General features: G+C 36.3%; 1 protein-coding gene across 1 annotated transcript; it reads left to right on the top strand.

Annotated features, from left to right (window-relative positions):
* Window positions 1-12,765: 12,765 nt before the first annotated feature.
* On the top strand, window positions 12,766-70,048 carry MAP1B (microtubule associated protein 1B). Its single transcript, XM_015818542.1, has 7 exons — window positions 12,766-12,943; window positions 20,574-20,675; window positions 50,911-50,993; window positions 54,161-54,301; window positions 56,173-62,350; window positions 65,891-66,129; window positions 69,531-70,048. The coding sequence occupies exons 1-7, from the start codon at window positions 12,766-12,768 to the stop codon at window positions 69,684-69,686; spliced, it is 7,077 nt and encodes a 2,358-aa protein (XP_015674028.1). The 3' UTR covers window positions 69,687-70,048.
* The last annotated feature ends 2,041 nt before the right edge of the window (window positions 70,049-72,089 follow it).

The raw sequence follows: 72,089 nt of genomic DNA, 5'->3' as shown, positions 1-72,089 counted from the left end.
AAGATTATTCCAATTTACAATACTGTTATCCTCATCATTGTTGTCTCAACCTTTTGAGATAGTCCAGATGCACAGCCAGATGAACAAATTCTACTTTATTTTAAGGTTACCTTAACAGAATCTTGCAAGTCTGAAAATACATTTCTCGTCTGTTGCCTTTACAGCTCAAGAGACTAGGGAGAGTACCTTCCGAGACATTTACCACGCCCACATTCCTAGTGTGGGCTAAGCTGCCTTTTATCCAACTGTTCCCCAGCTGTGGTTCTTCCCCCTATTTCCCAAGGCCGTTCTCTCATACCACTACATTCCTACATGCCATTATACCATTTTTCACATTCCATGTTTTAAATCTGGGCACAGAAATATACATATGAAAATGGAAGACCCACCTGTAGTAAAGAGAAAAAGAGTCTAGTAATGTCATTAATTTTAAAAAATATCTGAAATTTCAGCAAAATAGATTTAGGTAAGGCTGATTTCCTGGTATTGCAACTATATTCTTATAGTATCATGGCAGTGCTGAATCCTTGCCATCCCCTTTCCCAGGTTGATTTGAAAACATAAACAGGCAGCTGGTGATTCTAAAGCAGTATATAGCTCTATAAAAATGGAAGCATCATCCCTAAAAAAAAAAAAGAAGAAAAAGCATAATGTAGATTCATCAAAAAGAAAAAACACAAAGAGGAAAAAAAGAACCCTGTAAATTTACAATGACACTGCTCTACCCATTCAACATCATCATTCTATCAATTCACTGGCAAAAAGTTTCCTACCTTTATTTAAAAAGTGGGACTTCTGAAAGAGCTTTAGTTTCCTGACAGCTCAGAGGGCCTTATGGTTAGCCCACTTTTAATGCTATCATTCCAAATATACCCTTTGAAATCCTGGCATGATGCTCTATTGTGGAAGAGAGGGAGGGAAGTTTTTGGGAGAGATGAATGAAGATCACCCAGAGTGTATACCAAAAATATATAATTTTAGCAAGGCATCCAGCTAAAGCAAGCAGACATCTACATTGGCAGCAGCTGGAGGCAGATAATAACTTTAGTGGTAAATGCATTTCATGTTGCATGGAGAAGGCAGTGATAAACCACTTCTGCATTTTGCAAAAAAAAAACAAAACCAAAAAACAACCCGGATGAGCCCTCCACTCATATGGCCCCTCAGTATGCTACTGGGGAAAGGCTGAGGCTCTTTCAGGGTACTAATGGTGTTTATAATGCAACTAGATTAAAGCCTCTGGGACATCTAGTCATTCATGTTGCTATGTAGGAAAAGAAAATCTGAAGCTGTCAAGATAGATTACAGTAGAAACTTGGATTGTAAGAAGCACTAAAATGGTAAAGCTCTAATCAGTGAAAATTGTTAACATATAGTCAATTTATGCCATCTTAGGCATCCGTGAATTGAGATGGATTGAAATTGGACACTTTCAGACAGAAATTCATACTACTTGTTATTCATGACTTTAAATATAAAGAAGGATGGCCTGCCTTTCATGGCCAGGAAGGATATAACAGAAACATTACTTGGATATAATGTAATCAATGACCAAATGGCACCAATTAGTCTTCACAGATAACTCTTTGATAGAATGATTACTCATGTTTTTGTTCCAAATAAATAAATAAATAAATAAATAAATAAATAAATAAATAAATAAATAAATGAATGAATGAATGAATGAATGAATGAATGAATGAATAAATAAATAAATAAATAAATAAATAAATAAATAAATAAATGTCTGATGAGTTTGATGGTCAAGTTCAATCTCAATTGATAGAACATACAAATGAGATGTGCTGTTTGTAAGACACTGGAATGCCAAAGTTGGAAATAGTAAGAGGGAAAATACAGTTGGATTGCATGGTTATTATGGTGTGTGGAAATGACCTTGGAAGATGAGAGAAAGAGATGTTGTCAAGGGAACGGTAATGGAAGAGAGGGCATAGACTGCAGCTACCTTGTAAGTAAAAAAAGAAAGGAAGTTACCTAACTTATCAAGTTGAAAAGATGTGGTGTGAGATTTGTATTATCAGACTTGCAAGATTGACATCAGCCTTCCCAGGTAGGAAACATAACCCGATGAGCTAATTCTATTTATTGTAAGGCTCACTAACAGAATCTTTCAAATTAAATAAACATTTTACACAATGACTGTTGAATACCATACATTTTGCACTTGCTTTTAGACCGTATGCGTTTGCTTTCAACATGCAAATGTTAACTGCTCCTTCTTCATAATGCAATTCCAACAAAATATACATATTCAAATATACATATACAAATATACAAGTACACATACCACAGGTGTCAAACTCGCCGCGTCACGTGACGTGTCACAACGTATCGTGACTTTTTTCGCATTGCCGGAGCTGGGGTGGGCGTGGCTTCTGCATGATGCAACTGACCCACGGGCTGGCAGTTTGACACCCCTGACATATACAAATACAAAGGTTGTGTGCCCAAGTAAATACTCTACCATATAATCTTGGGGATCATCACTTATAAAATCTGATTTTTATTAGTATCCTTACATATTAATAAAAATTGGATCTCCTTATATTGCCCTTGGTTAAAGGATTATAAACCAGTATGTTCAATGTGTTTTTACAATCTCTCTCCTTTTTTTTCAATTCTTTGCATATACTATACATCATGTGCAGAGGTATGTTTTCCCTACATTATTCTCAAATTTCAATATAAAAATTGTCATGTTACCAAGATATATAGATACTTTAAATTTTAACTTTCCCATTACATACTTTGCAGGGCAAAACAACAGGATCCCACATAGCTACTTTCAGAATGCATTTTTACAAGCGACATTAAAAATGTGTGCTAGCTTCTTTCATGGTATCTGTGTTCAGTTCTCATTCTCATGGTAGAAACTCATTTAAAACTGATGGAGGGCTAGTTTCAAAGGGCACTTTTGCTTGACATGATTGATTACTAATGATGACAAGCGGCTTCCTTATTTGATTATTTGGGATATGTCTGTCAACTACAACACATTGTTATAAAGGAATGTATATTTATGCACTAGTAATATAATTTATCTCTCTATCCTAATATTTGTAAATAATTAGAGTGGCTTTTGCAACAAAATTGATAATTCTTATGAAAATATGTAACAACAACAACAACAATAATAGAAATCATCAAACAGAAGAGAGAATTGATAAATTTATAGGTATATCTGGATCATTAAAATATATTTTCTTGTAATATTGCATTCCACTAACATTTGTTCAGCAATGTTGAAAGCATTAGTCATTCAAATTTCCTAGTAGTCTATTTTCAAGTTTGAAAGTTCTGATCTCAAAATAGTCTTTGGTGATAACAATTTCTTCTATTATTACCCGGCTGCTTGGATAATAATATCATTGGAGCTAAATATATGATTGTATCTTATTTCAAAGCTTTCAGATGTTACTGAAATTTTGTCAAATAAAAACACAAGACCAAGACCCCCCTTTTTTGCCATGCCACCTATTGCTAACTTAAAGGGATTTATTTAAGATGCTAAATTCCTGTGTTTGGCTAGATAAACATGACTTTTACCCAAATTTATGTTTCTTTCAGTTATGTATCTATCTCAGTATTTCATTATACTTGGAATAAAATAATTGTCATTTTGAGATCCATTTTGCTTAAATGTGTTAAAAATTGGAAATAATAACAATAACAATAACAATAACAACAACAACAACAACAACAACAACAACAACAATAATAATAATAATAATAATAATAATAATAATAATAATAATAATAATAAAAGTTGGAAGGGACCTTGGAGGTCATCGAGTCCAACCCCCTGCTCAGGCAGGAACCCTACACCATTTCAGACAAATGGCTGTCCAGTCTCTTCTTAAAAACTTCCAGTGTTGGAGCATTCACCGCTTCTGTTGGCAGGTTGTTCCATTGGTTAATTGTTCTAACTGTCAGGAAGTTTCTCCTTAGTTCTAAGTTGCTTCTCTCCTTGATCAGTTTCCATCCGTTGCTCCTCGTCCTGCCTTCAGGCGCCTTGGAGAATAGCTTGACTCCCTCTTCTTTGTAGCAGCCCCTGAGATATTGGAACACTGCTATCATGTCCCCCCTCATCCTTCTCTTCGTTAAACTAGACATACCCAATTTAATAACACAATAAAGATAATACACTAATACTGCAATACTAGAACAACCTAATCTTGACAGTTTATGAAATTAATAGTTTTATAATATTAATTTAAAATGGGAATGAGTAATGCACGATGTTTCAGATTTTTCAGGCTACAACTGTCTAAAGATTGATGGAAATTATAGTTCAGCAATATCTGTTTTTCTGATTTAAAGCATACCAAAAGTTCAAATAAATGTATGCAACAGTAACTCATTTAATAATGCAAAAACCCAGTAAATACTAACATTATATTAATATTATGTAATTCATTCAGTTACTATTAAGAGGCAGGAGGATTAAAATAGTTGGCTCAAAACATACCAGTAACAAAGAGGAAAATGTATAAATAATTTCCCCTAGAGTCTGGTATGCCCTTTCATAATAAAGATGTAATTAAGAAATAATTGTAGTTAAAAAGAGTGAAATGTATTAATTTTCAATAAATGTAAATTGATTTATGTTGACAGTGAAATAATTGTTAGGCACAAAAGATCATATTCACATGTGAAGGTCCAATTAAACTGTTGTTGTTTTTTTGCTAAACAGCTTATTCACAGGAATCTTCTGAACCAAGAGTTAGATCCTCCTTGAAATTAGATAAAGGGGATTGGACTTAGTCAACTTGTGGCTATATAGGGATTCTAGGCTGATTTCTGTTTTAACTCTGCCCCCATGTTTTTCCATTCCTTCTCCTATAATATCTTTGGTTAATAAGAAAACAAGTCTTGTTAACCTTGAGCTTGATTTTTGGTCATTTTAAGAGCATGTAAGTGTAGTTATTTACTAAGAAATCAGAAATAGCCTGGGTATTTACTGACAGTTTCAATCAAGTCCTAATAAAACATAATTTAGCTTTGTGAGATCAGCCTAATCTTTTCCTTTATTTTTCTAATGAGTTGACAAAACATATAATTTACTGGTGTTAGTAGCATATATTTTCATTTCATTTATTTCATTTGGTAACTTGTAGAATCTTTTAAAAAAAATTTAGCAGCAGATTCACAATTCTAAGCCCAAATAATGAGTTTATTTGCCTTTGATGCCATTACAGTAGTGCTATAAAATTATGACTTGTAATGTGGTACATCAGTGTGTGTTCCTCATCATGTTGATGTCTGAATGACAAGACATGCATCGTGATATCACAACAGAAGCACTCTTCTTTTGTACTGTATTGCAGTGGTAGAATATGCACTGCAAAGTCATGGGTGCACATTTCATCACCTGCTCTCCACCTATGATATGGTGTTGCTGATCACATACTTGAGACCATTCCAGCAAGTGATACAGGTATTTAAACTTTTTTTTAAAACTGTTTCCTTTCAGTGCTTTGATTTTGTTGTTGTTGCATTTCAATTTTCTGGGTTTAGGGAAAAATATACTATCCTGTAAATATTTAAATTTAAAATCAACAAAATTATGTCAATATTTTTCCCTGGAAACCAAGGATCCATATATCACTCTGTTAAGGCAATACTATCTATCTAGAATCTAACTTTAAAACTCTTTGAATGTAGCAGCAGAATATTTAAAATATATCCATGTATGTCCAGAGTATGCTACTTATGATTGGTGCAGATAGCTTTTTATGGAGAATGATTAACTTCCAAGCTCAAGTCAAGAGGGTGATACTGACTTCTAAAATCCTGGGGCCAGGATAATTTAAATTACTGATGCTTTATTTGGTTTAAGTACAGGTTTGAGTGCCTACGAGACAGAGGTATAATTTAAATATCTTTGAAAATAGCATCTCTAATCTAAGCTGCTGGTGGCTGCAAATTTTCTACTATAGCAGGTGATTTTTTTAAATTGCACCTTTATTTTTATAAATAAGGCAGCTAACATATCTAATACTTCTTCCTTCTGTTTCCCCAACAACAACCCACCCTGTGATGTGAGTTTGGCTGAGAGAGAATGACTGGTTTTCATGCCTCAAATGGGACTAGAATTCATAGTGTCCTGGTTTCTAACCTGGACTCTTAACCACTAGACCAAATTGGCTGTCATTGATAAGATTTGGGTGGTGGTGGTGGTGGTGGTGGTAGTGGTGTGTGTGTGTGTGTGTGTGTAGGTATACTCTCATCATATTAGCAGGATTTCCTCTTTCTTTCTGCTTTTTTGGAAGCATGTTTACATTGTGTTCAGGAATCCCCAAAGCAATTATTACAGCACAAGATATTGATAATATATCACAGTGATGGTGAACTTTTAGAGACCGAGTACCCAAAAACTGGCCCCGCCCCATCTTGCACCCCTGTGCAACCCCCCACCCCGCTCCACCTCCTGCTCTGCCCACCCCCGCAGGGCCACCCACTGCCTCCACAGCCCATCGATCACCCAGGTGGCCCAGCAGTGCAATGGCAGCTACACCCTCCGCCCGCACCCCACAGCATCAACTGCGTGCGATGGGGTGCGAGGGCGGAGTCTTGTCCCCACTGCTTGGCTGCCATGTCCTTGGCTGTGCTGCTTCATGCGAGCCGCACTCGGGGGCAACTCTCCTCCAGCGGGGCTGATGATGAGGCGGTGTGTGGGGGAGGCAGGGCTGAGGCGATGGCGCAGGTGCCCACAGAGAGGACTCTGAGTGCCACCTCTGGCACGCGTGCCATAGGTTCGCCACCACTGCTATATCAACATCACTGGTGCAGCAAGAACTCTGTGGCTCCACATCTTGGAAAGGAAGACCAAATGATCAGAGAAAAACAGAACGAATGAAACAGCAGCATATCTTTCTTCAAAATATTATATAGCTGGCTAACTGGGCATATATATGATTATAGATGCTCAATTTATTTACTTTTTTCTTTGAAAATATATCAACTTCCTGTATTAAAATACTGCTTGCTCCATAGTTTGCTGAGTACAGATTTTGAATATTTGACCAATGAGGACATTTGGAATTTTGAAAGCATACTGTCAGAATTCTTAAGAAATAATTATAATCAATTCATTGCCTTTGTTCTTCCTGGGCACATTAGTAAAATAGTGCATGTATCAAGGTGACAACACATAAAGAAACAATATGTCAAGTATTGGGAAGCAAGAAAACCTCTGGTAGAAGACATGCATTTTGAAACACAAAATTTAACCAAAGTATTTCTGGTAGAATAAGAACATCTTTTATTCATCTTATCATGCAATAAAATACCCATCACTTGCATTTTCTCAGTAATGTCATATGCTATTTGTTTTCTAGAAGGTTGAGTTTTCTAGGCCAAGGGTCCCCAACCTCGGCAACTTTAAAACCTGTGGACTTCAATTCCCAGAATTCCCCAGCCAGCATAGTTGGCTGGGGAATTCTGGGAGTTGAAGTCCACAGGTCTTAAAGTTGCCGAGGTTGGGGACCCCTGTACTAGATCATGTTGCATTCATTACAATAGCTTACTAAAATAAAAAAAGTGTTATGGAATGTCACAGAAAATGCTGGGAACTATTCGTAGGCTATATGCAGATGCATATTATTAAAAAATAATGACAGATTATTTGAAACATCACATTTCCACTTGACTTCTCAATGGCATAAATGATAGAATCAAAAGTCTTACCTGATCCAAAATCTACAAAACAAAACAAAACAATCCATCCTACCGAAAATGAAAGAGAATATGCTACTGAAATGGACATGTCCATAGCAGCAATTATGTTTTCTCAAAGAGCTTACTTCGAGAAACTTTTTCTTTAAATATGCATCAGGAAAAGTGCTTGTCAAAATAATAATAATAATTGATTTGGGTTTTTTTGTTTTGTTTTTGATAAACACATCTTGGTGGTTGAGCAGAAGGTAGGCCTGGTTATTAATATGGAGGGAAGTCCACCTTTAAGGATCATGGGATTGAGAAATATGGTGTATAACAGGGGTAGTCAACCTTGGCTCTTTTATGACTCGTGGACTTCAACTCCCGGAATTCCTGAGCCAGCCATGCTGAGGGGAAAGGGAGAGGTTTCCAAGCTGAACCATGCTGGCTCAGGAATTCTGGGAGTTGAAGTCCACGAGTCATAAAAGAGCCAAGGTTGACTACCCCTGGTGTATAACCAGGAAAACCTAATAGATTTATTCCTAAAAGTAATCAGGAGTTGAGCTAGATTTGAAAGATACTTCCCTGAGCTCCGAGCTTGATTGTTTACTTGCAGACATAGGTTTTTTTATTCACATCATTGACACAAAATCTATTACCCGAATTATGGGATTTGCTATTACTTCCCAATAATATTTCAGGTTAAATGATCTGTTAGAAAATTCTTGGCATAACTACCTAGGAAAAAAATTATCTTAGTCATACTTTCTTTCCTATCTTAAGCAGTTGTCAGATTGATAGAAATGGAAAAGACATGACTCTTGTTATTTTGGAGAAAACAATATGAATTTTGCAGTTTACTTTACTCATAACAGTATTTATACTGCCTTTCCATTGTATAAGTTCTCTGAAAAACATCAGCCTGAAAATTATCAGATTCATATCCTTTATATAAAGGCAGCCCCTCAATAAATATAGACTAAAACTTAAAAAGCAGTGCAAACAATATGTGTGGTAAAAGAAGAACATAGCACTTAAAAACAACCAAACAGAAACCACACACCTTACTAAGAGGCTTTTCATATCTTCATCTGATGTGAAAAATATAACAAAGATGGTTTGACAAAAGCATCTTTAGGAAAGCTGTGGCACCATCAACATGGCGTTCTTCATATTGATCAATATCCTCACCAGATCTGAACTTACTAGAGATAGCCTTTATGGCCAATCAAATACAAATTAATCCTCTCTAACTGTTATTTCTGAAGAAATTTTATTTAGTGGCATCTGGTACTACCTGGAGAATAACACAGCACATATCACAGAGCAGTGTTTCTTAAAATATAGTCCTAGGATCCTCTCAGGGGTCCTCAAAATCAAAATTATTTACCAGCCTATGTTGAAAAATAATACAATATTAAAATCCCATCAAACAATTGTAAGAAGTGGTAGTTGCAAGAAATGCTTCATTTCAAATATTGATAAATATAATCCATACAAACAAAAGCTCTTTGGGGTTCCTCCATAATTTTTAAAATTGAGAATTTGTCCTGAGAAAAAAGTTTAAGAAACACTGGCATACAGTCATCCATGTTGATCATCCATGAGATATGTTTTATGCTTTTTTAAACTTGTTATTTTTCCTGAAGGAAATCCCAGAGTAAGATATGCAAGACTCTAAAACAAATTTCCTGCAATAGTAACAAAAAAGGCATAGAAAGACAATAAGCAATCTATTAACAAGACACTTCAAAGTTAATATTTTAAAATGTTTGGGATAGAGCCTTTGACTTGATACTGAAAGGAAAGGAATGTTGAGAACAATCTTATGCTTCGGAATGTACCATAATAAAGAAGATGTTTAAGTTATAAATACTGTATGTAATATGTTAAAAGGATCTTATCTGAACAATACTATAAACTCCTGCCATGTGCTCTTATTATCAGTTATCATTCATGTATTTGTTGAAAGAAAAATCTTCATCAGGGTCCAGTCCAAGCTGGGAATAAACAAAATGGAGACTGCTTTAGAAAGAAGCTTAGAGTTTATTGAAGAGCAGAGCCAGACAGAAGCGTGGTTCTGGGAAAGCTAACCACATGTAGTAGGGAGTGGTGGGTTTTTATACCTTCTTAAGCTTTTGTTTGGAGTTGTTCCTGTGGCATGAACTTTGACCTGAGTCTGAGTGTGCCTTTCTGGTATTCTGATGGTGGTGGGTTAATCCTATTATGTCCCAAGGGTCATATCCTGCTTCCCTGGGGCTGTGGCTGATGACTGTTGGATTTTTGGTGTGCGGGATTGTTGATTCTAGGGATCTTTGACTTTCTAATCCAAGCTTCCTGGCTCCAATCTTTCTGACAAGATTATCACATCTGCATTTCTACAGACCTGGTTTCTGTCTGGGGCAGAGAGACTTGGGGAGGTTGTTTCTACTTTTAAGAGCTTTTAGGGAAATATATTCTGTCTTTTTAATATTTCCCAAAATATTTCTTTCTCTGGATTCTTCCCACATATTCTTAGAGTTCATGAGATATAATGTAGTATTGTTGTTCTCGTGAGAAATAATAATAATAATAATAATAATAATAATAATAATAATAATAATAATAAAAAAGTTGGAAGGGACCTTGGAGGTCATCTAGTCCAACCCCCTGCTCAGGCAGGAAACCCTATACCATTTCAGACAAATGGCTGTCCAGTCTCTTCTTAAAAACTTTCAGTGTTGGAGCATTCACCACTTCTGGAGGCAGGTTGTTCCACTGGTTAATTGTTCTAACTGTCAGGAAGTTTCTCCTTAGTTCTAGGTTGCTTCTCTCCTTGATTAGTTTCCATCTGTTGCTTCTTGTCCTGCCTTCGGGCGCCTTGGAAAATAGCTTGACCCCCTCTTCTTTGTGGCAGCCCCTGAGATATTGGAATACTGCTATTGTGTCCCTCCTCATCCTTCTCTTCATTAAACTAGACATACCCAATTCCAGCAGCCTTTCCTTATATGCTTTGGCCTCCAGTCCCCTAATCATCTTTGTTGCTCTTCTCTGTACTCTTTCTAGAGTCTCAACATCTTTTTTACATCGTGGTGACCAAAACTGGATGCAGTATTCCAAGTGTGGCCTTACCAAGGCATTGTAGAGTGGTATTAACACTTCACGTGATCTTGATTCTATCCCTCTGTTAATGCAGCCCAGCACTGTATTGGCCTTTTTGGCAGCTGCAGCACACTGCTGGCTCATATTTAGGTGATTGTCCACTAGGACTCCGAAGTCCCTCTCACAGTTACTACTATTGAGCAAGTTACCTCCTATACTATACCTGTACATTTGGTTTTTCTTGCCTAAAAGTAGAACCTTACTTTTTTCACCACTGAATTTCATTTTGTTAGATAGCGCCCAGTGTTCAAGTCTGTCCAGATCCTCCTGTATCTTAAGCCTGTCTTCTGGAGTGTTGGCTATTCCTGCAAGCTTGGTGTCATCTGCAAATTTGATGATTTCCCCATCTATCCCCTCGTCCAAATCGTTGATGAAGATGTTGAAGAGCACTGGGCCCAGAACAGAGCCCTGGGGCACCTCACTACACACTTCCCTCCATGTAGATGCGGTTCCATTGAGGACCACACGCTGAGTATGACCCGGTCAGCCAGCTACAGATCCATCTGGTGGTGTTGGTTGTTTTCTTTGACATGCACATTGTAAAATGTGAAAGTCACATTTGTTGCAAGTTAAGAGTTACTGTGCTATTGAACTTTCAGGTTGCTAAAATGTAAAAACCATGTTGCTTTGCTTGCTTATTGAACTTTGCAACCAGATTGCAAAAAGTATTCACTGGTATAAGCATGTACATTAAAAATATACATGAATCCAATAGCAGAGAGGGATGCTTTGTATCAGTGTTATTTGTGAGTTATTTGATTTATTGGCTTCACTTTTCTTTTTTGCTCTAGTCAGTTTTATGACTGACTGTGCAGTTACCGGCTACAGTATAAGTCTGTTTGTTGCTTCTGTTGTCTGCTGTGGAAAGTTTTCTACTCATCTCGTTTTCATCCTACAGCCTACAACTGTCCTTAAAAAGTGGCTTTATCAATTAGCTTGGGGGTACTGCCCTAAATGGAGTCTGTAGGATAGTTGCATGAAAGTTAATACACTTTGTTTTTCTAACATTTTGTATTTGTTTTTATTTTAATTTAAACGGTTTAAATGGTTTCTGTACATTCTTGAATATTATTATGTAGACTGCCCAAAGTCTCTAAGCAGGATAGGCAGCTATACAAATGCGATTAAATAAATAAACTTATCTAATGTCATATCTAGTAATTTTGAAAACCAAGGGCCAATCCATTGGCTGATCTTCTGTGGCTTGTAAAGGGGAAAATAATATCTTTGCCTTGTCTTTGGGGATTGTCACGGCCAAATATTACTGTTTGCTTGGACTTTTCTTGGCCTGCGTGTATTTAAATGTCCTCCGTGTGGCTGTGCCTCTTCCGAGGGACACACCATTCCTTATTTCTGGATTAAGATGGTGAAGATGACCCGAAAGAATCGACAGGAAAAAAAAAAAAAGTTCGGATGGGCTCGGGGAGTCCAAGCAGGCCCATCCTCATTCCTTGCGGTGCTTTTCTGGGCATCGCCGGCTCACCTCATCCTTCCTCCTTCCGGAGGCAACGATGGGAATGATTTGCTGCAAATGACATCAGCTGCCTGTTGGCAAAGCGGCGGCGGCGGCGGCGGCAGCAGCGCGTGGCTGTGCCGGGTCTACCCCCCCCCCGCCTGTTCCTCCTCAGCCGCCGCCGCCGCCGCCTCCCTCCGCCCTCTCGCCAGGTCCCAGCCCCGCACTGTCTCGGTATAAAAGCCCGCCGCCTCCTCGCCCTCCCTCACTCTCCCAGCTGCCTGGAGCGCGGTGGTGCCTCTCGGCGCACTTTTTTCCCCCCTTCTTCTTCTTCCCTGCAGAGGGAGGCGCCTTTGGAATTAAACCCTTTCGTCGCCTCCCCTCTTTCTCCGCCGTCGCCTGAGAGGAGAGCTTGGAAGGCGCTGCGAAGGAAGGAAGGAGGGAGGGAGGGAGGAGGCGGCGGCGACGACGACGGCGACGGGCTTGCCAGGATGGCGACGGTGGTGCTGGAACCCGAGTCGGAGCCGTCTTGTAGCCTTCCCGGCGTGGTCCCCCCTTCGCCGAGCCTGTCGCACCGCTTCCTAGACAGCAAATTTTATCTGCTGGTCGTGGTGGGCGAGCTGGTCACGGAGGAGCATCTGAGAAGAGCCATCAGCAATATAGAGCGAGGTAAGGCGGCGGCGGCGACGGCGGTGCGCCGCGTTCCTCCCGCCCGCTTTCTCCTCTCCCTTCTCTCCTGCAAGGGGTTTTCGGGCAGGGGAATCCCGTTTTTTCCTTCCCTTTCCTTCCGAGCGCTGGCTGGAAAGGGAAGAAGTCGGGAGGCGCCCTACAGGTTGCACAGAAAGTCCTGGCTGCCGCCGTCTCTTGCGGAGAGCGGGCGAGCGTTTCTCTGCGAAAGGTTCTGCCTGCGACCTTGGTCCCCGCCGCCCCCATCGGAGACTTCTGTCCCTCGCCTGTTTATGGCGCAATGCTCGGAGAACCGTTGGGCTGATCTCCTAGCTCAGCCCAGTGGAGATCCGAAAAAGGAAAATCTGATGCAACCACTCCCTTCTCTCTCTCTCTCTCTCTCTCTCTCTCCCCCTTCCCCCTTTTCTCTGTGTGGATGCTTGTGTTAGGAGGGGTGAGGATTCTCTCTAGAACTGCAGTGCTACTGTTGCCAGCGGTGTCTTATTTAACCCCCCACCCCACCCCGGTCCCCTTTTCTCAGAGATACAGTCACACTTCTAGGCGTGCCTTCTGCACAGAGAAAGAAAGAAAGAAAAAAAAGCTGCAGGGAGGCACTGAAGGGTGTGGAGGCATCAGTTCCCCGCCTGAATGAGAGGGAAGAAATGGCACCCTCGTAATTGATGGCTTTGTTTTTGTTTTTTTTTGTACCATAGCTGACTTCAAACGACAACAAGGTTAAGAGTTGGTGGTTAAGAGTCGATCGCCTCCTCATTCTGAGGGAAAACCTTGTTCTCTGGGGCTATCCCAATTCATCCATATTTCCAGAGATGTAGGACAGGAAGCAGTAGCAAATGAGATCTGGGAGGGGGAATATGTCCAGGGAAATACCCTATGAGTTTTGCTACATACACACATTTCCTGGAGATGTATAAGGATGCCTCTGCTTCTGAAACAGCAAATATGTGTGTCTGGGAGTATTTTTTTGGCTTTCCACAGAAAGATCTGCAGTTGACTTTGGCATTTTTGCTGCACCGGGAGGCACAAGGAAGGTGCAGTTGATCTTGAGTTTGCTCTACTTTTTCCTTCTGTGAGTCATTCCTCCCCTCCCTATTGTCATCATTCACACACATCCCACCCCCCACTCCAGCTCAGAGCAGAGGTCGTTCCAGTCTTTGCTTGCCAGCAACAGTGTCTCTCCTTTTTCTTTTTTCTTTTCCTCCCACCTCTCTATGCTGCTGCTAGAGAGTCTGCCCAGAGATACTGGCGGCGTGGTGGGCGTGGTGCAGTCCGCACTGCGGTCCCTATGGCAGCCCATAGCTGACAAAGGGCGTTTATACAGTCAAGGAGAAAAAGAGAATTATGTTTAGGATCCATTTGCACACTGTCTGCCTTTGCTCTCTGAAAATTGAGGAGAAAGGGCTTTAGAGAGCTCTGGGGCTGCAAAATATGCCACTTCTGAACAGAAATACAGCAGCTTCTTTTGTTTCTAACTTTTGGCCATAAGTGATATGGAAATTTTTTTCCCCCACGCTTTCTGAGCATGGTGGTGGTTTTGGAGAGATTTTTTTCAAGACAAATAACATGCAGAAATTATAATTATAGAATAAGGAGCAATTTATTTGTTAATCTTACTATTGCTTGGCTACAGATTATTACAGCTTCTTTCAAAAGCCGTAGTACTGTAAATTGAGGAAAGCAATTTTGCAATACATGTCTAATAAAATGGTATGTATTTTGAGTATCAAAGCTGGTTATATTCATAAACTTCAGGTAAATTCTCTCTCTGACTCTTATTCTTTCCTAAGAAAAGGAAAGCAAAGGATTTCAGCCATTGTCAGAAACCCTTGGCTACGTGTAGGTGTGGTTCATAATTACTTTGGGGTTTTATTTTATTTTTTTGATTTTGCATTCTAGTGAATTTGCACTATACATTTATAGCTCTTTCTGTAATCATACCAAAAGTTGCTGGAAATAATCTTTGGTCTTGTTCTTTCTAGCTACACCTAAAAGTTTTAGATTAAGTCTGAATTTGCTGCATTTTAATTAATAATTTAATAATATTAAGGCATTTGATGTCAGTTTTTGCTTCAAGAAAAAGAAATAAAATTCCTGATTTTGATTTTTGCTTGTTTTGTTTTTTCTTATTGCATAGTTCAATTGTAACATTCTTGATACTGCATTCTGAACACAAAATGATGACACTTATAAACATTCAGGGGATTTGCCCATGTCAGTGGTTTAAACCTTGATTAGAAAAGTATAGAGATTTCTTTGTTAAAATATACAGCAGCTTGATTAAATGTCTAGTTGAACAAGGCTTTTGAATCAAGGCCTCTGTGGTTTCATGATTCTGCACTCTCAGTTTTGGCCCTTGGACACCACCCTGGAAGACGCTCAATTAATATGAATCACTGCAGAGAAATCTGAGAAGGCCATCATCTATGAATGACGTAGTAAAAGATTATCTTGAATGAATTGAAAAAATGTTTTTTTAAAAATATTTTTAAATGAGATTTAGAGGTGACAGCTATTTAATATTTTTAGAAAATCAACTACAGTATTTATTTCTGTATATCGATTATTTTTTCCATTACTTTAAAACCTATGGAAAATCTTAACCATTCCCAGTCTGCCCAGATTGCTGATAAAGACCTGAGCTGACAGAAAAGATTGACAGAACTAAAAACATTTCTTTTCAATAGATGTTGATTAATCACTCACGTTAATATATATATATATATAATATATACACTACTTTTTAGTGTAAAATTCTGTGTGATGATTGTGTCTGAAATGCTGACTCACAGAGCTCTATTGTGTAGACTGATTTAACAGTGGATCTTTAATAGGCTTCCATATTTAATTTTAAACAATGCTTGCTTTTTGAAAACTTATGATGTATACTTGTTTTTTTAAAAAAAATAATTCTTGCAAAAGCCAGTATTCTAAAAATAACTGAATTTGATTACTCAATAACATCTTCCTAACTTGGTGCCCTCAAACATGGTAGCTAAGGATTGTAAGATCTGATTCAAAGCAATCTTTCTGAAATGTCCAGCTAAATCATTCATTTATCAGAATGAATGTACATATACAAACTGAAAATATTTGAGTTCTGTCATACATATGAATGATCCTCAATACATTATTCATATGTTTCTCATTCTGAAACATTTTTGTTAACTAGATCCCATAAAATATGAAAACTTACACCCTCTTGGTATACCTGGAGATGATATAAAATGTATTAAGAAATAAAAATAAGATACAAAACAGATAACAAACCTGAATATTTTAAAGTAATAACTGTAATAGGTCAGAAGAATTTTCTTATAGGAAAATTATTAAGAAGATGTCCTCCAAATCATTTTCAAACTCTCTATACAATTTAGATCAGCCTGGTTTTATACTAGAGGATTGGAAGTCAATCTATTCCAAACAGGAGAAAAAGGTTTAAAGATATGGTACATGCATTGATTGTAAGAAATTCTGAGTTAATTTTCCAGACAGACTCATGTGGCCTAGAGATTCATGTTGTAGGTGAGATTAACCTTTGGAATTTAGATAAGAACTATCATCTCGAGTAAAAAAGCCATTAGTTGCCTATTAGTAGATGGGAAGATGCTCCAACAGAAAGCATTGCATGTCACAATAGACCATAAATTCTGACATTATATAAAGCAACATCCTACATTCCTAATCAAGGCAGAAGTTGCTTTCTGTCAAGTCAGACCTTTTGTGGAAATTTGGCAGAGCTTTACTAATGATGTCATAGTTGAAGTGGAGAAAAGTGAAGTAGGAATCACTTTTCTTTGAACTTTTTTTTTGCCATTATTGAATTTCAAAGAGTTCCATTAAAAGCAGGATAAAAGCAAACACTGATTGATTTAACACCATAATACGGATTTCCTTTTGGAAATTTTCAAAAAGGCACACAGATCCTGAAAAGTGGTGGTTGTTTTCTCACCTCATTAAAACTCCTCTTGCTGGAGTCTTCTGAGGCTCCCCAAATCCTTTCCAAAATTAACATCAAAACAGGTTTTAAATGCAACATAAGGGAAAAAGTTGGAGAGCAATCATATACATTGTAATTTAATTTATTTAGTCAATTTCAATCCAATGAGGTGAAATGCAATTTTTATCCTATCTTATCCACATTGGGAAGGTAGTCCCCACATCTCACCACAATCCACTCAAAGGCCAAATACAGTCCCACCAGAAAAATATTGTACAGCCCTATGCTTCTAGTATTACTACACTGTTGTGGTTAATGGTAGCTGCTTCCCGTTTAATTAGCTGACACCTTGTGTTCTGGTGCAGAGGTATAAATGTTACATGCATACAGGTTTGTAGAAGAATTCACATTGTCTTACTGACCGAACCAATCAAACAGGTGGAGAGGGAAGAAGTAGTTGACCTTTAAAACTGATGCAATAATTAGGACTTGCTTCCAAACATTTGCATTTATTCTGTTTGTAAGCTTCTTTTTAAAAAAACAAACATAATTTTAAAAATTATCTATGATGATTGTATGCATTTAATACTTTGAATCTGTGTCATGTAATAAATAATAGTCTTTTAATTTATAATACCTTGCTATAAATGTTTCAGTGTAACACATTGAATTAAGTTTACTGCTATTTAAGTAAACTCAAAATTTTAAGACTTTAAAAGGAAGCATCAATATATCATCTTGGCTGGACTCCCATATTTAGTTTCTCTTATGTCAGGGCTTGCTGATACTAGCTACCCATAGTATTGCTAAATGTATTAGTATATAGAAAATGTGGTCACTAATATTGTGTGCTGGATGCAGCTGAAGTTGACACAGGCTAAAGGGAGAGCAGAATAACTGTACCTTTGAGCTGAATGAAACAGGCAACAAAGTTTATGGTGTCATGTAAATGGCTATTTAATTTATTATATTATGGTTACTGGCAGATATGGGAAAAGAGCCTGTGGCCTTTTCTGCCTTATGCGCCTAAATAACATGGCTGGCCTTGGGTACTATGCATCTTAACCATATGCAGAAAGCAAAATAATATCTATATTCCATCACTCTCTTAATCCAGCCTACATCAAAAGGCTGTTATTGTGGGGGGGGGGAATTGAGGAGAAAAATTTATGTATAAAATATCTGAGATCCTAGGAGAAGAAAGCGAGTTGATGGAATCCAAGAATTATCATGGCTAGATAGATCAGAAGTTGATGGTTTGTTAAAGGCTGCCATAAAGTTAACACTCATTGTACAGATGCAATTGAGAAAAATGAGGTAATTCAAGACAAATGTGAGGTTAAATGAGAAGAGAGCACTACAGGTAGTCCTCGACTTACAACAGTTCATTTAGTGAGCAATCAAAGTTATAACAGCACTGAAAAAAGTGACTTAGGACCATTCTTCACACTTATGACCATCGCAGCATCCCCATGGTCATGAGATTTACTTTCGGATGGTTGGTTCCTATATATGACAGTCTATATATGACAGTTGCAGTGTCCCGCAGTCATGTGATCCCCTTTGGTGACCTTCTGAGAAGCAAGGTCAATGGAGAATCCAGATTCACTTAACAACCGTGTTACTAACTTAACAACTGCAATGATTCACTTCAACAAATGTGGCAAGAAAAGTTGTAAAATGGGGCAAAACTCACTTAGCAACATAAATTTTGGGCTCAATTGTGGTCATAATTCGAGGACTACCTGTCTTCCCTAATGGGACAGTTTGTTCAGACCAGACAAAAGGGTTTTATAGAGCTGGCTCTTTCTATTGGTGCAAGTAGATGGGATCCTTTAAGAAAGCGGTCCCCAGCCTTTCTGGGCTCCAGAGAGCAGCAACGGCAGCGGCAGGCAGTGGGAGGGAGGGAGGGGTTTTGCATGCGCCAATGGAGCTCTGCACACTTGCCCGCTGTTTGCGTGGCTCTGGTTCCCAACAGGCCATGTACCGGTAGCAATCTGCAGGGTTTGGGGACCCCTGCTTTGTGGCAACGATGAGAGATGAAAAGGATTAGTGTCAGACAGGCCTCCTTCCAACAGAGATTAATACAGTTATTGGTGGAAGGTCCTGAGTGACAGTAGTTCTGAAGTATGGAAGGCTAGCTGTCAGAGCCCTGTGTGCTTCTTGTCCTTATGTGTTATAAAACAAGAAACTTGGGCATTTCGTTTGGAACTGTGCCTACTTAGTACAAAAAGGGTGAAGTTAACCAGGTAGGAGCATTTTGTGAAGAAGGTGGCAGGTAGCATTCTGATCGGTGGTGCTCTGCAACAGGCTATGTCTCCCAGGTAGCTGTTTGGTAATTGGGCAGGATCACAACATGTTTTTGAAATTCCAAGTAAACACATATGCACAAAAAACGTTGGCATATACTGTATGTATAAGCTGTGTACCTAAATCTGAGCAGCACACTGGTGAGGGCCTATTCTGGCATACAGTCCTGGTCACTACTAGCAAAGTGTTTGTCCTGAGCTTTTAATTCTGTTACTTTTGTGATGTGGTTGAGTGCTTCTGTAGGAAGAAGGAATCCTAGTTTACAAATACGTACATGAATTCATAAATATTTAAAGCATAATAATTTGGAGAAAGTGTTTTTACAAGTAGCACAAAACAATTAGTTCAATATTTTTATAGCATGTTGCAAATTGGTTAGCTACATCAGTCTTTTGTAAATATCACATTACCATCCTATAATCTTGCTCCCTAATAAAAGGAGTAAAAAATGCTAGCCTTGCTCAGAATAGAATTCTAAATAAAGTCATTAACTAAAGAACTAAAGATATATTAGGCACTTTGAGAGATAAAGGACTGACCCTGGTAAGGGGAATAAGAAGACTGATTTTAAAAACATTTAGAGTAGAGAATTGACAGGTACATTTAAAAAAATAAAATCTAAATATACCCATGTATCCATATGTAAAGATAATCTGAGAGTGAGTACATTGTTGGACTAGCTTACATTCAAACTTATATTTAAGCCATTGAATTGGTTTACTGTATTTATTTATTAAAAGTACTCATATAGTTGCCCATCTTATGCACTATAATGCTAGGTGGCTTACAAACAACAAAAAGAGTACAAAGCATACAAACCATCACAAAAACTCTAGGTCAGGTGTCCCCAATCCCTGATCCGTGGACCAGTACCGGGCCGGGCATGCCAGCAACCGGTCTACACAAGCAAGCAAAGCCCCATCCGCAAGATGCAGGCAGCATACAAAACTACACATTCCAGTCCGCGGAAAAACCTCTCTCCACAGAACCGGTCCATGGTGCCCAAAAGATTGGGGACCTCTGCTTTAGGTGCCCCCACCAAAGTACAGAGAGAGAGGGGGGGGTCTATGACAATTTGTCATGGGCAGTTTGCCAGTCAACTCACTGCAGCACAAGAGTTACACTAATATTAAAGAAATAGTAGAATAGAATCATTGAAGAAAGGAAGCAAAAGGAGGAACAGAATGAAATGTGAATGGCAAAAATTAAAACACTTTTGTAATTTATTTTAAATAATTAAATAGAATTGTTAAAAAAGAGTGCTTAAAATTTCTACCTTGAGGTAAAGGAAAAAAGAAAGCTAAGAATAGTAATTAATATTTCTGTACTTATCCTTGACTATGTGTTTATTTTGTTTTTAACATCTAGGTATCCGATCATGGGACACAAACCTCATTGAATGCAACTTGGATCAAGAACTTAAACTTTTTGTGTCTCGCCATTCAGCTCGATTCTCTCCTGATGTGAGAGGTGAGGGGTTTTTTTCTGTTATTGCCTGTGTTTGGTGGAGATTAATTTAAAACACCTGTTGCACAATAGGTCTTAGTCTCCATTACGACAATAAAGTTGTAATCCTATATTCACATTCCGTAGAGCAAGTCAACTGAGATTTTCTTTTGGATTAATATATCTAAGGTCACAGTGTAAAATTGGTTGTCTCTCTTTTAAAGAAAGCTTTATAGAGGACAACAGACAAAGCCAATATGCAAGCTTGATGTCATAGCCAGTGGCTATAATTCCAGACTTACTTACTGGAAAGTAAATGTTGATGAGATCAGTGAAAATCAATTCATAGGGAGTTTACTTAGTTGGGCTATAAGCATAGAAATAATCATGTGGTATATTGTTTTGAGCAAAAAGGATTCTGTTCTTAGTATAACTCAATTATACATTACTGTTTTCCAATAAAAGAATAATCTGATGTGAGTTGCTGCTATTTGACAAAGGTGTTTTTTCAAACCTGGAAGACTGAGAATATCCATAGACATTTTGACAATGCAGCTTTCTGTATTAATAAGAGCTGAAGTAACAGAGCTGCTTTGATACAATTTCATTGCAGATTAATGTTTTCTTAGTATTACTACAAATAAATATTTCTGTGGGATCAGAATAAGTTCTAATTCCTTTTAAATTACAAAAGCTGTTGAATCTTGGCTTTAAAAGAATTTCATGTATTGGTGGGAATGAAGATTATTATGATTATGCTACTTTCCTATCCCCAGTCTTTATTTTAAGTAATGTTTGTATGTCTGCTATATAGAGGGTTACATATTTGCCCAGATTAGATGCTCAAGTTCAATAAAATGCTTCCAACTCCTTGCACATATCTAACATGTCCAAAGTTTAATGTGCATATTATCTATTATAAAATTCTATCAAAACATATAGGAATCACACTTTCTTTTAGGAGGGATTAGGATTGGATTTTACCTGAGTAAAGTTTTCTTAGTGTAATCCAGCAGAATGAGTAATGGGTCTTCCTATTTTAGATCTGAGTGGGCAAACTTTAAGTAGCTGGAAGTCTCACTTAAAATTGAGGTTGGTGAAGATAGCAGTCAAGGGAAAATAATATTAAATGAGTAAGATTAGGATTATCTCTTTTTCATGAGTTTAAGGAGAGACTTTGCTAATTAATGGGAATGTATAGGTTTACACTATAATTTCCATGGTTTTATGCCTGTGTGTTCACAAAATCAGGCAGAGCTTTAAGTTTTCATTTTGACCCTGAATCCCATTCATTGATAAGAATGTTTCAGTTTTCATTGTAAATAAAAATAAAAATAAATCTTTGGAATAACCTTCTCTCCCATTTATTAAAATCTTGGGAAAAGAGGGACTTTGCGCAAGATATAGATTTTCAGTTATACTGTATATTAAATAATTGTTTACTAAATAACATACTTGCTTTAATTAAAATCTTAAATCTACTGTTCAAATCATTGTAAAAAGGTAAACTAATGCAAGTCTCTACTTCTGTTCAAATGCATAAAGTAAAATTAAGCACACAATAATTTTGAATAATGAAATTTAAAGTAAGAAATATGGAGGGGAGGATATTTAGACATTAGTTGGATGACCTGAGGTTAGTCTAGATTATTCCAAGATTGGATTTTAAAACTACTTAATCCTGTGCTAGTTAAACAAAAAGTTATAGGAAGCAGTAACTTAAATACATATTGGCTTCCCTTCGCTATCATTAACCAAAGCCCACCCAGTGGTTAGGTGAGGACCACCCCAATCCAAACCCTTACTAGCTTGGCCTCTCTGAGCCTCAAGCCTCAGTAAGGTGAGAGACTGCCTCCAGTTCTGCCCTTTTGGGCCATCCTGCACCTTGCCTTGTGGGTTATCAAGTAGCCCTAAAACTGTCTGGGTCTTGGGCTGTTTACCGTGCTGGGGCTGTAAGAAGACATGAGATGCAGCACAGCCCAAAGCCACAGCTACTCCAGGCCAGCCTGGCCCAGCAGCTCAGCACATAGAGGCTTCTTGGAGCACTAGGGCTTGGGGGTTGCAAGAAATGCCTGGGCAACAAAGCCCAGCCCAGCCCAGCCCATTTCAGCAATGTGGGGAAGGGAGCTTCTTGGTATTCTACAGCTTAGGCCGCAGGAAACCCCTGAGCTGCATTGCAGCATTAAGCCCAGCCCCAGCTGATCTCAATAGTGCAGCGCAAAGGGTTTTCTTGGTGTACTGCAGCTCTGGGGCTGCGAGATGTTTGTAGAATGCAGCACAGCATGGAACCTATCATAGCATGAAGCCCAACCCCAGCCTGATCAAATAGTGTGGTGCAAATGGGCTTCTTGATGCACTGCAATTCTGAGGCCACCAGAACATCTTGAGTTGCAGAATGAAACTCAGCTCCAACCCAGCCCAGCAGCATGGCACAAAGTCACAACTGCCCCAGCCCAGTTCCAATTGCAATTTACCTCACCACTCTGCACTCTGAGGCCCTGCATGCCTGCACTCCACCACCCCAGCTGACTTTTGCTCCCTGCTGTTGACAATGCATGTCCTCCCTGATCCATCACAAGGCAGCTGCTGGCCAGATGAGACCATCTTCTCTGGGTCTTGCAAGGAAACTGCCACGCACATCCTGGAGAAGAAAGCCTTGTGTGATCAGCAGCTACCTTGTGAAGGTCCAGGTCGGGCATGCGTGTTCAGAAGTGAGAGCAAGAAGATGGTGAAGATCAAGGATGGCAGAGATCACACAGTACAAGGAAACAAAATGCATAGATGGGAGGAAATGGACAGGTGGGGGAAGTTAAAGTGCCCTGTGGTGATAATTACGGGCAGGCGGCCAAGCACTTGAACTTTGAACCACGGGAACACTGCAGCTTCTTACAGTTGCTGAATGAATGTTCATAAGTCAAGAACTACAGGTGGCTACTATGGACTTAAGTGTACATCTTTGTGTTTGGGTCAGTTAGTCAAATAACTCCTTCCCAAGTGTTTAGTTTAGATGGTTCTTTCCCCTATAAGCTTCAGTTCTATCATTAATATCCTGAATAGTTGTTCTATGTTTAATTTTCCTTCATGTGCTCAATAAATTTCATTAACCTTCTCTGGTTTATGGCACTAGGTTTGATACACTTAAAAAGCATTTATACTAATGACTTAAGTGTCCATATGTGCCTGCCTGAATTTTAAGATTTTCCTTAAACATCTATTCTGAATAGATGTCAGTCCCTTAATCTTGGGGTTGGAAGATCATTGTTTATTCAAAGCTTTAAAACATTTCATATATTTTGTTTTTAAGTATTTTCTGTGTTCACTATAAACTTTATAGAAGAAGAGTACTACTATAAAGTCTGTGGCAACCACAGATCAAAAGTCTGGTAGCACCCTTTCAAACTAGCAAATTATTAATCCTTCTTCTAAGTGTTAATCCTTTTTACAAACTTTATAGGGAATTTCTTTACAGAAAAGTATACAAATGTTACAAAACAATATTTTGAAGTGAAAGTATTTTTCATGTTACAATATAGATTGTGTAAACATATAAATACACACTCAGAAAGGAGAGACAGAGAAGTCTCAAATCAAGTGACAGGTTTCACATCTATCCATTTTGAAAAAAGTCCAGTACTCAATTCCATGATAGTTTTATAAACTTTGAAAGTTGCTCAATTTGGAAAAGAAATGCAACTCTGTAATACTTTGGAGAGAATAGATTAAAGTTTATAAGTTTTGGAAGCCGCCTATTAATCCCAGAATCTTACAAGGACGCTGGATGTCTGTCCTGTTAACGTAGCTGAAATTTCAATGTTAGTTTTTATACTTCTTATTCTTAGCAAGACAGAAAATGGAGACAAAGAGGCAGAAGGTTAGTTTAATTTGGTTGACTCATGCAAATGGATCGATGCTTAGTTTCCCCATGGAGGAGTTGCTATTAGCAACTGTGCCATAGCATCACTCCCTTGATGCACAGTAACAATGAGGCTCAGAATGTAGCTATCTTAAAAGCCTGCAGAATTGTGTTTACTTCCATAAGAAAAAAAATCCAGACACAGTTACTCCAACCAGTAAAATTGCTTTTAATGTAAACCATTATCTTCTGAATTGGGCGGGGGGTTCTCAGTTCTTAATTCTGATAATTAAATTTAAATTCTCAAATAGAAATACTTGCTTACTGAAAATTATGATACAAAAATATTTTTAAACGAATTATGAATGGTGCACTGTTATAAATATGCTTCATTTTCATTATCGAATGCTGTTTTTCCCAGTTTTGTTATCTCCAAAATTCTGTACTTCAGCTACCAAATATTCCACCAAGTGTGAAGCTACTTTTATGTTTAATGATGTAAAATTCTAATCAAGAAATGATTCATGAATGCACATATTTTTAATCTAATTATATTTGAAAGTTTATTCATAGTAGTTAATATTAAAAAGCATTCTTTAATCAGGATCGGTATCCTTCATTTTTGGTGCTTTTTATGCAGCCATAGGGAGAGGAAGATAAACATGAAGAGCAGGAAAGGGAAAGGCACATTCTGTTAAACTTCCTTTTGCAATGCTACATCCTTAGTATTATTGTATTGTATAAAGTTGATTAAATACTGAATTACAAGATGTTACTGAAGTATCTTATATGGTATGAACTGTCTTCATTGGCTGTACCTCAACACCTGGAGAGAAAGTTAGTTGGTATCTGCATTAATTTTATTTTGGGGGGAAATCCATTTGTACATTCTAGTATTGGAGACTTCTACAACTTTTCTTTAATATTTTATAACAGAAGAATAAAAATTAATCTCCAGGACAATAATAGAAATCATTCCCACCTTTTTAATCTTTTTGATTTTGTTTTGGGTTTTTTTTGACAGGGTGGCTTTCAAGTCTCTGTTGACTCAAGTAGTTTGCCATTGTCTCCTTCCCAGGGCTGAGAAAAAGTGATTGGTTCAAGGTCAGCCAACTTTGTGACAAAGTCAGGACTAGAACTCATGATCTCTAGAGTTTCTAGCCTTATGCATTAATCACCACAGCAAACTTTGCTTTGTCTTTTGCTAATTTTCTGATATGTAGAAGCATTATGTATCTGATACTTTGAACAGGGTAACCACATTTCAAGTTGTGGTAGGAGAATATAGTGCTGTAAATGATAATTGTGTCCTATTGAAAGACAAAGGTGAAAGGAGATTCTAGTTCACTTTCGAATGGCCTTGTACAGAATAATATAAGGATAGAGGGAGAAAGTTAAGCTTGGACAACTTACTTGCTTGAAACTGAAAGGGAATAATATATGTGTAATATCCAAATACTTTAAAAAGAGAGTGAGAGAAAGCAGTGCAGTAAATACATTATTTTAAATCATCCCACATGGAAGAATCATGCCTAATTTGTTGCAATGTTTTCTATTGCTTTTGTCTGTAGAGTAAGGAAGTTTCTAATAATTTTCTATATTTTCTTGCTGAATTTAAAAGATACAAAGTTTTGAAAGTAGACATGTTTTATTTACATTTTTGAAGTCTTCCTGTTAAATGCATTTAAAAAAAATTACCTGTCTGAAAGATATAACAAGAGCTTACAATAAAAGCTCTTTAGGTACATTTCCTTCAGGCACATTTGCACTAAGGCAAGATTTAGCAATGTGTTAATTTAATATTACTCATAATAATTTATCCACATCTATTGAAATATTAAGATTGTCATTTTCAGTTGGAAACTGCAGACCCTAGATTAAATTTTAAAAGATTTAAATAATCCCTAATAAGTAATGAGGATTCCACAAATAAAGAATATAAAAGTTCAGAATATTGTCTTCCCTGCCTATTAAAAATATAGAAGATTGGCAAGGGATTTTTTTTCTTTTGAGAATCAAAGCAGTCATCGATAACAAAACACCAAAATTTAAGCTTTGGTATTCATATATAATGCATAATTATGAATTGTCTCTTTGGGGCTATATCACAGTATAGATTTTGGTTGTTCTATTTGTATTCATAGAAAGACCTGCTGGGAAGGGTTACTTTGCCTGTACCAATTCCCCCTCCCATTAAACCTGTAATTACATCAAGAATTATAATTTGCTTTTGCCTTCTGTGGGATAATGTCATTGCATGTCAAGTTGGGGATTATAAAGCAGAAGAACACCCTGCCGATGCTGTCATTTTATGTTAAACAGGAGAATCTGATTTCCTTCACCTCATAATGATTCAGAGGGGTATGCCATTTACTGAAATTAATGGAAATATGTAGATTTCTCACCAATTATAAGCAATAGAAAAGAGAAAATGTTTCTAAAAAATAATTAGAAGTACCAACGTTTTATCTGTTACACTCTACAGTTCAAAGCACAGGCAACTCATGCTTCTAAATCAGTCACCAAATTTAGCTCTCTTCTGAATGAGTAGAATCTGAATAAAGCCTGAAATATCATACACTAACCAGGGAAATAAATAAAAATAAAAACTGTTTATTTCCATATATGAGCTCAAATTTAAAATAGTAACAAACTGCTGCTTGTTCTCTCCAAGGACAAGCTTTTATTTTGCAAATGTATTGCTTCTTCCATCTCAGGTAAAAGTCACAAGCTGTTTTCCACTATTACCAACATATTTTTCAATAGGACTAAAAATTCTTTAATCTCAGGAGATCAAATAAAAGCATGTTATTTTCCTCTCTCCAGCATATGTGCACCAGAGGCCTTTCTGTTAATGAATTCAGTTTGCTGAATTGTTCAAAAGCTGTTCCGCCTTAAGACAATTAGTCTCAATTTGGCTATCTTTGACAGGAAGCAATCTGCAGGTGCTACTGCTCAGTGCTGGGTGGGACTTGGTGTATTGCTTATTATTCTACTTCATTGGGTAGAATATTCATGGCTTGACTTCCTGAATCTTGCATATTGAGTTCATTGCCTACATCTGACATCTCACACAATTATATCTTTCTTTTCTCTTAAGTTTTATTTCTTAATTGACAGCTAAAATTAGGCAAAGTAAAGAATGAAAATGAATCACATTTCTTTTTCTACATTGCATTTTAATTGGCAGTGGTAAAGTGAAGTGAGGAAAAAAAGTCTTCATTTTGGTTTGTGTACTTATACATACATACCTAGCATTCTATTGCCTTTTGAAATAAGCAAGGCTATGCAGCACATGGAAAAGGAGTAAAAAAAATAGTAACCCAAAGAAATAGATAAAAGGAGACAACTTAGCTAAAACTATTTTGCCAATCACCATTCATTATACCTCTCCATACCTAGGCAGACATATAGTACCATATCCTTTTCAAGGATCTTATCAACCTCATCCAACTATAGTTTTCTCATAATTCTCCTTCAACAATGAACTTTTCTTTCCTATATTTGTTTTCTATTTCAATCTATATTCCTTCTTCCTGTATAATCAAGCCACCTCAATGTATTTTTTGTTTCTTTTGTACTGATCAATTACTTTACATCCACATTTGTTAAACACACATTAATTTTTGACCCAATACAGTTTTATGGGAATCTTCAAACAAAAGCTAGAGAGTCATCATCCCAAATACATTAGAACCTATATCAAACAGCAGATTGGACTGCATACTCTCTGAAGTCTGTTCCAGTTTCATGATTCTGTGATAACTCCAGCTATTCACTTTATTCATATACTTGTGCAGTAACTTTCTCATGTACTCATGTACTGCCCAGCATAAAGTTTCAAGGCATTTTCCAGATTTTGGGTCATTGTCATCTTGTTTTCTTTCAGTTAGAATTCCATCAAATATGTTTCTAGACATGCTTAACAAACTAATCAAATAGCCTGTAGTTTTTGCTTCATTCTTGCTGCTTTTGCTTTTACATAACAACAGTTTTATTTTTTCTTTTATTTTTTTTCTCTTCCTTTTTTCCATGTTTGTCTTTAACCATGATCCATTCCAGACTATTAAAAAAATTATGGTTTTAGATATGTATTAATTCCTTTGCCATGTGTAAGCATAATAGACATATGTTTAAATCAGGGTATTGGAAACAACCGGGCCATTTCCTAAGCAGACGCTCACCAAAGAGTCATAAGTCTGTCATTGCTGGCTCATGCTACTCTGTTATGATCTGTAATCCAGAGACTACTTTGCAAGCAAACCTACTATTGTTCATATCTCATCAATTAGAAAATAGATTTTGACCACATTCTACCAAATAGGAGTGCACTGATATCCTCTTGGAATGCTTGTACATGAAAACAAATTGTTTTTCAGTTTTTAATTTCCTTTCTAATAATATTTTGTCACTCAGAATATGAATACACTACAGCAGTTAAGTACATAATTATTGTGAACTGGTTGGGTCTTTCTGCTGCTATGATTTTATTATATGAGAAGAACACTGTTGATTTCTGGTTTACTCCTAGCCATGCTCATTGGGATTCTCTCTGGAAGCCCATGAGCAGGGCTTGAAGTCTTTTTGGTGGCATTTCAGAGGCATATTATTTTTATTTGATTGTATTTCTTTAATTCAATCATCTTATTTAATCATCTTTCTTTAATATAGTATAGTCCAGATGTATCAGGATTTCTTCTCCTGGCACTTATGGTTCAATGCATCTGTGGGTTTTTAGATTGAAGAAACTGACTTTATCCCTAATAAAGCTATTCACGTCTATAGACAAAGCTGCAATTAACGCAGTTCTTCTGTTCCAGGATTATTAAAGAATGGATTACCATGAGTTCTGCTGTTAATGACAGGAGGAGAATAGCACTTGTTCACTTTTTTCCTCACCATTTGTCCTTTATTCAATTGCACCTTCGATTACAGAGTAATCAGTTTATGTCTGATTAAAAATTCAAATCAGAGAAAGCTTTCACAGGCTGAAAATTTGGCTTCCTTTTCTATATTTTCTGCAGCCTTATATTTTTGATATGGAGTTTTTTGAATTGTATATCTTGCTTCAAATGCTGCCCCTCTATAGAATTAATATTATCATTCTGTCCTCATTTCCTTTGACATGTCTGAATTGCTTTTGCTTTTTAACCAGTATATGGCATTGGGGAAAACCTTTACAAATATTCATTAATGAAAGAAGAGTTATATAGGTGCATACACCATGCAGGCATACATGCACCAATCTATCTATCTGTATATATAGGTACATACACATAGCAGTTAACATTCCTATACATCATAAGTTTGAATTAATGGAAACTTAAGAGGCCTTGCCCAGGTATTGTATTCTATATGCAATGAATTTAATATTGTCTTTATTTTGGTTCTTAAATATAATGTGGACTCATAGCTTTGGTAAAACAAGTTAATGTTAGACTTGGATTCCTGGGAAGGCAGTTATTATCCTTACTTAATAATTAAGGTCACTGTGTGACATAAGAGTTTAGTAAAGGGTGATAGTTACAATAATCAAGTCATTCAGATTATGTTAGTTTGAGGTAATTTGGGGAATAATAGAGGGTGTCCTAGATGAACTCATCTTAAAATATATAGGACTTAAAAATATTTAAATGACAAGTGAAGTACCAGTCATATGATGGCTTGCATGCATCATCTCCCATCAAAGTGAATGTCTTCTATGTCTGGAAGAAGGTAAATTATTGTAATCCTTAGACCTCTCTGGTGGCAGTTTATTTCTGTGGATAAGGAGTTGATGATTGTAAATTGTGATAAGTTTTGTGATTGGAGATGAAGAGTTTTTATTTGTTTGTTTCAGCTTTAGTGCTGCCCAATTCCAGGTTGATTCTGGGCAGCTAAAATATATAGCAACAAAAGTACACCAGAATAAATAGAAATATAGAAAGGAATATTTTTTTTAAAAGGCAAATTGAGACAAGCACATCAGAATATATGTGAACATACATATCTAACAGAAAGATTCCATCCACCCTACCCTAGGAAGACAGCTAGGCCTCGGCAAATGCCTAGAGGGTGAGAGCCATCTGGATCTCATTCCAAAGGGCAGTCATCATAATAGAGAAACTACGCTTCCGCAGGCTCTAAAATACAACATTATTTGATTGAGAGCATCCAGAGCATAGCCATTTTGATGGCTCTTTCCAGTTGGGCAAAAACTATGGGAGACAGGAGATCTTTGAAATAACTGGCCCTAAGCATGTTTAATAAAGTTTTATAAATTATAACTAGCACCTTGAATAACATACAGAAGCATTCTGGGAACCAGTATAGCTTGCAAAGCAGATGGTCCATGTGGCCATGTCAAGGTGGGTCCACCACTGCTTGCATTGCTATGTTCTGGACAGTTGAAGCTGCTCATTCAGTCTTGCACAGCCTCTAGTCCAGACATGTCAAACACAAGGCCCGGGGCCCAGATGCGGCCTGCGAAGTGGTTTCATGTGGCCCGCAAAGCCATCCTGGAAACAGTGATGGAACGGCCCCCACTGCCTTGGCCCTGGCCCAGGCCGGACGGGAGCCAATGTACAATTTTGTGGTGGCCATCTATGCTGAAACGCATTCAGTCTTAGCTCCACAAGATCATCTGGAAACAGCGAGGAACCAGCCCCTGCTGTTTGGCCCCACCCCCTGGGTGCATGCTGGGGAGGTGTCACCTTTTGTGAGGAATGAAGAAATGGACCATGCCTTGGCGCTTGCCCCTTCTGCCAGAGACCCTCAGATTTGTCCCACTCCTGCCCAGGCCCCCACAGGCACCCTTGACGCGAACGATGTAGAGCTGGCCATGCCCACCCAGTAGGCCGCACCCACTCCATCCATGTCCACCCAGTAGGCCGCACCCACCCTGGCCACACTCACCCGGCCCCCTGAGGGCAACCGCAATGCTGATGCGGCCCTCAATGAAATTGAGTTTGACACCCCTGCTCTAGGCACTGGGGAAGGACTTCAGCAGCCATACTTGGCTAGTCTAACATAGAACACTGATAATTATCATCAACAACAAAATATTTTTATGTATATAGACATATATATACTCAGACCCTTGTTGGTAAGAGTTGAACCTCTAAGTTATGGGTCTTCAAACTTGGCCCTTTTATGACTTGTGGACTTCAACTCCCACAATTCCTCAGCCAGCTTGAAGTCCACAAGTCATAAAAGGGCCAAGTTTGAAGACCCCTGCTCTAAGTCATTTATGGGATGCAGGTTTTAATCTCACTGCAACAGTTTCTAGGTGTGTGGCACTCCACATCTAGCCTAGAAATGAATGAATGACAGTCATTTAGTTACTCTGAGATTAAGTAAAAAAAATTGCATTTACAAATATTGCCAAATTATGTTTACTTTTATCTCATTTGAAAATGCCTGCTTCTGTCTAGATAGTAATTTTTTTAAGTTACACTCCTGTGGTGAAGCACCAGAAACTGGTATTTATTTACCTCCCCAGATATTAAAGTTGTTTATTTTCTAGGTTTCTTTTTCAGGTTCACCGGATTGAAATGGGATCATGGGGTTGGAGGGGGAGTAGCTCCAAATTTTGAAAAATTCTTCTTTGGGGATAAAAAATAAGTATAGTGCCTATAACTGGTTTCATCTCTATTTGTTGACGTTTGAAATGCAGAACTTTTCTTGCGACTATTTTACTACTACTAATTTCCTAGTATTTTTCTGGTTATAAACTGTACTAAATAAACAAAATCATCATTTAGATATAATAATTATATCTTTAAAAAGTTTGTGATGTGTTAAGAATGTTACAAATACTATAAATTGTTAAAGACATTAAATACTATTAGCAACAACTGCTCTCTTGAATTGTGCTCAGAGGCAGCTGGGCTGTCTGTGCTGACATTTCAGAATTGGTGATGTCGGCTCCCATTTGCTGCCTGCTAGTCAGAGGACTTTTGGTTACATTCATAATAGTCTGAGATCAGAGCTGAGCCTGTATTTTGCAGAACTGCAATGTACTAATTCCATATATGGATAATTTTAAACCTTTGTTTCAGTTCTGGATTTCTTTTTATAACTGTTACTATCTGTTTAGCCAAAATGCATGCAGTGTGTTCTGCAACAATAACAATGTTACAACAAAGCTTCTGTGTCAAAAACAAAAAAGCATGACATTGCACTTACCCTTTTTTCCCCCATCTCCCCTCCCCCACCCTTTTTTTTTTTGGCTTTCATCCTTTTGGCAGTCAAGCCGAGCAGCTTTGCAATTCATAACTTCTTTCTAAGCATCTGAAATGTTTGTGCAATGCAAAACTCACAGTGTAGTACAGGCTGCTGTCTGTTTGGATTTCAGTTTGGAAAAGAATTGGATGCTATTGAGCAGGCCCATGCTTCTCTGAAAATATGTGGCTTTTGTTGCTTTTGGAATCTGTTTGTCAGTCCTAAGATGAAAAACAACAAGGTGTTTATATCATAACAGTTAATGTTATGCATCAACAAAACAGCAGAGATTCTGATCAAAGTTTAAACTCCACTTTAATGCATTCATCTCTTGAAACTCTTGGGATGGACCAGCAACATTTGACTATTGTTGTCTTCCAACTATGTATCTTGGTTGCAGGTTAATTAGAAAAAATCAGTTTTCAAATTTTAGAGGTTGACTTAAATATAAATTATGTTGGATTATCCTGTGGAGGCATACATTTATTTTTAGACAAAATCTCTATGCAGATCTTTCAAATGACATGTGATTTAAAGAATATCAGATTCTGGCTCATCTTTAGTATTATAAAGCGAATGAAGGCCAGGATATTAGCACTATCTGCTTAGGCAATGTAGAAGACCATATTTATCAGAGTCAACCTACAGTAAGACAATCAGTATTTATTGCAATAAACCATCTTCTAAAGATGAATTTTTGTTCCTCAATAAGTCTGCTTATTCTTAGCAATTAAATGTACCTGGTCAAGCTAATATTTACTTTGATGTGTTAGATTATCCATTTTCTTTTAAATTTCCCCTTCCACCACTGTACAATTGCTTTTTCCTTCAACCAGAACTGAAATTCTAGACTTCTGCATGTATAAGCTGACTCTCTCTCTTTTAGTAAATAGCAATAATTCTTTGTATCCAACACAATGCACAAGGGGGTATAACTCAGGATAAAGTGTTTCATATAAAGTATGGATCTCTAGGTTCCCCAGAATGCTTATGTTATAGCACTTATCTTGAAGGAAGATTTAATTTATATGATATGCATATAATTTGGAGTAGAAATATAATTATCTTACTGAGGAAACAGGAACAGCCCAAATTACTTGATCTTCATATTTCTTTTAACTTTGGGGGATATTCAGAAATGCTTCTCATTACTAAAAACATTTGACATTTATATTGAACATAGTCATATGGTTTTGTTAGTTTGCTTCATGTTGTTTTTCTTTGTCACCTTCAACTTAATTCAGCATCCTAAAGTGTAATATATTTGACTATGTTGCATTTCATAATTAGGGAATGATGCCATGTTGTTTTGACAGGATGATGTCTACCTCTATAAAATAATTTGCGTTGCCACTGTCTATTTGAACATATGCATTCGCCTTTTTCTTTGCAAGTCTCACTTTTAATTCTGCCAAAGTGGTGCCGACATGATTTACATTTTTAGTTTTACAATAAATGAATGGCTCCAGATTTAGTGGGAATGTCTTAGTAATGCAGGGATGGAATGCAGGGATAGTTTGGAGAAAAGTCAGTAAATTACAATGGAATTCTGACAAGACAGAGGATCTGTAGAGAGTAGCTTCCTGGTTTGGAAACTGGGGAGTTAATCTGACCTGAAATGGGATTGTACTCCCTCATATAGAATGGTAGTTTTGGAGGTTCTCCTATTGTCACAACTGTAACTAGATATCTCATGGCTAGGACTTTGTACTGCCAGCTTCTTTGGGGTAGTATCCAGCTAAGGAATGCTCTCTACTGTAAATCTGGAGGCAGCTGCTATAGCATGTTGAAAGCTTACTTCTTCCTCCAGGAAAAACTTCCTGCAAGGAATGTTGGCAAAATATTTTTTCTTTGCTTTCCTTTGCCTCCTCCCTCATTCTTTAAATATGTTTTATTGTATATTATGTGTTTTAAAGTACTATTTTAGTATGCACTTTATTGTTTTATCATAAATTCTTGACAGAATTCATCTGTAAAGCAGTATATAAGTGTTAAAAAAAATAAAACAAAAAGCCTTCCCAGGAGCAATTTCAGCCTTCCCTAAATGTACTCTTAAGAATTCTTAAAATTGGAATACTCAATTAGATAATAATAATAATAATAATAATAATAATAATAATAATAATAATAATAATAATAATAATAATAATAATAATAATAATAATAATGGTGATGGTGATGGTGATGGTGATGGTGATGATGTTGGAAGGGACCTTGCAGGAAACCCTATACCATTTCAGACAAATGGCTGTCCAGTCTCTTCTTAAAAACATCCAGTGTTGGAGCATTCACAGCTTCTGGAGGCAGGTTGTTCCACTGATTAATCTATTAACTAATGGCAACATGACCTGAAATACAGTTTTATATTGTTTTAAAGAACATAAACATTTATCAGCAAAATTAGCATTCTGTTATATTCATCTTTTTTATATATAAATTTTATTAATTTTTAAAAATTACAATCTTTAGAACTTAGTAAACAACATGTTGTCTGGGTTTACATATTTAACATTAGCTTCTTCTATGTAGATCTATTCAGTACTGTACACTCCAGTATTCTTTTCCCTTGATCTTCCTTTCTTCCCCATATTGTTTACCTTTTCCCCTCATTGAACAATTACAATTCTTAGTACTTTTGATGTTTACAAAATTAAATATAGACATCTTCATCATATTTACTAATATTATAGAGATAACAATAATATCAATTCATAAATCAATATCCTGTTTTTGTAGTCTTATTAATTTTTGATTTTCATCAATATTTATAATATCTTTATCAGTTATTATTTTCTCAATATTAATTATGTTTACATAACTAAACAATTTTTTATTCATACCAATCCTCCTTTTTTCAAATTTCCCATATCAAAAGAAGAAGAAAAATGCTATTTTAATTCTAAATCATATCTTCCATTATAAAAATCTAGTTATATCTAAGGATCATCTGTTCTTTTAATCATATTCCAACAGGTATATTAAACAGATAGTGCCCCCTCTGATAAATCAAATTTTCTGTTTTTTAAGTCTAACTCTTGCTTTCTTTCTTTGCCAAGTAGCTTTCCAATCCAAGGCAATTAAATTGCCCAAAATTTTTCTTTCTATTTTTGTGCAAGCTGCTTGGCATAAGAAAGGCAATTCAGGTAGAATATTTTTTGGGGGAAACTCTGCCCATCCACATTCCCTAGACATTTCCCCTGCCCGCTCTATGTTCCATTTTCTCGAATCTTATTCCTTGTCCTCAGGTGTATTTTGGCGAAGGAAGTAAGGGATCTTTTGTATTTTCATTGTTATAGGTAGGTCTTGAAGTATTTTATTTGTATACAGCAATCTATATTTCCCTTCTCCTATCTTCTGCATCTGTAGATCCATTTCTTCTGCTTTGTCCTATGATTTTGATTTATTTGTTCATATTTTGTAGTTGTTGTCTGAGAGCTTTCCAGTTTCCATTTTCCACTCTTAAAACAAAGGGTTAATTTCTTATATTTCTAATATTTCACCTTAATAATTTTTTTCCAATAGAAAATCTTAACAATTATCTCAGTTCTCAGATTTATCAAAACTATAGTTTTGTATTACTTTCACTTCAGTATTATGTATTTCTGTCCCCCATAACAAATTTAAAATGCCGCTTCCGTTCACATCCAGAGGTTTTAGGCTTCTTGGGAGCCTTTCCCAGGAAATTCAGTTGTAAAATAGTAAAGAAAGGATCAATATTCTCACCCAGTCCAAACATGCTGTTTACGACTTGCTAATTAAAACTTTTGTTCTTCGGTTGTCAGCAGCTAATGGCCAGCCGTAGAGGTGCGGCCAATATTTCCACTGCCAGTTTAGAGGGCTTTCCTTGGATCAAAAAAGGCACCCATCCTTTTTCATCGCCTCTTCGGGGCAACTGTAGGCCCTTTTCAGGGCCTCCAGCAGGGCGAAATCAGGCACGGAAGGCAAAGCCTTGCCTTCCTGTGTCTGTCTCACCGCAACGTAAAACCGGAAGCCTCCATTTATCTCCTATTTCTGATTGATGATGATATTAAAAGCTTTCTTTTATTTAAGTCATTGAAAATCTCTCCAGCACTGACACCTTGTCATTGTGATGAGATGAAATTTATGAAACTAATTACACAGTGCATGTATAAATCGGCATATGGAAGGCTATATGTCTAAAATAGCACTTTAGCCATGCTGCAATCTAATCAAACTTGACATTCCCTAGGAAGATGAAATGCCTTTTTTCTTCAAAAAGCAGCTGTGTTTTTTTCTGCTGTGCTCTTTGGGCTGAAAGGCTAGAAATGCTTCTGTAATAAATCTATATCCAATCATGGTAATGGAATATTTAAACAAATAATTCAGGTTACAATTGTATGCATATTTCTTTTGAAGTAAGAGCCACCAAACTCAGTGTGATAGATGGAGTTCCAAATGACTGTTTTGATCCTCTAAATTGAGTATTGAGCTGTACAGTGACATATAGCTTGATCCAGACTAAACTTTTATCAAGCTGCAATGCTATTGCTTTTATGGCTTAAAAATAAGAAACAAAGACACAAATTACCATCAGTTTTAAACCAAAATGTAAATGTGTTTATCTTTTATTGATTCCCAAGAAATGGTGCATTCCCACAAGTCATATGTGGATAAAAATGACTGGGAATAATTGCATATTGTAGATTTTATGAATTCTGAATAATTGAATTGATAGAAATTTATGGTGAATTCTCCTATCTTCCCTTTCTTGTTCCTCTTGTTGGGAAATAACTGCTCTTTTGGACACTCTGAAACAACAAAGAGTTGGTTTGGGCCAATGGGGAAACATCATTTTGGGCCTTTACCTCTGGAGGTGTTTCCATTTTACTGTGTTTCCTTCTGTTGGCAGAAAGGATGTCTGGATTGGTATAGTTGGTATACATAGGCAGAGATATTATCAAAGGCAGTCTCAGCTGCAGATGATATAAGGTAAAATGTTGATCTTTGAAGGCAAAGTCTCTTCAGGGACTAATTTTGCAAGCACTAGAATTATATTCCTATTGTACATTTGAATATATTTATTATACCTAGCAGGACTCTTCAGCCTGTAAATCTTAATAATGCCCAGGCACTAAATTTCAGAGGAACACAATATTCTATTTTTAAGAGATTTTTTCCATATTAAAATGAATTAATAATTATAATTTGATTCCCCAGCAATTATTTCTATGCCAATCTTAGAACTTCTGAGATATTGGCATTTCAGTATAATCTTTTATTTTTAAAAATAATGTTGCCATTTTATCCATTTTTTTCTCTTTTTTCAATATATGACTTGTCCTGTTCAGATTCATATAAAAAAGAACATTACTCAAATTGATTGATTGATTTAAAAGATTTGTATGACCAACCATATTAAACATGTCTGGGCAGCACTTATTAGCAATAAAATCCAGTAACTATTAAATGTAACCCAAACCATTAAACTATCAAACAAAAACATTATTCAGATGATGATATAATTTCAGAAGTTGTATATTTGTAACTTCTGTCATTGTCTTAATCTTTCACCAGTGTATATAAAATTTTAAATAATATACTGTAGTAATACATTGTAATTATAGATCTAGAGAACAACCCATAAATTAGGTGGTATTTTAAACCTGCTTTTTCTGACCTCATATATTTTAATCTACTGCCGTTCTTGGTATCTGCTCATAACTATTTATACCAATCAGTTTGCTTTATTGAGTAAATATGTATTCAAATCCTTATTAAATACATGCAAGAATGTGTGCGGCTGGGAAATTCTGTAATCAAAAAATCCAGATCCTGAAAACCATGCAAATGGGATGAAGCGACATTGAAAAGGAAATGGGAAAAAAGCGTCTGCATTGTTGTATCATGTTGTAGAAACAGAATCATAAGACAAAAGCGGGATCACTGGACCTTTAAATAACAGTACCAAGAGTTCGAAGGGGGTCAGTGTAAAGCCCTTGGATAGAAAAAAAAACATAAGAAAAATAAGGGAGATTAAGAACAATGTGCCGTTAACAAAGTTATGGACCAAGATCAATAGACAAACAGAAGAAAAAGCAAGTCTCCTCCATAAAATATTGCTGTAGTCCTGGCAAGAAACCATTGGGGCCTGGACTTATAAATATCATCATCTACTACACATTCTCTGTCTTTCTAAGTGATGGATGGATAGATAACAATGCTCTTTATTTTTTATAATTGCTCTAATTGGATTTGAAATGGAAGAGAGACAGTAACAGAAGCAGGAATGAAGGCATCAGATAATTTTTAGCTGTGACTTGCTGTTCAGTTTTTCTTATCTTCCTTCTCCCTTTTTCCAGTTTAACACAGGCATACTTCAAAACATCAGGCAAAGAAAAACTGGTTATGTTTTACAGCATCATTTTTGTTTTCATTTTATTATCAAACTATTTATTTATTTGATATATGTTCATACTTCTTCCCTTGTGACAGCTAACAAAATTTATCAACAAAGTCGGGTTATAAATTTTTTAAAATACAAATTAAAATTAACAATAAAATGCTAAAATAATCTTGATGATAAAATCTTTTGGAACAAGGTGCATCTCATTGTGATTATCAAAATTTTGATAAAGGGAATACAGCTCATGCCAAACAGGTTGAATTTCAGGCTGAATCCACTTTCCCGTTGGGCTTGTTTGTATTTAATTTCACAGAGTCCATTATTAAATATAGGCAGCATTACTTCCTTGGAACTGGATAATAAGGAACATGAGAGCCGAGTGTCATGGGTATACTGATAATGCCCATTTCCAAAATCGCATATAACTTCTCTCGGTGGTTTCATGTACATAATGAACAGCATGGGAGGCAAAGTAGGAACCCTGTGGGGCACTGCAGATCAGTATCCAAGGTAACAAATAGTCTTACAGCACATCCTTCTGGAGAGCATGCAACCATTGTAAAAGAATGCAATCTCCCCCCCCCCAAGGTATTTTACCATGGAAGTCTGCTCTAATTTAGTTAGAATGGAAGGAATTAATTATCAGTTCTATCAGATATAATTTAATATATAATTTAATTAATTCCTCAGCCGGCATGTTCTAGAATTAATTTAAAGTAGCTGAAGTTGAAAAACACTGTTCTAGAGAAAGCTTTCTGAATCTAAAATCCTCTGCCTACTTGTTATAGATTATAGAATGCTAATTCATCAAGTTGGAGAATTCTGGGAGTTGAAGTCCACACATCTTAAAATTGATGTGTTTGAAAAACACTGATCTAGAGCAGTTCTCCATATGTGTTGGGACTAAAATTAGCTTTACTAACTGTAAATAATTGAATTCCCAAAATATATGGAAGACGCTAAGTTGAAAATGTTTGTCTGAAGAATAAATAATTCTTTCTTTAGTATGGTGATGTTGCCTTGGGTAACAGTGGCCGTTTATTCTACTGAATTGGTTCTGTTATTGGCGGGTATTGCTTCAAAAATCTTTTAACACAGAGATTCTATTATGACTGAACCTAATGGTATGCACTTTTGATACTATTCCCATTATATTCTTGCTGTTCCAAGTTAGGAAACCACTGCATTTCTCCCAACAGTGTTTCCTATTATTCAGGACAGTGAGTAAGGCTGAGACTTCCTTTGAATTCCTGGTATTTGTTTGTGAGCTGTTTCTGACAATTTCTTGAACCATCTTAAATATTCAGGGCCAGCCACCATATATCATTAATGAAAGCTGAGCTGTTAGCCCTATTACATCCTTTTCAAGAACAATCTTTTCCAAACAAGCTTAATATGCAGACTTCACAGTATGCATGGTAGGAGATATTTTAGGATTGTGTCAAGCAGTACACATCCATTAGGCAAGGAAATAAGTTTAAACATATTAACAGTGGAAAATCATTGATGCCAGAAAGTATTAATTGTCTTTAAATAAATTTGGATGAAGAATTGAAAGAATTAAGATTTTCTAAATGATTTAAATATTATGAAAAATATGTTTTGTTTTTTTAAAATATGCAAAATATGGCATAGAAAAATATAATTTAACCAGAATGATTTGAAATTAATGTTTGAAATTTTTTATAGAATCTCAATAGACAAAGGAGTCAGGATTAATTTATAACCTTATTTTAATATGTTAAATTGCTTCTTGAGACAGTTTGATTGAAAACAGGTATCACAACATGCAAATGATTACTCCTTAGTGTCCCTTAAACACCTCAGAAAATTACTGTATTAGAGTCTATAAAACGTCCAGAGGAAACCTTTCCAAAGATATTAAAATGCCAGAGAATCTTATGGACCGTATGATATATTATTTATACTGCATAAAGCCAGTATTTTAATATGAGACAGCCAAGTAGGAAACTTACAGAAAAAAACAGGATGTGAAGAACAAAATTTTGCCTTAGAAAATATAATTTATAATTTTCATTTTTCAGAGAAATACCAGTTTAGCCACTTTTATCTGAATAGTTGATTAAGTTAAATTACATTCAACCTTTACTCAAAAGCTCTAAAGCACACATACTGTAGTACTCCTTCTTCTAGTTTTCTCTATCAATAATCCTGTGTAATAAATTGTAAAAGATCATGACTGCCCCAAAGCCATCCAGTCAGTTTCCATGGCTGAGGATTATTTGGATTTAGTGCAGTCTTAGTCCAAAACTTAACTATTACACCATATTGGTTCAATGCATTCATTATCCTTTTCTAATGTGTGTTATTTGCTTCAATATATAAACAGGATTCATATATATATTATGCTAAGCCGACCACAATAGATCTATTCACATAACTTTTTTTCCTGTTCAATCTGTCTGATTCTCAGAGACTATCATGTGTGTATGTGTGTATGCGTGTGTATATATATATCACATAAAGATCACCAGCAAGTTTCCATTATACTCTTATATGACATTCGCAAATTCTCTCCTATGAGTCTTTTTCTGTATGCATCAGGATGGGGACAGTAATAAAACAATAAGACTGAACAGAAAATCCAGGGGTTTTAAATCTGTGGTAAACTGCAGAGTTTATGAAATAAATAAATATAATTTGAATTCTAAACAGCATGATACGTATTTCTTCATGGTTAAATCTGAGAATTGTTGAAATGATTCCCAATGATTTGAATATATTGATTACATATTTTTATTCAAAGTGTTGAAACAGAAGAAAAAGGAAAGTAGTATTATAGTAAATGGATCCATTTACTTGTGAATAGTAGCTTAATCAACATTAAAAAACAGCTTTGTAGATAGACTATGATAGATCATCTAAAAAAGAAAATATTGATTATGCTGTCTTGGTACAGATGTTATGTAGCAGAAGTAAAAGATTTCCATTTAACTTAATATCCACTAAGAGACAAAACTATGTAAGAAGAAATCCACAAAATAGTACTACCGGTAAGGCATCTGATTGTTTCCTCTTTAAGAAGATAGAAGATGAAAACAGAACAGAATGATGGAATGTGTAGAGAAAATGAATACATAATACTGGAATTAAGCAAAATTGAAGATGAATTCAGGTAGTTCTCAACCTACAACCACAGTTGGGACCAGGTCTTCCATCATTAAGTGTTATGGTCATTAAGTGAATCATCATGTGACTGTGCCTGAATTTATGACCTTTTTTGCTATGGTCATTAAACAAATCTGACTTATCTCATTGACTTTGCTTGTTAGAAATCAGCTGAGAAGATTGCAGATAGCAATCACATGACCCCAAGATGTTGCCACCATTGTAAATTCATGCTGGTTGCCAAGTGCCTGAATTGCAATCACATAACCATGGGGATGCTATGACAATCTTAAGTGTGAGGACTATTTGTAAATCACTTTTATCCGCTCCATTGTAACTTTGGTCATTAAAAGAATTTCATTGATCAGCATTGAACATCCTGGCCCTTTTCCATCAATGAACTCACAACTTCAGCAGATTGTCTGAGAGCCCCTTCTTGCTACCACTACCTGAGGTAGCAGCAGATTTATTTCTTTAGCATATGGTGATGGTACCTTCACCAGGAGACTACAGTATTAGTAAAGGTTAGCTGTTTGGCTGCCTAAGACTGCTAGTCTATTTGATTCGTGCTCATACACTATCCAGGGTGCACACAGGGGATGGATGGTAGCAGCAGAGCTGTAGAAGCAGGGCTTTTTTTCTCATAGAACGCCCAGAACGGAGTTCCGGCAACTTTTTTTGATGGAACCTTGTAGGGTAGGCAAGGCGGGTTGTATGATGTGTGTGAGTTCCGGCACCTTTTTTTTTTTTTTTTTTTACAAAAAAAGCAGAAGTAAGGAATACCAAAGAGGATTAAAAATTCAGTATTTACCCCTGTAGCAACCTTATTCTAAATGTTCTCCCAGCTCTTTCTGTGAGGATAGTGGGAAGTCTTGATCCAGTGCTATGGGTCAAACTATTTAATGAACATGCTACTATAGGCATACATCATTGCCACTTAATATCACTGCTGGCAATAATCTCTTTCCCTACTAATCTTCCACCTTTGTGTGGCGCACACTGTCATTGAGAATTACAGCATTGTGAGAAAGTGGAAAAGAAAATGACACCTCATTTAATTTTGCCTTGACATGTACTACAAAAGCATTTTTAATAACATACTTCCATTTAAATACCATTCCTTTTTTTGCTGCCCTCTGCTTAGAATTTTATATATATTTATCAGAAGTTAAGGTAGTAATGACCTACCTTAACTGGCTGAGACAGTTTCCTGGCCCTTTTTCTCAACCCACAGCCTCTTTTTTCCACAAAGGAAAGCTAATTTCCCTTGAGGCAGTATTATTGATTCAGGTGTGGTTTTGATACAAGAAGAATGTGAATGTTATGAGCATCAATTGCTCAAATTTGTGCATCAGTATTAAGGAAGATAAATCCATCCTAGGCATTTGTGAATTATAACTTGGTAAACTAAAAAGCTAGTATTAGCCCATTAAGGAAAACAAAACCTTTATTTTGCTTTTTAAAAACAGCCAAAGTCTATCATTGGATTAGGATTAAGTATTATCAGTATGCTGATAGTATCTCACTTTACATCCCTATTTCCAAGCCAATTTGGTGATGTAAGCAGGCTGTTGGGATCTGGAATTAAAACCAAGGAAAATTAAACTGATGTTTCCTCTCCAAGGTTCATGGTGGCTGGCTCTGGAGTTACCTCTTAAGGCAGATATGTCAAACTCGCGACACGAGACGTATTGGGACTATTTTGCCATTGCCGGCAATGGGGTGGGCGCGGCTCCGGTATGATGAAACTGGCCCATGGGCTAGCAGTTTGACACCCCTGTCTTAAGGGAAAGACTGCCTTTGAGGGGGCAGGCTAGTGACCTGGGTTTCCCTTATACTTATAGCTACTCCTGTATGGGCAGATGAAAAGTATGGCCAGGGTTCTTTATCCAAGAGTGGGTGGTATGCCAACTGTGGTTTTTCCTGGAATTTGAAGATTTTGCAAATGTATATTGCACTCTTATAAACACAAGTGTAATTATTTCAATATGTTTTATATGGGGATATCTCTGAAGAAGTTATACCCAGAAGTTACAATTGGTACAAAATGCTGTGTCCTTTTGTCTGGCAGGTATTAATCACCAGACCAGTTAATCACTGCATTGGTTGCTAATAGGGTTCCAGGTACAATTAGAAGACCATTTTAACTCATAAAGGCTTGGTACCAAGATACATGCAGGACCAATTCTCCAACCAGAGTTGACCCATCCATTGATTAAATCAAATTAAAATTAAATCAAAACTTTATTATGGACATAGACCAGCATACATTAAGCAAAAATGTAAGGCCTTTAAAGTGTCTATTCAAACTGTAGAAGAAAAACAAAGTTGGAAATTTTGATTTATACGTACGCAATTGTGACCATTTTATATAATGGCTCTAGCAGTTACCTTGGAATTCCAGCTTTATTGAAACATAAATAGAAGCAGTGTGACAAGGAATAATATATAACAACAGTTTTGAAGAAATATTTATCCCCATGGTAAATAATAGGGGCAAAAGGTCAGCTGTTTGTCTCTGGTTGATTAATGGCAGTAGTTTGACAGCAAATTAAATGTCACATAAAGCTGGCAAATGATGCAACAAATCAATATTTAGTGATACAGTTGTTTTGGTACCAACACCATTAGGTGCACACAACTTGATTTAAGACAACAGTTTACTTCAGAGACAAGTATTTGGGTAGATAGGCAGTAAAATTAGAACAATTCTGAGTAGATTGTATTTTCATGAGACAGCTGATACCTCTTCTTGATAGCTAAGGTAAAATACAAACTATCCATTATTAAAAATTACCAGCAAGTATCAAGCCAATCTTCAGTTTCTTTTAAAACTTCAGATAAATAATTGGTTAATTTAGGTTTACAGATATTTATTGTACACATAGCTGCTCTTTAAGCGCAACAGTTCTTTGTTCCCTACAGATGTTCCAAATAGATACTCTAAAATTTTCACCACTGGCAAATAAGAATCAGAGTCTTGAAAAGTTAAAATTAAAATACCACCCCTTCCACCACCAAAATCAGTGTTTATATTTTGCACGTATTAATCTATTTGATTTTGTTTTCCTTTGCTTTGCGAATAAAATACTTAGTGTAATACCAGAAGGAAGATTGTTCTTTTAAAATTATTCCTAAATATTTTCTCAATTCAATTTTTGGATTTTGGAAAAAGGTTATAGCCTGCAATTCTTCTAAATGTATTTATTCAGTTCAGATCTTATTGAATTCAAAGACTTTTATTTCTGAAAACAATCAGTATGCTCAGGATTACATCACAAAAGCTTTATTTTGATAAATAAAAGCTGTACGAGAAGCAAATTACAAAATGCAAATAGCTAGAAACACATATTAGAAATTGTTCAGTCTTACTTTTGTCAGAAAACCTTTAAATATATTGTTGGAAAGTATTCATTGTGTAATTTTCTAATCTGAATTGTTTTTAATATCCTATTTCTAATTAGTTTAATAAATGTATATAACTGCCTAACTCAACAACTCTGGGTGGCAAACAGAGGTGATAAAAAAGAAAAACAAATACATATACAAAAAACACACTGTAGCTGAGAAAACCAACAATCATCTGTGTAGCCAGGAGACAGGAGGACATTGGATGACTTCATCCAGCAGCTTCATATATATAGTTAAATGGGGGGAGGGGGAGAGAAAGAACTGAGCCTGTGGCATCCCACAAAGTTGTGGGATGCCACAACTGGACCTTTGCTTTGCAACTGGAACCAACCCTAGAGGAAGAAGAATCAACACAACAGAGTGCTGCCCACCCCCAACCCTTGGAGCATGTCCAGGAAGATACCATACTTGATGGCATTGAGGGCGGCTGAAAAATGTCAAGGGCAAAGATCGAGGCACTATTCCCTTCCTTCTCTCAGCAGATGCCATCCAAGAGTGTGATCAGTGCCATCTTAATCCTATACACATGCTTGAATCCCAGCTGAAAGAGATCTAGATAATCCATTTCCTCCAGAGTTTTTTGAAGCTGCAGCAGAATCACTTCCTGTATAGCTTTCTCTAAAAAGGGAACATTGGAATTTGGATGAAAATTGCCAGGACTATTTGGGTCAAGCAATGGCCCTTTGTGGAGGGGGGTGTACACTGCCTTCTCAAAAGCCAGCAGAACTACATCATCCCACAAGGAACAAAAATAATAATAAACATAATACAAAACAATTTTACTACAGTTTTGTACGGCACTTCTTATCACACATCTGGTTAAGTATAATAAAGATAAATATTGAATGAGGAAATGTGAACCTAAGATGTCTCTTTACTTGTCTTTGTAAAGATCAGAATTCCCTTTTTAAAATATTCTTTACTACTTTTCCTTTTTTCTTCTTCTTTCTGCATTTTTTCTTGCTTTCCTTTCCATTGTTTTCTTTTGATTTTTGTTTTTGTCCTTTACTATTGCTAAAATATTTAATATAAAGTATTTTTTAAAAGAAAGGTAAATAACTGACCAATTAAAATTAACAAGATATGGAAAGCATGCATAATATGCCTTCTGACATTTTTTCAAGATCCTTAATAAGACCCCTGCTTTGGCAAACAGGCGCGAGTGGAGGAGTTGGCAATTTTCGAAGCACTGCCCAACTCTGTCCTCAGTGGAGATGCACCACAGGAATCTTTCTTCCTTCCTTCCTTCCTTCCTTCCTTCCTTCCTTCCTTCCTTCCTTCCTTCCTTCCTTCCTTCCTTCCTTCCTTCCTTCCTTCCTTCCTTTCTTTCTTTCTTTCTTTCTTTCTTTCTTTCTTTCTTTCTTTCTGTAAAAATACATTTTAGTAAATGATGGCTGATAAAAATATCCTATCAATAGCATCAATTTTTCATGAACTGATACAGCCCCTTTGAGTAAAAATTTTAAATCCCAAACATATGGCCCAGAAGCAATGGATAGAATGTTCTCCTCCCTGGGGAGTGGTCAGTTCAGGGATTAAAACCCATATATTTTTGGTTCCTGCCTTTGTGAATGACTTCTTTAAATATTAACCTCAGCCATACAAATTTACTGAATTTATTTATCAGTCAGTAGGCAGCAGATTTGAGTTATATATTAGTTACACTTTTTTATTTTTAATTTGTTGTATTGAAGTTCACTGCATTTTACACATTACTTTCTCTTTGCCATCTACTTTATTGTTTATTAATGTGAATCCTGCCTTGCAATGTGCATTTATATAATCATTTCTTTCATATACAGTAAATCAGGCTTGTATTTTTGTATTATCAGAGCTATACTAATAAATACTCAGATAAGACTATTATTGGAGATCAGCTATTATTTGTGTATCTCTTAGCTTGACAGTACTGCATTTGCTTCCAATTATATTAATCCATTTAATTATTTTCATGTATTGCTTCCCAGTACTTTGCTGATTTGTCTTATTTTAAACTATAGTGAGATCTGAGGTTTCCATGAGATATGTAAAATGCTTATTCATTGGAGGCTAAGTTATTGGAAAACCTGGCCATTTGAGAAGGAGAGCATTAAGAGAAAAATAGTGCTTCCAGTCACTTAGAAATGATTTCCCAGTTAATTCTTAAGCAGAAGGCTGTGAAGTTGTGCTTTAGGTATCTCAGAAAAAGTGTTTTTGTTCACTATCTAAAATGACAATCTGGTTATACACACATTAGCCTTCCAAAGCTATAGAGATGAACACAACATTTGATAACATTTTAACTGTATGGCAATCTACATCGGATCTGAATCTATTCTAGCTTCAAACTAAGTCTGGAATTTTTGCTTGATGTATAAGGATAGAAGAGATTTGGACTTTCATTAGAATTTAAAGGAGATCAATGACATCTCATCTTTCATTCTGAAAAAGTACAAAATTCCAGACTCATCTGGAATTGCATGTAATTTATAAATCAAACTTTTCCTTACTGTTAACAATTTATCAAAGCAAATTTCCTGTTTGGCTGAAAATGTTAAAACAAGGTATTTAGTTCCTACTTACCATACCAAATATTTCTGTCAAAATTTGTTCTATTTTACTATTTTAAAAGCATCTGAGATTCAAATATATCTTTAAAAGCAAAAGTATTCCTTATTTTCACGTGATGGCTCTTTATAGACTCTATTTTGCACACCTTACAGGAAATTTTCCATTTGGCAGAAAGAACTTGGGCTTCATAAGTATCTCTAAGCTAATCTGCAAACAGATACAGAAAATCTACCAGCCTGCTGTTATTTCGTTTTTGTCTTTGTTTTTCAAATGAAGATTTATTAGAAAGAATTGCTGACGTGACATATGTTAAGTGCTTCATTCTGCAATATCTGCAGTCAATGTATTATTCATGCCATAAAAGGGAAACTTAAGTGGAGTCCTATGCATTTCAGAACTAATTCCTCCGAATATAGTGGGATTTATTCTCATATAAGTATGTATTGAACTATATTCACAGGCCAATAGTTATTTTGAAAATCAAGGCTTTATGAAAATTTTTCTCAAATGTTGAATGTTGAATTTCTCCCATAAATTATCAAATGTAATCCTTTTTATTAAAAAAAATAATATCGCTCTTTCCCTTCTTTCATGGAACCACTAGCAAACATTTTATAGACTCTTCATGTTCAATATTTGGTTAAAGTAGCGAAGCAAATTATTATTATGTGCTATAATAGTGATGTGTTTTGACTAACCTATTGATAATTCCATAGATTTGTGATGAAAAACATGGCAATTTAATGTCAGTGTTAATCAAAGTTACTACTTTGGAAATAGTGTCAAAGTTATGGTGTCTTTATTTACCAATACCTCTATTTATTATTTCAGAGATAAACTTTATCTAAAATAAATAGTCTTGTACACAAAACAAATGATGTATAGAGAACAGAGAAGATAAAATCAATAGCATTGTAAAGGATCACTTGGCCATCTGACTTGCCATAAGAACACTCTGAGCAAAAGAAATCCTTGACAAGGGTGCGATGCATCTGTAGAATATTACGCCAGACAGATTTTTTTTAACTAGACACCCCAGATACAGGCTGCAAAAATCTGGATGCCAACAAAGAAATACACAAAACTGTTTTGCTTCCATCTTCTGATCAACTGGATTTTTTGCAGCCCAGATTTTGTAGCCCAAAAGGCATTTATTTAATCAGTGGGGTGACAGATGTCAGAGATAGATGCTCCAAAACGGGGAAAAAGGGATCCATGTCATATCAGTATAGAACTAGATCAACCCTCTTAACATATTGTTGAATAAAATTTCACTATCCCTGAACTGGAATAATTAAAGATAGCATAGTCTTCTTCAACCATGCCCTCTAGGTGTATTGAAACACAAATATTCTCATCAGGCTAGTTAGCATATACTTTTACTTTCTAAATAGTACATGACCTAACAGTAGAGAAAGACATCTATGTTTATTGCTGTCCTAGTTTATTATATATACTGTTTACACTAAAATACAGATATATACATATATATGTGTGTGTATGTATGTGAGTATGCATGTATATCACAAGCCAATTTAATTTTCTTAATCTGAAGGCTAGGAATAGAATGTTTCCTTTATTGAAATTGAGAAAAATTGATGAAACTATAAACTCTATTTAACAAAGTTGAACTTAGTTTTGAATAAGAATCACATATATCTTATGGCTCCCATCCAGTTTGAAATAAAGCCCATAGATTCAATAGAATTTATTTCTGAATGAATATATATGGTGCTTGTGAAAGGAAATGCTTTTAAAGAATCAAGTCTATATTCTATTTAAACATTCATTATTTATTGTAGACTGTTTATTTTAGAGCATTTACAGGCTATCCCAATCTGGTTGATTCTGGGTGGTATACAGGAGCAAATACATATGCCCTTTGTATCAATCATATTGGACATTCTGCTTTATCTCTTATACTCTTGGGATGTCTCTTTTGATGATGTGTTTGCCATCTGGAGTTTTTAATAAGGATTTCTATTGAGTGGATTAAAAAAAAGGTCTGCCATCTGATTAATTGTTGGTATCATTGCAAATCAATATTTTAATCAATTGATGTAGCTAATCAATTAAACATTGTGATACTAGTGATTTTGTAAAAACAATATAGAAAGGACTTTGAGAAAAGAACTTTATAGGACAAGTTGGCATTTGAATAAACATAGATGACATATTGTTGGTTGTTACTAATAACAAAAGCTCAATTGTATAATTTCACTAGTACAAATTAATATTTTGAAGTACATTGAACTGAAAAAAATATCATTTTTTTAACTTGTCAGTTAAACAGTTTGCTCTCTGTATGCTTTTTTTTTGGGTCAAGATTGATGAATTCTTTTTAATAAAATGTGCCACGGTACTTTCCTGAGATGTTGGACTAATTGCCAGTTGGGTACTTAAACAGTGGCTTTGCCTTCATAATCCCAGTCTAAATTGCTAATTAATCGCACTGCCTCTCTCAACAAAGACGCACGCATCAAAATAAAGTCAAGAAAAGGAAAGTTAGAAAAAGCTACGGCTGGCAGTTGCATTGAAAAATATTATGAAACTAAATGAATCAAAAGGTTTAAAAGGTTTTTAGGCTGTGTTGCCTGATCACCATTCTTTCATGATACTAACATGTAGATTTTATTTTAAATGTTCTGCAAAAAAGCAGTTTGCTGAGAAGAATAAATGCTTATAGGGAAAACATGAATATATAAAATGCAGGATTTAAAATTCATTTTTCTTTTCTTCCATATTCACAGGTCAGAAAATCCTTCACCACAGAAGTGAAGTTTTAGAAACTGTTGTGTTGATTAATCCTTCAGATGAAGCAGTCAGCACTGAGGTAAAAAAAAAAATCAAAAAAATCATACCTATGCTAATATACTTTAATCAAAATTACATGTATGGGCATAAAATAACTCAAAGCAACTAGACCAGAGATACTGATATTTTTATTTACATATTTTATCTATATCACTCAAAATGAAATAGAATGCATGTCTACTGTTCAGTAAGTTCCACTGAGTTTAGTATGAATTACATTCAGGTACAGTAATAGTATATATTAATATAGTGGTTTAATTGTGTTATATTTTTGGTTGCAGGCTTATCTTTCATTTTTCATCCACACCTAGATGAAAATAAAACCTAAATATATGACTCAATAAGTAAATGGTATTTCATATTCTCTTCCATTTCCTTGGTGACATTGTATATATTCTTTTATAATTTATGAAGAAAAAGCAAATGATGTGAATATGATATAAAATAGCATGCATGGCAGACTGGTGGGGGTATCCTGTTTCTTTCAGTGGTCAATCAAATGCTTGTGACAAATCTATAAATACTCAGAGAGACAGATGACTTTTCCTGTTGTTCCCACCTTTTCATCTAAACCATCTTGAAGAGTAGTGCTCACCCATCTATTTGGTAAAGCTCTTCTACATGTTTTTCTGCTTAATTTAAACTAATTTCTGATTATTACATTTTTTCTTAGGGTTTTCTACCAGTTTTCCAAATATCCAATATTCTGGTGATATTTTCCAACAAATATCAACTCAGCCAACGTATAATCTTCTGGATCCTTTTGGATCTTTTTTAATTACCATTTGATTGGATATTTTCTTCTCATTTTTCATGGAGATTAATTTCTGGAGGATGTTCTATATTTTTGTAAAATATTGCCAATTGTTATATTTAATTTGAGAACTCTTTAATCCTTGTATTTCTTTAACATATCTTTAATTTCCTTACCATCCAAAATCCTGATCTCTTTATTTGCAAGCTCCCATCTGATTTTAAGTCACTCAACAAACTGCTCACAATTCTTTTACATCTCACTGCTTTTTGTTCATTTCTTACCCTATGCTAATATTGTCCAAATTTGTGATTTTGATTTTGTGATTTTATTAGATGGGTTAAGTCACAATTCCCAGTTTCCTATAAATATTTGTTTGTGTTTTAAATCTTTTCTTTGGTTTTTTTGGGGGGAGGGGTTTAATGGGGCGTTGTTTTTATTTGTTGTTTTGTTAAAGTTAATTTTGATCTTATCTGAGGAAGTTTTTTATTTTTTAAAAAAACTAGTATTTTTCTTTTTTACAGTAATATAATAGATATTCCTCATTATAAGTTAACAACATTCTCACACTGAATATTTGGCAAGAATTATATCAATTTCTTACTTTTGCCAATTTCTGCATGCCACTCTCTTAAATATATAAAATGTAGGAGTAAAATGCAGAAGTCATATATTAATGTTTTTCCTGGAAAAGCTGTTGACTTTGTAAAGTGTTCTGGCAGCCTTTCTAGAGTTTTATCAGCAGGCACACGAAACAATAGAAGAAGAGAATTCTGTTTTTAATGGATCTAGTGCATTTAAAAGGGATGAAATTTAAGTGGCATTCACAAGATAATCAAACACTAATCTCATTGTTTAACGATAATGATAAACAGAAAAGGGACATAGCCCATTAAAAGTAATGGTACATTTTTATATCCTAGCACAATTAGTTTTAAATCAGCATGGAATTTGCTTTTTTCTGCTTCCTTAAGCTTTTAGTGATCATCCTTGAACTCATTATAAAAGGTAATTCATTGAATCATATGTGTCTGAAGGGAGGAATAAACAAGAAAACATGTGCTGTCCCAATGCAAACTTCATGGCATGTGAGGTGTTTGATGCTCTCTGAGCTGGGTTGTTTTCTTGCAGACGTTTCATTACCAAACTAGATAACATCACCAGTATTGAAGCAGCTCAACCTTGAGCTACAAATACAGTATTCTCTTCTTTCAGTTTCATGGCAAGTCCATTTTGCAGCATTTCCTGTGTGGAACTGCAGTGCGAGTAATTTTCCCATTGCTAGAATCACCCACTTCGTCCCACCTCCTGTGGTCTTCCTCTTCCTGCTAGGTAATAAGGCACTATAATCACAATTCCCCTATCCTCCACAGATGTTCTGCAGAACATCTTTAACAGGAAACTGCAAACAGAGAAGAAAATGAATGCTAGCTAATTGCCATCGTTAGTGCTACCACATTCCCCAGATGGAAGGGTGGCTAGTTAATTGTATCAGGAAAGGAAAGATGAGGATTCTGAGATGCATAAGACGCTGCTGATAGTTGTGGAGGCAAAGCCAGTGGTCATATGGAGGGGCCTTTCTTTTCCATGCATGTTTACTTAAGAATATATATCCTATGAAAATAAATACCTTAACAATCTTTTTAAAGCTTTCCTTTAATATTTCAGATTTAAAACACAAAATTCACTTTCAGACCTAATTATTAATACATATCTTGGGTTCATTTGGCTTTATAGTCATGATAACATATCTGCGGAAGTCTCTTCCCATGAAAGTGCACCTAGAATCTACCATTATTCCATTTCAGGGCAAGGCAAATTCTAGGGTCACATAACATGCTTATCAATTATGTGGTTTTCCTTGGCATTAACAACAAAAAACCTGGATGACTTACCAGATGACAGCAAAGAACTACAAAAAACTATTTTTGATTTCCTCTAATGGTCATCCAAATATTTACAATCTGGTAGCCCCAATATTGTGCAGACCAGATCCACTGCTTAGGATTATTGTGAATAACACCATAAATGTTTACTTTTCCAGACTTCCCAAACTTCTTAATTTTCACTGGAGTTGGTATTCTGTTTTTTTAACTTGATTGAATTAACATTATTGTTTTGATTTTAAATAGGAATCCCCTTCCATTTCCTAATGTATGTGGGATTTTTTTTTATTTTTACAAAACAATCGTCCTCCCTCTTTGAAACACAATCATTCCTCCTTTTTGGATAAATACGGTCCAAATAATTTATTTGAGACTATTAATATTAATTTTTTCCCTAATAAAAGCATGAAGTATAAAAGATGTTTCAAAGTCAAGTCCAAGGGTAATCTATAATTTATTTGAGATTATTAATATTAATTTTTTCTCTAATAAAAGCATGAAGTATAAAAGATGTTTCAAAGTCATTATTTGTATCTTCTACCACAGGTGCGTTTAATGATAACAGATGCTGCACGACATAAACTTCTGGTACTAACTGGGCAGAACTTTGAAAATACAGGCGAACTCATTCTTCAGTCAGGTTCTTTCTCATTTCAGAATTTCATTGAGATCTTCACAGACCAAGAGGTTTGTTTCTTAATTGTTGCTACTCTATAATTCATTGGGATGAAGGTTTTGTTTGTATTTTTGATTGTACAGCAGATTTATTCATTTAATGTTTTGAAGAGGAGTAAAAAAAAAAATCAGAAATAGATATCCATCATGCTATTCATTTTAAAAATACTGTGTAGACTGCAGGACAAGGAATAAAAGATAGTCAATTTTAATTTATTTGGATAAATCCAGAGTACACGGCTAATTCTCAGTTAACGAGCATACGCTTTGCAATCATTCAAACATATGACAGTGCTGAACTAGTGGTGGTTACAACTGGTTCTTAAACTGGTTCCTCCAACTGTGATTATGTGATCATGATCAGGGCACTTGGCAACCAGCTTGCACATGTGATGGTTACAGCATCCCACAGTCACATGACTGTGATTTGCAATCTTTCCTGTAGCTTCACACAAGTGAAGTCAATGAGAAAGCCAGCAGGGAAGGTCTCAAGTTGCTCAAGTAAAATACCCCTGCCTGCAGAACCACCACCAGTCTTCCTTTGCTTGCGCCACTCCTTGCTGGCCACCTGCACAACCTTGCACACCCTCCCCAAGTCTCACTGTGCTTGTGTGGTGCCTCTCCAGTGTTTTGCACACCCTCTCCTGGCCACTTGAACATCCTTCCCCAATGTCATTGAGCTTACCCCACTCCTCCCTTACTACTTACATACCTTCCCTCATTCGGCAGCAGCCATTTCAACCCCCACCATGCTTGCATTGTGCCTCCCTGCCACCTGCACACTCACTAAACCCAACTGTGCTCAAACTGCACCTCCTTTGTACACTTTCTCCCACTCTCTTTTTACCTGCCTGCCAGCTTGTGAGCTGCCCAGGACTTGCAATTTCTTGCTGGCTTCCCCACTGACTTTGGTTGTTGGAATCCACCAGGAAGTTGCAAGAAGATGCTTGCTTAATGGCCTGTGATCCCCACTTAACAATGACAACTGAGACTGCAAGAATTGCCATGAAATCACATGACATTGTGCTTTACAACTGCACATAATTGGTAGAGATCTAATAGGCCCAAGAAAGCGCATTCCCACATTTAATGTCTCAGAAAGGTGACTCTAGCCTGACCAATGCTGTTTCCATCCCAGGGCTGGAACTGAATCTTGCTTAGCAGGATATTCTTTTTTTTTCTTCCTAGGATTGTCTCTTGCTGGGATATAGCCATCTTAACCATCTTTCTCAAAAAGAGAAAGCAGTGTATCAGGTGAAGGTTATTAAAAACGAGGTCACATGAAGGCTTCTGTGCATTATGAATATATATTCAAGTCAGAAGCCAAGTATATTTGTTTCTGAAACAAACCTAGACAAGGAACTAGAAGCAGTTTTTCTTTTTTTAGTCCAGATTTTTTACATCTGTATATTCTAGTATATCTGCCTCCTTCACAAATGTAATTCATGTTTACTTTGCCCTTTAAATGTACGTAATGTTACTATCCAAGTCTGAAATAATAAAATTAAATTGGCTCAATCTTTCTAGGAAATCAGCAAACACAGCTAAGATATTTCCATGGCTAGAACCATGATGGAATATAAATACTTCTGAAATAAAAGCAACTTTTCTTAATATGGAAATGCCTTGGCACTAAGCCAGTATATGATTGCTATTTTTTTTTCTTGTGGATAACAGTGTATATCAGAGAAAAGAAGACTTTAGACCAACATAATTACTTTGATTTGTACTAGGATACTGAAATCAATTACGGGGCCAAAGGCAAAGTTCTGACTCGGGAGGCGCATCCACTTTCTACTGAGTCTCAATTTAATTTTGAGACATAAATATGAATTAAGTGTGTACAATCTTATTATATTTCTGCTTGGATTTTTCAATTTCAGATTGGAGAATTGTTGAGCACTACTCACCCTGCCAACAAAGCCAGCTTAACACTTTTCTGTCCCGAGGAAGGGGACTGGAAGAATTCAAACCTTGACAGACACAACCTTCAAGATTTCATCAACATTAAGCTGAATTCTTCTTCTATTTTGCCTGAAATGGAAGGGCTTTCTGAATTCACAGAATACTTGTCAGAGTCAGTGGAAGTACCATCACCATTTGATATTTTGGAGCCGCCAACATCAGGAGGCTTTCTGAAACTTTCTAAGCCTTGTTGTTACATTTTCCCTGGCGGAAGAGGAGATTCAGCACTATTTGCTGTGAATGGATTCAACATGCTTATCAATGGAGGTTCAGAGAGAAAATCTTGTTTCTGGAAACTCATCAGACATTTGGACAGAGTAGATTCAATTTTGCTTACTCACATTGGAGATGATAATTTGCCAGGAATTAACAGCATGTTACAACGGAAGATAGCAGAATTAGAAGAGGAGCAGTCTCAAGGCTCTACTACCAATAGCGACTGGATGAAAAATCTAATTTCACCTGATTTGGGAGTTGTATTTCTTAATGTTCCTGAAAGCCTAGGAAATCCTGATCCTAATTTGCAATTAAAAAGAAGTGTAGAGGAGGCTTGCTTTACATTGCAATACTTAAACAAGCTATCCATGAAACCAGAACCTCTCTTTAGAAATATAGCAAACAACACTGAACCCATTATCCTTTTTCAAAAAATGGGTGTAGGGAAACTGGAAATGTATGTGCTTAACCCAGTCAAAAACAGCAAAGAAATGCAATATTTCATGCAGCAGTGGACAGGTACGAACAAAGATAAAACTGAACTAGTGTTACCAAATGGTCAACAAATAGACATCCCAGTTTCCTACTTGACTTCGATCTCATCTTTGATTGTGTGGCATCCTGCAAACCCTGCTGAAAAAATTATCAGAGTTCTTTTCCCAGGGAACAGTACACAATATGGCATATTAGATGGCCTAGAGAAGCTCAAACATTTGGACTTCCTTAAACAACCAATAGTGACACAAAAAGACTTAAGTGGTAACCTGGCAAGTCCAGCAGTAAAGCAGACAAAACTGAAGCAGAGAACAGATAGTAAAGAAAGTCTCAAGCCAGTCACTAAAACGCTGTCCACAAAGACTGTCAGAAAAGAATCAAGAGAGGAGGCAACTGACACAGGGAAATCTAGCCCACCAGAAAAGGCTCAAAAAGTAGAAAATAAACCTGTCATAAAAAAGGATAAACCGGCAAAAAGTGAAAGTAGGCTCTCTGTGACTGAAAAAGATCTAACAGCAAAGGAGCAACAAATTGTGAAATCTGAAACTGTTGAAAAGCAAGCCACTGATGTGAAACCAAAAGTAATAAAGGAGAAGCATGTGAAAAAGGAAGTGAAAGTAAAATCTGAGGAAAAACAAGAGGAGAAAGAAAAGTCAAAGAAAGAGGTGCCCAAGAAGGAGGAAAAATCCCAGACCAAGAAAGAAGAAAAGCCTAAAAAGGATGATTTGAAGAAAGAAATAAAGAAAGAATCTAAAAAAGAGCCAAAGAAAGAAGCTGCTCCAAAAGAACCCAAAAAAGAAGAGAAAAAGGAAGCGAAAAAGGAAGAAAAGAGAGAAATCAAGAAGCTTCCTAAGGAGATGAAGAAAACCTCTGCTGCTTTGCCTGAATCAAAGAAGGTTGCAGCAAAGCCAAAACCACAGAAGAGGGAAGAACCCATCAAAAAAGAAAGTGGACTTGCTGGGAAACCCAAAGAAAAAGTTAAAAGCAAGCCAGTGAAGAAAGATCTCAAAGTGGCTGAAACATCAGCTGCAGCTGTGACTGTTTTGGGAGCTGGGGCTGCAACAGTGGCAGCTGCAAGCCTAGCAGCCAGTGGGAAAGAACTTGAAGTTGAGAGATCGCTTATGTCCTCACCAGAAGACTTAACGAAAGATTTTGAAGAACTAAAAGCGGAAGAAGTTGAAGTAGTGAAGGAAACAAAGCTTCAGGACGATAAAGTTAATAATGAAAGCCAGCTAACTGACATAGAACAAAAGGAAGATTACACAGTTAAAAAAGAAAAAATTGAAGGTCCAACTTATTCCCCTGATGAAGATATCACCGCTGCAGAACCTGAGGGAGAATGTGAACAAACTCCTGAAGAGCTGGAATCTGTGGAAAAGGACAAGGTTGGTGACAGTGAAAAATTTGAGGAGGAAGGAGCAGGATTTGAAGAATCTTCTGAGGCAGGTGATTATGAAGAAAAGGCTGAGACTGAAGAGGCAGAAATACAAAGGGACAATGAGGAAGAAAAATTGCCAGCAAGTTTCAAAAAGCAAGAAAGCATAAAGGATATCATTGACACAGGAGAGATTGAAAAAGAAATGATAGAAGCCCCTGAAAATGAAAAAATGAAAGGGTTAATGTATGGTAAAAATGCAGAATTTAGAATGGAATATGAAGACCATTATGAAGAAATTGTAGATGAAACAACAGTTGAAAAGGCAGAAACAGAAGATACTGAGGAAGAAATTGAAGAAGACAAAACCGAGGAGGTCAAAGATGAAGAGGAAACTGAAAAAATACAAGCTGGAGAGGATTACGTCATGGCTGTAGTAGACAAAGCAGCTGAAGCTGCTGAAATGGATGATAAATACGGTTTGTCTATAACTACTCCAACTAAATTGTCAGAATCTCCATCTCCAGCAAAGGAACCAGCATCTTCAATCCATGATGAAACTCTACCTGGTGGGTCAGAAAGTGAAGCAACTGTTTCAGATGAAGAAAACAGAGAAGACCAGCCTGAGGAATTCACTGCTACTTCAGGTTATACCCAATCCACTATTGAAATATCCAGTGAGCCAACCCCAATGGATGGAATGTCAACTCCAAGAGATATAATGAGTGATGAAACAAATAATGAAGAAAGTGAATCTCCTTCCCAAGAATATGTTAACATTACTAAGTATGAGTCAGCACTATATTCTCAAGATTTTGCTAGACCTAAAATTGCTCCTCTTCCTGATGCTTTTAATGGATTATCTGAAGGATCAAAAACAGATGCTACTGAAGGCAAAGACTATAATGTTTCAGCTTCTACCATTTCACCACCTTCTTCATTAGAGGAAGATAAATTTAACAAATCTTCCTTCCAGGATCTGTATCATTTTCGGGAAAATGAATTCAAAACTATTAATAGATTAGAAATTTCAGAAACTTGGGATGAGAAGATAGATGAAAGTCCAGCCCCACTATCACCAGTTGCTAAAACACCTCTTAGTGAACGTAGTGTGAACTTTTCCCTAACTCCCAATGAGATTAAAATATCAACTGAGCCTGTATCTCTCACAATACTGCCAGAAAAACGTCACGAAACCCAGGAAGAGCAGTGCCCCAGCCCTGATGATAAAACATTAGAAGTGGTATCTCCTTCACAATCAGCTGCTGGAAGTGCTGGTCACACACCTTATTATCAGTCTCCCACTGATGAAAAGTCAAACCAACTTCCAACTGAGATTCCTGGAAAGACAACTGAAGTACCAATCAGTGTTGAAGTTAGTGATGCCAAAGACAATGTTGCAAAACACAGAATAAGCCCAATGGATGAACCAGTACCTGATTCTGAATCGCCTTTTGAGAAAGTGCTTTCACCTTTACGAAGTCCACCGCTTATTGGTACAGAATCTTCTTATGACACATTTTTAAGTGCTGATATTAAATCTCTCAAAGAAACTGAAACCACCTTTGAAAAGAAAAGTGAAACAAATGATTCTGTGTTGCAGAAGAGCTCAGTCTCTGAATTTGCTTCAACAAACATTTTCCAAGACCAGCAGGATGAAAAAGATTTGGAGCTGACACCTCCAAAATCAGACATTTTTCTAGAAAAGAAAAGGGATGATTTAGAAACTTCAGAGATTCAGTCTGCATTAGTTTTGGATGAGAGGAAGCTGGCAGAGGTTTCTCCTACTCAGGTGGATGTTGGTCATTTAGGCTATTTCAAAGAGGACACTAAAATGTCAATATCTGAAAGTACTCTGTCTGATAAATCTGCAACCCCGGTTGATGAAGTTGTAGCAGAAGATACTTATTCACATATTGAAGGAGTTGCATCTGTTTCTACAGCTTCTGTTGCTACTAGTTCATTCCCAGAACCAACCACTGATGATGTATCTCCTTCATTACATGCTGAGGTTGGATCTCCTCACTCTACTGAAGTTGATGATTCTCTTTCTGTGTCTGTTGTACAAACACCAACTACATTTCAAGAAACAGAAATGTCTCCATCGAAAGAAGATTGTCCAAGACCAATGTCTATTTCTCCACCAGACTTTTCTCCTAAAACAGCAAAGTCAAGGACTCCAATACTAGATCACAGATCTCCTGAACAATCAACTATGTCAGTAGAATTTGGACAAGATTCACCTGAACAGTCTTTGGCCATGGATTTTAGCAGACAGTCACCTGAGCAACCCATAGTAGGTGCTGCTGTGCACCATATATCTGAAAATGGTCCCACAGAAGTTGATTTTAGCCCTTCAGAGATGCAAGAATATGGATTTCCAAATAAAATATCGCCAGTGGAACAAGTATGTTTTAGCCACGAGAAGGATATTTCAGAGATTATTTCAGTTTCTCAGATAGAGGCTTCGCCTTCACCTTCCACTTCCTCTGTTCATACACCTTCACAGGCAAGTTCTCCCCTGCAAGAAGAAATTTTATCTGCTGTTACACAGCCTAGTGATATGCCAATACATTCTACATTTCCATCAGAAAAAATGCAAAGCTTAGGAGAGAAACTCTCACCAAAGTCTGATTTATCTTCATTGACACCACGGGAATCTTCTCCTTTATATTCACCTAGCTTTTCAGATTCACCACCCATAATGAAAGAAACAATGGCTGCTTCTCAGTCATCTCTATTATCGCTGCACGTATCCCCAGACAAATTGTTTGGCTATCATACATCAATAGTTCAAGACCCTGAGACAAAACATGGTCAAGCGCTTCTAGTATCTAAGGATCAGGAAGATACAGAAGAAACATCCATATCACCAGAACCACTTATTTACTCTTATAAGGAAACTGGAAAAAGCACTAGGTCACCTGAGGCTGTTAGCTATTCCTATGAAAAAACAGAGGAAGTCATTGAATCCCCTGAAACTTTTGATTACAGCTATGCTGCAAAAGAAATCACCAGATCAATAGAGGCAGATAATTATTCCTATGAGAAAACAGAAAAAAGCACCAAGTCACCAGAAGCCCTTGATTATTCTTATGAAAAATCCACCAAACCATCAGAGTCTGTCCATTATTCTTTTGAGTCCACAGAGAAAGCTACCAAATCACCTGACATTTCAAGTTATCGCTATGAGAATGATAAATACTTTGTTTTAGAAAAATCTGAAATCCGTCAAGATGTTGATTTATGTCTTGTCTCATCCTGTGAATACAAGCATCCCAAAACAGAACTGTCGCCTTCTTTTATAAATCCTAATCCCTTAGAATGGTTTGCAAGTGAAGAACAATCTCAAGACCAAGAAAAGCTGTTAATTCAGTCAGGAGGTGCTCCACCACCCTCTGGAGGAAAACAGCAAGCTCGCCTGTGTGGTGAAACCCCCCCAACTTCTGTAAGTGAATCTGCTCCGTCACAGACCGACTCAGATGTACCCCCTGAAACAGAAGAGTGTCCTTCTATTACAGCAGATGCTAACATTGATTCAGAAGATGAATCTGAAACGATACCAACAGATAAAACAATTACGTATGAACACATTGATCCTCCCCCAGTCCCTGTTCAAGATCGCAGCCCTTCACCTAGGCACCCAGATGTCTCCATGGTAGATCCAGAGACATTGCCTATTGACCAGAACCTAGGGAAGCCTTTGAAAAAGGATCTGAAAGAAAAAACAAAAACAAAAAAGCAGGGGACTAAGACCAAATCTTCCTCTCCTGCCAAGAAGAGTGATAGCAAACCTAAGCAAGTGGCTTCTCCAAAACCTGCTGGCTTGAAGGAATCATTGGATAAAGTTTCCAGAACAGCTTCTCCAAAGAAGAAAGAGTCTGTGGAGAAAGCTGCCAAAAATATCTCTACTCCAGAGATAAAATCATCTCATAATGAAGAGAAAGATAAGGAAACTAAGAATGCAGCGAATTCTACAACATCAAAGTCAGCAAAAACTACAACCTCAGGTGAGACAAATTGTAAAGCTAATCTCATATATCAGCTCCCTTGAGCCTGTCGTCTTTGAGATGTACCAGATTGCAGCACTCAAAATTCTCAGCCTTCATTGACAGCTCTGGTGGCTAAGAATTCTGAAAGTTGTAATTCCAACACAACTGGATTACTGTAACTAAATTACTAAAGAGAATGTAGAGATATTTTTCTGTAGCTGTATTTAAACCTGCCTGCTTTAAAAGCCATTATTTTACATGGGGACCATTGAAATAGTGTTAAGTCAGTTTATTTCAGACTTGTTAACCTGAATGATTTTGGTATGATTCAACTTGATAGAAAAACTTTTTTGAGTTTTTTTAATGAAACATTTATGTTTGTCTACATGTGTTTCTAAACAATATTTCAAAATAGTGTGCTGCTGTGCAAGACAAAATAAAATTCCCACAGTAAACATTTTATCATGTGGACAATATGCTAGCATTTTTAAGAATCAATGGTAACATTCCAATCCAGTTCAATTTAAAATTGGAATGTAAACAAAAATATTGCTGTGATTTTTCATGAAATCTTTTCAAAACTGGGGGGGGGAAGAGATAAGAAGCAAAAACAAACTTAAACCCTTTTCTTGAGACATATTATAATTTGAAAGAAAAAAAGAGAATGTTAAGAAGGTTCCCTAATCAAATCAAAATAATTGTAGAGTGCAAAGTTCTTTCATGTTAAAAAAAAGGACTAGAAAGTCAGAATGAATTTTAGAACTTAAATATTCAGATCATTTAACATCCCTCACAACTCTTAGGATTTTAAAAAAAGGCATCAAAGTTTGTCATAATAGCTGATATATTATTCCTTCTTGGAAAAATTGTGCTTCAAATTGGGATTAGATGGAACATAAATAAACATAATCTCTTGTTACAAGAAAATTTATGGAACTATCTTTTTGAACTTTGCTTAGGATAGCAAAAGTAAAAAAAACCTATTCAAATTGATGTGCCTATCCTTCTCTAACTGTTCACTTCTAAAAAAAGTTGGACTTTAAAACCCATAATTCTTAGACAGAAAAATCCAAGTTATGGAATTGGAAGCTAATACATCAGTTATTCTGCTAGGTACTAGTTTATAGTTATCATCAGTATTTGAGAAAGCAAATGAAAAATTGCTGTATTAAGAAATAATAATATTTTTGTCGGTGGTTGCTAGATAATCTAAAACCTGTGTCAATCTGATTCAACAACATTGGAAAATAGCCTTAATGGTTAAAATGATGGGGACAATGAAGAGAACTAGTTACTATTTATAGTTGAAGATAATGTTCTTCTTAGTAGTAGTAGGAGAATACTGCTTCTAATAAACATAGCAATCTGTGGTCAGATACTTAGTTTAAAAATAGCCACTGAGCATTTTGTTACTCTCTGCTAAAGTGATGATACTAGTGCTTCAATTTATGTTTAAATGTTAAAAAAACACATTTTGATACTGCTGAGCTTGGAAAGGCTATTATATAGCCTGTTATTATCATGGGTTTCACTGGAATTTGAAACCATAATATTAGAAAGAAATATAAGCTGCCCAAAGTTGTTGAAAGTTAGGTAGCATATAGGTTTAATACATTATTATTGCATACAGAACAATGTGAAATCACAATACATTATTATTACTATCTGTTCACTCTGTTTCTTTTTTAAATTACTTGCATCTGATCTTAATTTTATTATCTTGGCCTTCAGTCTGATCTTTCACTTTGGGACTGAATTTGATTTTGCTTTTCTAATTTTGATACCCAGTTGTTCTGTAATCATCACTGCTGTACTACAGGCAAACTGCTTGGTCTGTTTGATAGAGGTTATTTTAATCTTTGCAAGCACCTTATTCACATCCTTCATTATAGGTGCCAAATCATATTGGGCACTACTTTCAGTGCTGTCTGCCTGTCTATTAGTAATTCTGCATATGCCATAATCTCTTTTAATTCTTCTTTTTGGGGGATGAATTCATAGGTTGTTTCCATATTAACCTGTACTGGTTCTATTGTTGATAAATTGATAAGTTATTATTCATGTAGTTTATATCAATTGTCCCTTTATATTTACAATTATTGTTACCAGGTTTCTTTGACTATTCTACTATTTTTGGAGGGAATCTCTCATTTTTACAATTTTTCAGAACTGAATTTGCTTCAGTTCTGCTTCCCTGAATATTTTATTTCAGATAATGAATCTTCTTCATTATGCTTTGTCACACAGTCAGCCAAATATTTAGACTGGCTTTGACATTTTTATCCACCTATCAAGTTTTTCCAAAGGGATGATAGGCAGATATTGTTGTTTGAAGTTGTATCATCATAAGTATCATCACAGAATGTAAGCAGTTCCAAGTAAGATTGCCTTTTGCAATTGACTGATGATGATTTTTGTCAATGCTCCAGATGTTTTGGAATGATGTATTATTATTATTATTATATACACAACAATGTGTAATTATCCTGTAGCACCATTTCTTTATCTGGTGTTGGCCTTCAAAGGCATTGAGTTCTTTCTTTTCATCTTTGATTAGCCTGCACTAACATCTTGGGTCTGCCCAGTAACGTGACAGTAGTTAAACAACTTTAACTGATTTGAAAAAAAGGTCAGACCTAGTTAATAATTGGGTAAGTTAATATTAGGCTATAGGCTAAAATGGGGGTATTTTAAGAGTATCTTGGCCATGGGCAGGAACAAATTATTTCCATATGATTTTTCCAAGGAAACTAGAAGGCAAGCTTCTCTTAATGTTGTGCTCCTGAATCTCTTATATTTCACATTCCTTGAAATATGTGACATTCAGAATCCATGTAGTATAGTACTTAAGGTATTGGACTATGAGCAGGGAAACTATATGGATGTGTATGGATGTATATACATATGTACATATGTATGCAGGGCTTTTTTTGTCATAGAATTCCCAGAACGGAGTTCCGGAACCTTTTTTGGATGGAACCTTGTAGGGTAGGCAAGATGGGTTGTATGATATGTGTGAGTTCCGGCACCTTTTTTTTTTTTTTTTTACAAAAAAAAGCAATGTATGTATGTATGTATGTATGTATGTATGTATGGATGGATGGATGGATGGATAGATGGATGTATTATGGTCCATCTCAGCCAAGAAAGCCCATTGGATGGCTTCAGCCCAATTTCTTTCACAGTTGTTGTGGGGAGAAAATAGGAGGAAGGAGCAATATGCATGCTGCTTTGTGTTCCTGTACCAAAAAAATGGAATATAAATAAAATCAAATGAATGCATTGATACATATACACAAACATGCATGCATACATATGGTTAATAACTTATTATTTTGTATGTGTCTTGTTCTGTTCACTAAGTACATTTTAATGGTACAAATATCTGATTTTATCAACTGCTTAAATTCTATAGGATAATTCAAAATTATTTTAAAAAATACATGAACTTCACAGCTGGAGCTTGTTGTGTCAGTCTGTCCAGCTTGAGATTATCATTAGTAGACAGTGTGTATTACCACAAACTGAGACAGGTCTCTTTTTATTTGTTTATTTTAGGATCTGGAAATGGGAAACCAACAAAATCTATAGCTGTGCCTCCAGGACCTCCTATGTATTTGGACCTGGTGTATATTCCCAACCACAGCAATAGCAAGAATGTTGATATAGAATTTTTCAAGAGGGTGAGATCATCCTATTATGTTGTGAGTGGGAATGATCCTGCTGCTGAAGAACCAAGCAGGGCTGTCTTGGATTCTCTGTTGGAAGGCAAAGCTCAGTGGGGAAGCAATATGCAGGTATGTTCTCCAGAATCTGTGAAGTAAGGGAAAACCCATTAAAAATAAGATGCTAAGAATAATCTTTTAATTATCTGAATTCAGTAACAAAACCTAAAAGGGAAGAACTTACTTTTGTTTAAAATCACAAGATAAGAAAAGTGGTACATCTAAATCTTCAACAGTTGTCTTTTTACTAAGGAGAGTTGATTGCATAATTTATAATTGATTAATTGTGTATTCTATGTGCAATACTATGATCATAGAGATAGCACTTCCTGTGGCAAAATGAATATTTGTTTTTCCCCATTCCCTAAAGTGGGATTCCAACTATGAAGAGTGAGAACTGCAAGATGGGTGGCAAATAAATTTGATAAATAAAGAAAATAAATAATAAATAAAGAAAATTTTGGATAGCTCCTCTTCCCTGATTGCTTTTACGCTCAGTTTTCCCACACCCGCAAACGCCTAAACTCTGATATTGAGAAGAATTTGAAAGGGTGGATGAACGGGATCAATGAAGATCCAAATGATCCTCAGCACTGCTCACTTTTCACTATAAGTCCCAGTGTTTGAAAATGGATCTAGATGGATTCACTCCCATTGGAGGAAATGGAAAGACTTCAGTTGAAGAACAGAATCAAGAAAACGAGGTAGTGAACATTATTTTCTACTCCCACTTAGCCAATTTGTTGCTGGCAGGACTTTAGAAAGGAAAGCACCAGTAAGATTTTTTTAGTTAACTAAATATTTTAAAAAGAAATAAAAATAGATCTGTAAAAAATAAAACTATAGAGAATGGAAGCGATCTCATTGAAATGTAAATCAACATCAAACCACTATAATATGAAGTTTAATCCAGGAATTTCTAGAGAACTATAAGTAGATTACTGTATTCTATTTTTCACTACTTGCTCTGACTTGTTTTGATAGCCTAGAAGAATCTTAGCAATTGGGCCTATAGTTGTATGTAAGTGCAGCAGGGTTGTTGTATGTCTTGCTATAAATTCCCTTCTCATTACTGTTTTTGAACAACTCTGCGAACACAACATCTTTCAGACAAAGAAATAGTCTTATTAAAAATAAATAACTTAAACAGAAAAACCTTCTTTTGAGATTTAAGCAAAAAAAAAAAGTTGTGCAAATCTTTTCCATCCTGTACATTCTCTAACTGTGTTGAAATATAAACTTGTTTGGAAATAACAGATGTAGTCCAACACATCTGGAGGGCATCATGATCAGGAGGAATAATGTTTAGGCTACTTTTCTCACATGAAAGAAATGAATTTATATTTTATCAAATTTTCTTTCTATGTGTGCATAATTAATTTATTTCCACTGCTTGATGATATAAAGCTAACTTCTAAGATCACATGCAAAATGCTTTTCTCTTTAAAAAATACTTCTTGCACTTTTTACATTTATTTATATCTATTTAGCTGGCCACTCATCTTGCCAGTGTGACTCTGGTTGGCTAACATGAATCAAAATGCAATACAAATACAATACGTATGTTAAAAATCTACTTAGCTGCATACTTCCCCAAATATAACGCTGTGTTATAAAAGTGTAGAAAGTACATAAATAATAGATGCAATATATTCTCATTAGTATTTCTCTGGATATAATAAGGTTAATGGTGCCCTAAAATATTGCTCTGTTTTTCAAAATCCATCAATTTACTACTAAAACTCTCTTTCCCATAACCTTTAACAGGGCTAAGCAATGCCTCCTAGAGCAAAAATTTCTGAGCCAAGGTACCTCAAATAGGCTAGCTCAGGGGTAGGCTAGCTTATGGCTCCAAAATCTGGGAGCCATAACTCCTATGGAATTGAAATTTAGCAGATTTTATAAAACATTTTATCATATAAACATTACCATAAAGCAATTTATGACATAATACAAAATGTCATACATTTCCTGTGCCAATGTTTGAGAGTGCTATATAGTTCAACATGGGCTATTTTCAAGGCAGATACACTTCTGAATGTATCCCAACTTTTCCAGTGAAGGCAGTACATTATAAACTCTGTCCCTGTTGAAGGCATTGAAGAATCTGGTAAGGAAATTTCTCTGAAAGGATGGTCCAATGGGTCACGGGTTGTCTAGTAACAACTAATTGTCTTCCTATGTCCGGTTCTGATGATCAAGCTTTCCCGACTGACCACTCTCCAGATGTGTTAGGATGGTCTGAGGATATTATGATTGTAATTCCAACACATCTAAAGGATGCCAAATTTGTTAAGATTTTGCACAGGGGATAAATGGGGAACTCATCAAATTTGCAGACAACACCAAGCTGGCAGGAATAGCCAACACTCCAGAAGACAGGCTTAGGATACAGGAGGATCTGGACAGACTTGAACACTGGGCGCTATCTAACAAAATGAAATTCAATGGTGAAAAAAGTAAGGTTCTACATTTAGGCAAGAAAAACCAAATGTACAGGTATAGTATAGGGGGCACCTTGCTCAATAGTAGTAACTGTGAGAGGGATCTCGGAGTCATAGTGGACAATCACTTAAATATGAGCCAGCAGTGTGCTGCAGCTGCCAAAAAGGCCAACACAGTGCTAGGCTGCATTAACAGAGGGATAGAATCAACATCACGTGAAGTGTTAATACCACTTTACAATGCCTTGGTAAGGCCACACTTGGAATACTGCATCCAGTTTTGGTCACCGCGATGTAAAAAAGATGTTGAGACTCTAGAAAGAGTACAGAGAAGAGCAACAAAGATGATTAGGGGACTGGAGGCTAAAGCATATAACGCTGCTGGAATTGGGTATGTCTAGTTTAATGAAGAGAAGGAAGAGGGGGGACATGATAGCAGAGTTCCAATATCTCAGGGGCTGCCATAAAGAAGAAGGAGCTATTTTCCAAAGCACCTGAAGGCAGGACAAGAAGCAACAAGTGGAAACTAATCAAGGAGAGAAGCAACCTAGAACTAAGGAGAAACTTTCTGACAGTGAGAACAATTAACCAGTGGAACAACCTGCCTCCAGAAGCGGTGAATGCTCCAACACTGGAAGTTTTTAAGAAGAGACTGGACAGCCATTTGTCTGAAATGGTATAGGGTTTCCTGCCAGAGCAGGGGGTTGGACTAGATGACCTTCAAGGTCCCTTCCAACTTTACTATTATTATTATTTAACACATACTAGTTGGTTGGTAATGCAGTCACAAGGCTTTACAAAACTCTCAGTCTGAGAATTTCATGTTTTAGAGAATTTCAGAATGCTCTGTTCCTTACTGATATGATGCTGTAGGGGAGGGATTCATTTCCAGAGATCGCTGAACCATCCCCCAGCAAGCAACTTTCCATTCCAAGATTGTGCACATACATAGAGTGTCAGTACTGTAGTGAGATTCCTGATCATTCTTCCTTTTGTAATTTCTTCTGTAATGTGCTTTTTGTATGACAGGTGACATTAATCCCAACGCATGATTCAGAAGTGATGAGGGAATGGTACCAAGAGACCCACGAGAAACAACAGGATCTTAACATCATGGTTTTGGCAAGCAGTAGCACCGTTGTTATGCAAGACGAATCTTTCCCTGCATGCAAGATTGAACTGTAAAAAAAAAAAAAAAAGCAATGCATTTCAACTTTAAACTTTGTTTCCAGAAATTCTTCAATTTGAAAATACTTTTTCTAAAAATATAATCCATTTAATTCAGCTGCTGAACTATATATACCTGCCAAATGCTATACTGTATCAGAGTGATGCAAGTCACTATTTTTTTTTCAGTCTTTGCTAATTGCTAAGGGAAATAACAGTATTCCCACCATAGGGTTCAAATTACTGCAAAACCTGCAGATTCAGGTTCATCTTCATTGAACACTTAGGAAACCATGCACTAGCAAACACTGCTGACTTCTGCCAGGCTGGGGGCATTTGCTCTTGGAAGAAACAGAGAGTAAAGGTGGAGAGAGAGGAGGGGAGGGGGAAGATGAGTTGGGTGGCATAGAGGAGAATAAAATAATTAATTCTGCATTAGTTACAAAGCAGTCAGTGACTTATCTCCCGCAGTCTAGCATCCTAGAGAAAGAAATATTTGTTTTTTTTTTCAGAGTAGGCATATTTAATTTAGTGACAGCTAGAACATTTAAACGAAACAGAATGTGGTTTTGAAGGAACATTGCATTGGAAACACTTATTATTGGCAACCTCCCATTCAGTGTTTCATTGTCACATAACACAATTCTCTTAGACAAGATATGCAAGTAGTTTGAACCCCATTCAGTTTACCATGCAGACATATTGGTCTAAGGCATGCTCCCAGCAAAAATTCAGAGTTCTTTCAAATTTAACAAACTTGCATGCTAAAACACCCGGGTCACTGACAAGTTTACTGAAGCAAAATACCAAAGCAGTTGGGAGTACCTATGGTAGACAATTTGCCTTAGAAAGTGACTTGAATGTACAAAGATACTTGATGCACTTATTTTTTAATGCAAGATAGCAAGTTTATAAAACATCTGTGTAGGATTATAGTTACACCAGTACAGAACTATGCGTGTGCATGTGTGATATTGGAAACCTCTCTGATTGGTCAAACAGCTTGGTGCTATGAATTATGTATGTAAGTTGAACACTTCATTGGTGCCCCTGAACAGCAAATCTTGTTTGAAGTTATTTTTTTCCTCTCTTTTTCCTGCTTCCTGGAAGCATGAAAGAAAAGGTGTCCAGTACCAGAAATTCAAAATAACAAAAATATATGGGATATTACAAAAAAGGTTGTCTGCACATCTGTACAGTCTTTGAAGCTTTCCTTCGTCTTACATTAGTTTGACTGTTAATTTAAAAGTGAATATGGGGACAAATGTACAGAATTTTTTTAGCTGTGCACGAACTTTTAATAGATGAATTTTTAAACATGTTTTGTTTACAGGAAAATGCAGAAAAAAATTAGGTGAAGGCTAATTTTTTTAGTAGTTTTGTAAGACAACACGTAGTGTTATTTTGAGTTCTGGTGAGAATGAAGTACGATAAAGCAGTACCGTATTTATTGAACGTAGCTGACTGCCAAGGATTATCTTATGGGGAGCACACTAGCAATATCATTATGTGTTAGTGGTCAAAGAACTAAGGACTGAAAGGTTAGTTGACTTTCTTTTAAGCAGGCATCTTGGATTTGGAGCTATTCCATGGCTTTATGCAATCTAAGGAGTCATTGGTGGTGGCACTATTTCACAGTACCAATAAACACAGCTTACGACTCGGGGCGTTGCATGAAACCACGCTTTGTAACGTTACAAACAGCCCTTTGAGACACCTGTCAAACCCTCCAGTGTTAGTTGGGCAGCAGAGATCTTGACCTAATTTTTCCTAGGTATTCCTTTATCCTACACTGTCTTAAGTAAAATTAATTGAAGGATCCCTTCCCAAAGTAAAACCAGAACAGGGTATACTGTATATAATGTGATTCTGTGAAATCATAGAAACGTGCAAAAAGTAATCCTGGTCACAGATTTTAACTGTTGAGAACCTCAGCTTCCACATTCTTCAAAGCTTCTAGTTCCTAGAATTACAGGAAGGAGAGCGGCTGATCAGGATTTCTTACAATCAGATGGGATTTACTATTCCACATCTTTTCAAATTAGCACAGAAAAACAAAGTATGCAAAATTTATTCAGGTATGCATAATTTCTGCAGATTACAGGAATCAATTTTATGTGTGACTGAGTTTAGATTGTTTGGTCACACATTACTCCACTTGGCTTTTTAGCAGCAGCAGTTGAGTGGTGATGCTGGCATACCACACAGTATGCAATCACACTACTTTCTCCTTGCTTCTACAGCACCTGCTAGGGTTGCAAGGGTCTCTGGTTCTTCCCTCATCTTCTCAAACATGACACTATTCCATTTATTCAAACAAATTACATGTGCCTAGTCTAGTGCAAACTTATTTGCTTATTTTTTTAATGTTCAAGACCACCTCTACCGGGAAGCCTACAATTTCATTATAAGACAGATGGA

This window comes from Protobothrops mucrosquamatus, unplaced genomic scaffold (assembly GCF_001527695.2).
Source record: "Protobothrops mucrosquamatus isolate PMUCROS unplaced genomic scaffold, P.Mucros_1.0 scaffold762, whole genome shotgun sequence".
NCBI lineage: Eukaryota > Metazoa > Chordata > Lepidosauria > Squamata > Viperidae > Protobothrops > Protobothrops mucrosquamatus.
Note: the sequence above shows the minus strand (reverse complement) of the source record. Positions and strands in the feature narration are given on the sequence as shown.

Excerpts from the sequence above, each read along its gene's own strand:
- MAP1B (XM_015818542.1), top strand. The coding sequence starts at position 12,766 with ATGGCGACGGTGGTGCTGGAACCCGAGTCGGAGCCGTCTTGTAGCCTT. Across the intron at positions 50,994-54,160 it reads ATGAAGCAGTCAGCACTGAG|GTGCGTTTAATGATAACAGA; the intron begins GTAAAAAAAAAA and ends CTTCTACCACAG. Across the intron at positions 62,351-65,890 it reads AGCAAAAACTACAACCTCAG|GATCTGGAAATGGGAAACCA; the intron begins GTGAGACAAATT and ends TGTTTATTTTAG.